General features: G+C 36.2%; 5 protein-coding genes across 7 annotated transcripts in view; 4 read left to right on the forward strand and 1 right to left on the reverse strand.

Moving 5' to 3' along the window:
• LOC125677436 (uncharacterized) overlaps nucleotides 1-3981 on the forward strand; it is a 33477-nt gene extending 29496 nt beyond the window's left edge. Inside the window, exons 13-15 of the mRNA XM_048915501.2 lie at nucleotides 602-763; nucleotides 1105-1290; nucleotides 3260-3981. Of these exons, the coding sequence (XP_048771458.1) occupies nucleotides 602-763; nucleotides 1105-1290; nucleotides 3260-3558 (647 nt within the window). The 3' untranslated portion in view covers nucleotides 3559-3981. The remainder of the gene's footprint in view (nucleotides 1-601; nucleotides 764-1104; nucleotides 1291-3259) is intronic.
• An 8363-nt stretch (nucleotides 3982-12344) lies between these two features.
• LOC125677435 (serine/arginine repetitive matrix protein 1-like) lies at nucleotides 12345-35532 on the reverse strand. 2 transcript variants are annotated; one of them, XM_048915497.2, is made up of 15 exons: nucleotides 35392-35532; nucleotides 32110-32199; nucleotides 30750-30872; nucleotides 28936-29106; nucleotides 28185-28282; nucleotides 26880-27026; nucleotides 22409-22576; nucleotides 22058-22270; nucleotides 21510-21579; nucleotides 21204-21324; nucleotides 19962-20043; nucleotides 19354-19467; nucleotides 17548-19075; nucleotides 15565-15675; nucleotides 12345-12916 (listed from the first exon to the last, which is right to left on the reverse strand). In XM_048915497.2, exons 1-15 carry the CDS (start codon nucleotides 35413-35415, stop codon nucleotides 12743-12745), a joined length of 3234 nt encoding a protein of 1077 aa, XP_048771454.2. In that variant the 5' UTR covers nucleotides 35416-35532; the 3' UTR covers nucleotides 12345-12742. The 2 variants fall into 2 exon arrangements, with proteins under 2 accessions (XP_048771454.2, XP_056015226.1); XM_056159251.1 differs by lacking the exon at nucleotides 35392-35532 and adding an exon at nucleotides 33166-33306.
• LOC125677437 (protein odr-4 homolog) lies at nucleotides 35431-37017 on the forward strand. Its single transcript, XM_048915502.2, is given in 2 exon segments — nucleotides 35431-35512; nucleotides 35515-37017. Coding segments are annotated over 2 exon segments (1443 nt in total). The 3' UTR covers nucleotides 36876-37017.
• An 8822-nt stretch (nucleotides 37018-45839) lies between these two features.
• Nucleotides 45840-59633, forward strand: LOC125672972 (splicing factor YJU2-like). Its single transcript, XM_048909180.2, has 7 exons — nucleotides 45840-46063; nucleotides 48075-48175; nucleotides 51434-51578; nucleotides 52132-52266; nucleotides 54106-54287; nucleotides 55180-55372; nucleotides 58301-59633. Exons 1-7 carry the CDS (start codon nucleotides 46040-46042, stop codon nucleotides 58685-58687), a joined length of 1167 nt encoding a protein of 388 aa, XP_048765137.1. The 5' UTR covers nucleotides 45840-46039; the 3' UTR covers nucleotides 58688-59633.
• Nucleotides 59634-71180: 11547 nt separating this feature from the next.
• The window catches only part of LOC125672970 (potassium voltage-gated channel subfamily KQT member 1-like), a 32431-nt gene continuing 31522 nt past the window's right edge, over nucleotides 71181-72089 (forward strand). Inside the window, exon 1 of one of the 2 annotated variants that reach the window (XM_048909179.2) lies at nucleotides 71181-71232. The gene's annotated coding sequence lies outside the window, so the exon portion shown is untranslated. Of the gene's footprint in view, nucleotides 71233-71323 lie in introns of those variants that run through there. The other variant, XM_048909178.2, reaches the window with a different exon arrangement.

Below are 72089 nucleotides of genomic sequence, written 5' to 3' on the forward strand. Positions count from 1 at the left end.
TGGGGCCACAATAGGGGATCAAAGTTTTACATGTAAAGACATAGGGAAACAAACTTGACAGTACAAAGCATCCTTAGATGAAATTTGTTAATATGAAAGGCCATGCCTGTCTACAAGAGCATATGATAATTAATGAATTTGTAGTCAAGTTTTTAAATGATCAAATTTGATATTAATGAATTTATAGTCATTACCTTTGAAAAGTTTTTCTGAACCAAGCTGATTGTATAATGATAGTTTTGCTCAAGTTTGTTTATTGCTAGGAACTGCTGCTCAGGTGAGTGATGTGGTCCATGGGCCTCTTGTTTATGATAGGTCAAAAGTGTAATAAGGGATGGATTTATAATCAGTAAACGTTTTTGATTTTGGACTTAATTCCTGCAAATGAATTCAGTGATTGTTCATGCAGAATGTAGCTGCACTCCCATATACATTAACTCTGTACGTGAACCAAATATAACTGACTTTTAATTCACAAGATCAGTTTATGTCATTTATGAGCCTAGATTTTCCCTTTTAAAACATGAATAGTATTGTTGTAACAATTATATTTGTTATTGCAATTTTTGGAACAAAATATGAAACTTTGTCTCATTTTCAGATCATGACTTCTTTGAAGTGGAGATCCTGGATAAGTTTGGTAAAGAAGCTGATGCCCCTCCCCCGGGGGTAGCCCTCTGCTCTCCCTGCCCCCAGGACATTTCCCCAGAAATTTCCTCAAATTTCAGACTGGACTTTGTCAGGTTTCTTGCTATCGATGATGGTAAGTACAGAATTTAATTGAAAGAATAACTAAGATTGACGTATTAAATCGATCTACAGCCACAGGACGAGACATGTTCTTTCATTGTCTTCCAGCTTTGTTTATATTCCTTCATTATCTTCCATGTACCTTAGTGGATATTCTCTCATTGTCTTCCACCTTTGTGTATAGATGTATACCCTCATCATCTGAGGTTGGGATGTACATTATCTGACTTGTATTTCTGTGAGAGAGACATACTAGGCAGGAATATGAGTTATTGTATGGTGGTGTGTCCTGTTTATTGTGGTCTGTTTATTGTATGGTGGTGTGTCCTGTTTATTGTGGTCTGTTTATTGTAGCGGAGGCCAGCGTTTCAGTAGGAGACACCATTGGCTGGGGTGTACTTTTCCCAAAAAGTGAACGGGACAAGTCTGAGGACCGCCTCATCATTTGTTACCTCTGTATAAACCTGAAAGTTGCCTTAACACGGATTATCTACGAACCTCCCGGGGGGATCTACCCACTTATTCTTCTTCACAGTGGTGGTAAGTCATTACCATTAGGTTGTGTGTTTGATTGCTTTTTGAGTTAATCAGTCTTGTGTTGATTTCTTTCAGCCTCATTTTAAATATCGGAATAGTTACTTACCGATACAAAATAAAAAAAACACAGTCAAACCTCATTATCTTTACCTCGATGGGCCTGAGGTAAAAACTTAATGACATCCGATGATTCGATATACATTATCAATTGAAGGGTAAAATACTTTTAAAAACAATAAGTGGTTGGGGCTTCTGAATCACTTCGACATGTCCATGGTATTCGATATATAGGTGTTCAAGATACCGAAGTTCGACTGCAGTTACTTCCTTATACAAAATATAAGAATAGTAACTTACTGATATAAAATATAAGAATATTTACTGATATAAAATATAAGAACTGATACAAAATATAAGAATATTTACTTACTAATACAAAATATAAGAATATTTACTGATCTGATATGAAATATAAGAATATTTACTTATACAAAATATAAGAATATTTACTGATATGAAATATAAGAATATTTACTGATACAAAATATAAGAATATTTACTTATACAAAATATAAGAATATTTACTGATACAAAACATAAGAATATTTACTTATACAAAATATAAGAATATTTACTGATACAAAATATTAGAATAGTTACATGTACTTACTAATGCAAAATATAACAATAGTTACTTACTTGTATAAAATATAAGAATAATTACTTACTTATATAGAATATAAGAATAACTACTTACTTATATAAAATATTAGAATAGTTACTTATATAAAATAATAAGAATAGTGACTTACTGATACAAAATATAAGAATAGTTACTTACTGATACAAAATATAAGAATAGTTACTTATATAAAATATAAGAATATTTACTTCTACAAAATATAAGAATATTTACTGATATAAAATATAAGAATAGTAACTTATATAAAATATAAGAATAATTACTTACTTATATAAAATATAAGAATAACTACTTACTTATATAAAATATTAGAATAGTTACTTATATAAAATAATAAGAATAGTGACTTACTGATACAAAATATAAGAATAGTTACTTACTGATACAAAATATAAGAATAGTTACTTATATAAAATATAAGAATATTTACTTATACAAAATATAAGAATATTTACTGATACAAAATATTAGAATAGTTACATGTACTTACTAATGCAAAATATAACAATAGTTACTTACTTGTATAAAATATAAGAATAATTACCTACTTATATAAAATATACGAATAACTACTTACTTATATAAAATATTGGAATAGTTACTTATATAAAATAATAAGAATAGTGACTTACTGATACAAAATATAAGAATAATTACTTACTGATACAAAATATAAGAATAGTTACTTATATAAAATATAAGAATATTTACTTATACAAAATATAAGAATATTTACTGATATAAGATATAAGAATAGTAACTTACTGATACAAAATATAAGAATATTTATTTATACAAAATATAAGAATATTTACTGATATAAAATATAAGAATATTTACTTATACAAAATATAAGAATAGTAACTTACTTATGTAGAATATAAGAATATTTACTTATACAAAATATAAGAATATTTACTTATATAATATATAAGAATAGTTACTTATATGACATATAAGAATAGTTACTTATATAAAATATAAGAATATTTACTTACTGATACAAAATATAAGAATAATTACTTACTTATATAAAATATAAGAATAGTTACTTACCGATACGAAATATAAAGATAGCTTTGAATATTCAATAAAATTGAATGAGACTTTCGAAATTAGAAACTTTGGGAAAATTAAAGTCAGACCGACATAAAATCATATGTACCATCATCAAAAATTATTGTGTATATATATATATAATGTGTGTGTGTGTTTGGTTAATTACATGAGGAGTAAGACTCTCTTACATGAGCAAATCTGTGATTTCAGTGAACCGCGTGAAGCTTGGCAGAATTAATTACATCCACACGCATCCCATCACCGCCCAGATGGAGGAGGACTTTCTTAAGGAGGCAAAGGACCTCATCGCCAAGGAGAAGCAGGTGAAGACAGAAGGAACCGACCCACAAGAAATGGGCATTGATAAAAGTCTCTTTAAGTTGTTCCAGCAAGAAACGCAGGAATCGAAACAAGAAAACAGGAATTCCGCAAAAGTCGCTGGCAATGTAGTAATGGCAGCAAATGCATTCCAGCGTAAAAAGAAGTCGATCAGCTGTGTGTTACTATAGCGATGACCTGTATAGATCATTCTCTGTGTGCCAATACATATGATTATATTTTTACAGCAAGAAAGTGGACGTCAAGTGATCGATTTGCTGGTATTAATTATTTTTATTGGATAATGTAGAGGGAATGTTGTACAGTTTAATGCTTGAATTAACAAAGCTGTTATCGAAACAACAGGTTATGTTACCACAGAGATCATGTGATTGGGTGTAGAAGATCATGTGACTGCCAGGGTGTAGAAGATTTATAACAGACTTCCAAATCAGCATTATTGTTGCTCAGAGGAACAGCACCTACATATAACACACCGGTGATGTACAGTGTTAACGAACTTAGGCTTTCCTTTCAATTCTGTGATATACTAGATATGTTGTTGATATATACTGTTGAGATTGAGGATAAAAATATTTTTATAGTAGACATAATCCTTTTATTTATTTTTAGCTCTTCTGAGCCAAAGGCTCAAAGAGCTAATGCTATGGCCATTTGTGCGGTGTGCGTAAACTTTTTAGAAAAAGGGCTATAACTCAAGAACCCCTTGGCCAATTTCTTTCAAATTTGGTACAGGGTATCATTGGCCCAAGGGCTTTCATACATACTACAGTGTAAATAGAGGGATGTGACCCTTTAACAAGGGGAGATAATCAGGAAAATACAAACAAAAGTAGTGGTTGCTAAAAAATCTTCTTCTCAAGAACCACAGGGCAGATTATCACCAAACTTACACATAAGGATGAGGATATGTTGTAGATTAAAATTTGTTCAAGGCATTACCCTGGGGCAAAGGGCGTGGTCTCAAGGTCACTTCAAAGTTGACCTAAATTTAAAAAAATTTTAAATTCCTTAAATCTTAGATATTTTAGTCATTATAAGGACTAGGATCATGAAATTTTGACAGTTGATGCATCTTAGGACCTTGTGTCAAGTTGTCTCAAAAGTAGGTCACGGTGACCTACTTTTTGAATTTTGCAGGTATTTATTTTAAAATTAATTTTGATGCATATCTTGGACACTTTGAAGCCTATGATCATCAAAACTTGTCAGTTGGTGGATCATGGGACCTTGAAATGCGTCAACTGAAAAATAGGTCACCGTGACCTACTTTCTGAATTTTATGGCTTATCATTTATAGATATATTTTAAGTTGTTGTTTCAAATACCGAGAGGTTTAGAATCATCAAATCTTGTAAGTTGATGCATCTTGAGGCCTTGAAACATATTTATAAAAAAGTAGGTCACAGTGACCTACTTTTTGAATTTTGCAGATATTCAAATTTCACATTTTCAATTTTAGATGCATATTTTGGGCACTGTAAAACCTAGGATCATCAAACTTTGTCAGTTGATGCGTCTTCGTCTTCGGTTTGTGTCGACCAAAATGTAGGTCACCGTGACCTACTTTTGGTATTTGACAGCTAAATTACTATATTTCAGACACTATTTGACCTACAATCATCAAACTTTGACAGTTGATGCATCTTGAGTCAACGGAGTGTGTCGACCAAAAAGTAGGTCACCTTGACCTACTTTTGGAATTTGACGGCTATATTTATATATTCAGATACTATTTGACCTACAGTCATCAAACTTTGTCAGTTGATGGGTCTTGCATGTTCGAAGGGTTTCGACCAAAAAGTAGGTCAACTTGACCTACTTTTGGAATTGGACACCTATATTTATATATTTCAGATACTATTTGACCTACAGTCATCAAACTTTGTCAGTTGATGCATCTTGCATGTTCAAAGGGTGTTGACCAAAAAGTAGGTCACCTTGACCTACTTTTGGAATTGGACGGCTATATTTATATAATTCAGATACTATTTGACCTACAGTCATCAAACTTTGTCAGTTGATGCGTCTTGCATGTTCAAAGGGTGTTGACCAAAACGTAGGTCACCTTGACCTACTTTTGGAATTGGACGGCTATATTTATATAATTCAGATACTATTTGACCTACAGTCATCAAACTTTGTCAGTTGATGCGTCTTGCATGTTCAAAGGGTGTTGACCAAAACGTAGGTCACCTTGACCTACTTTTGGAATTGGACGTCTATATTTATATATTTCAGATACTATTTGACCTACAGTCATCAAACTTTGTCAGTTGATGGGTCTTGCATGTTCGGAGTTCGCTGACCAAAAAGTAGGTCACCATGACCTACGATTGGAATTTGACAGCTATATTTCAATATTCAGATACTAATTGGCTTAAAATCATCAAACTTTGTCAGTTGATATTTCTTGGGTTCTCAAAATGTGTAAACCAAAAAGTAGGTCACATTGACCTACTTTTTTTGAATTTTAGGATTTAACTAAAGATTTAGAATACTAAGAGGCTAAGAATAGAAATGGTGGGGTTGTACAATTTATCAGAAGAGCGATTCTAGGCCCTTGGGCCTCTTGTTAGCTCTTCTGAGCCGAATGCTCAAAGAGCTAATCATATGGCCATATGTCTGGCGTGCGGTGTGCGTCAACTTTTTGGAAAAAGGGCTATATCTCAAGAACCCCTTGGCCAATTTTTGTCAAATTTGTTACAGGGTATCCTTGGCCCAAGGGCTTTCAGTTGTACTAACACTAGGGTTGTGACCCTTTAACAAGGGGAGATGATTAGGAAAATGCAAACAAAAGTAGTGGTTGCTAAAAAATCTTCTTCTCAAGAACCACTGGGCAAATTATCACCAAACTTATGCATAAGGATGAGGATAGGTTGTAGATAAAAAAATTGTTCAAGGCATCTTCCTGGGGCAAAGGGTGTGGTCTCAAGGTCACTTCAAAGTTGACCTTAAATTTTGTTTTGTTAAAACTTTGATATTTTGCTTAGCATGAGGACTAGGATCATCAAATTTTGTCAGTTGATGCATCTTAGGACCTAATATCATGTTGTATCAAAAGTAGATCATGGTGACCTACTTTTTGAATTTCGCAGGTAATTATTATAAAATCGATTTTGATGCCTATCTTGGACACCTTTGAGCCTATGATCATCAAAAGTTGTCAGTTGATGGATCATGGGACCTTGAAATGCGTCATGTGAATAGTATGTCACCATGGCCTACTTTCTGAATTTTATGGCTAATCATTTATGAATACATTTTAGGTTGTTATTTCAGATACAAAGAGGTTTAGAATCATCAAACCTTGCAAGTTGATGCGTCTAGAGGCCTCGAAACATACTTATTAAAGAAAGTAGGTCACAGTGACCTACCTTTTGAATTTTGCAGACATTCATATTTCACATTTTCAATTTTAGATGCATATTTTGGACACTATGAAAGCTAGGATCATCAAACTTTGTCAGTTGATGCATCTTGAGTCTTCATAGTTTGTTGACCAAAAAGTAGGTCACAGTGACTTACTTTTGGAATTTGACGGCTATATTTTAATATTTCAGATACTATTTGACTTACAATTACCAAACGTCAGTTGATGCATGTTGAGTCTTCAGAGTGTGTTGACTAAAACGTAGGTCAACGTGACCTATTTTTGGATTTTGACGGCTATATTTGAATATTTCAGATACTATTTTACTTACAATCATCAAAATTTGTCAGTTGATGAGTCTTCAGTCTTCAGAGTGTGTCGACCAAAAAGTAGGTCACTGTGACCTACTTTTGGAATTTGACGTTTATATCTGAATATTTAAGATATTATTTGACTTCAATTATCAAACTTTGTAAGTTGATGCATCTTGAATCTTTGGAGTGTGTCGACCAAAAAGTAGGTCACTGTGGCCTTCTTTTGGAATTTGACGGCTATATTTGGAAACTATTTGACTTGCCAGTTGATGCATCTTGAGTCTTTAGTGTGTCGACCAAAATTGGGTCACCGTGACCTACTTTTGGACAGTTACATTTAAATTTTCAGGTACTGTTTGACTTAACATCATCAAACTTTGTTAATTGATGAATCTTGGTTAGTGAGAATTTTTGCCTGTTCTACTATGTATCAGAAGAGCGATTCTAGGCCCATGGGCCTCTTGTTTGTTTATGTTTTTGTTGATATTGTATTAGTATTCAATTGATCTCTAAATGAAAGTGGTAAACATAATACAGCAGAATTAGTAGATTTCGTAGAGGCTCAATGAAATACTCAATTTATTTAATGTTTCAATGTACAGACCATATTCACAAAATTATGCACCTCAACAAAACTGTAAAATCTGGACAATTGATCTACAGAAATTATACACCTCAACAAAACTGTAAAATCTGTACAATCCACGGAAATTATACACCTCAACGAAACTGTAAATTCTGGACAATCCACGGAAATTATACACCTCAACGAAACTGTAAAATCTGGACAATCTACGGAAATTGGCCCACACAGATTGAATGATTCTTTAAACACGTCATATATTCTGTTCTGTAAACATACATGTAGCACAAGAAAATAGTTTTAATTTCCATTGAAGGTTTTTGAGGGTCAAAGGTCATATACACCAGTTCATAGTAATATCACATTGGTAATGAAAAATATACAGCAAGGTTACGAATATATCACAAAGTTGCTACATTCATGGGAACATGATTAGTTAGGCCTTGTTTTCAAGAACGAGTCTGCGTCCCATTGGAAATTCTTCTGCATGTTTAAACATTGATCAAGACTTTCTTATACTTCATTTTAACTAACCATCTCAAATTCACATCTAGATACAAAACTGCTCTCACAGAGTGATGACAGTACATCTAGATACAGAATTTCTCTCACAGAATGATAACAATTTCTCCTAGATTAGATTCAGAATTTCTCTCACAGAATGATAACAATTTCTCCTAGATTAGATGCAGAATTTCTCTCACAGAATGATAACAATTTCTCCTAGATTAGATTCAGAATTTCTCTCACAGAATGATAACAATTTCTCCTAGATTAGATTCAGAATTTCTCTCACAGAATGATAACAATTTCTCCTAGATTAGATGCAGAATTTCTCTCACAGAATGATAACAATTTCTCCTAGATTAGATTCAGAATTTCTCTCACAGAATGATAACAATTTCTCCTAGATTAGATTCAGAATTTCTCTCCAAGAGTGATGACAGAGATCATAGCATTGTATTATACCCATTCTCTAATTTCTCTCACTGTTATTGTAAGGATGGCACAGTTAAACCTGTCTAATTTGAATCCCGTGTAATCTGTTTATATCTGTATGACGTTGTACACTTTAATGTACCTATAAGCGGAGGAGACAACACCGATAATAAACATGTTCTTTTATCATGCGTGTCAATTTTTCAATGTTCTTCAGACTGGACTGTATGTTCAGTATCCCGACTTGTCTTTTCCAAAGCAAATTTTCCCTTTCAATAGCCAGGTATTAGTGCATGTTCGACTCAAGGGAGTCTGAAGTTTTATAAAATGAAATAAAAATTCTGGGGAAAATATCCAATCTTCTAGAAAAACTTTTATATACAAGGCAATAGCCTAGTCAGTTTCTCTGAGACTTTTCTGCATTTACGATCAATTTCGGTGCGCTGTTTTTTGCAAGGTAAATCGTTACTAAAAAAAAAAAAAAACAAGCTGTATTAGAACCAAATTTTAAAAAAAAATATTTTGATACTGATATGATGTAATCTAATTGTACCTAAGAATTAAAGAAAAGTTAAGTCGCTAGCGTATAACACACATGTATTTGCAGAAATAAACTGTGTGAAAATGTTGGTTAAATGAGACAAGATCGGCAGTAGTCTGGTTAAATGAGACTACATTGACAGTAGTCTGGTTAAATGAGACAAGATCGGCAGTAGTCTGGTTAAATGAGACAAGATCGGCAGTAGTCTGGTTAAATGAGACTACATTGACAGTAGTCTGGTTAAATGAGATTACATTGACAGTAGTCTGGTTAAATGAGATTACATTGACAGTAGTCTGGTTAAATGAGATTACATTGACAGTAGTCTGGTTAAATGAAATTACATTGACAGTAGTCTGGTTAAATGAGACTACATTGACATTAGTCTGGTCAAATGAGACTACATCGACAGTAGTCTGGTTAAATGAGACTACATTGACAGTAGTCTGGTTAAATGAAATTACATCGACAGTAGTCCCGTTAAATGAGATGATATTGACAGTAGTCTGGTAAAATGAGACTACATTGACGGTGGTCTGGATCTCAATATTCAAATTGGGGTAAGAATATTGATATTTAATGTTGCATATTCTATTTAATTGCTTGTTGCAATGCACAAACATTTTGTTTAATAGTACAGTGCACTGGAGATTGTGTGAATATGAGTAGAATTTTACATCACATGGTTGGCCAATTTTTTTTTAATGGTGTACTTAGGCACTTCATATTAGAATTCTACACCTTTACTTTTTAATTATAGTGTATCGGTCAGTATTTAAGAGGGAACGTATACTGCCTCGCTAACGGTGCCGTTACTGAGCAGGTGCCAAACACTTAGAGAGGACTCACGCTAAGCTTCGGTAGAAGCTTCCCCCCAAGCGGTCAGTGTAAGAGGGAACTTATACTGCCTCGCTAGAGAGCTAGCTTTTCAGAGTGCCTCTCTTGATCACACAAGTTAAGCAACAGCGAACGTGTTCAGCACTTGGCTGAGTGACCGCTACACGTTACAATAGTAAACCCGAACCCAAGCAATACTGCCCGTGTTCAGAATGAATCAGTTATGTTTTTGTTCTACACGTGTTCTGCAGTCTCTAATTCAGATGACGAGACCTTAAATTTTTTTGAAGACCCAGATAAAGAAAAGTGTACTGTGTTTATGATTCAGTTATAGAATCTTTACGTTTAAAGTTTCTTTTCTGACTAGTTCGGGATTTAAAAAACTGCTTCTCGCATCTACTCCATTGCTAATAAAAATGAAAACAAGAGGCCCATAATTAAAGATTTTCTCTATATATGTTGCAGGGGTGGTGGTTTGTAAATGTAGAAATAACCAACTCCTGGCTCAGGGTTCACAATGCAGTCATTTATTGCATGATAAAACGAATAATGATGATAACGATGGTTACAATGTCGATTACAAAATGTCCGTTACAAAAAATGGCCCTAAAAGACAAAATAGTAACAATGAATATCAAGCGATTTACAATCAATAGAGAGTACATTTCAACCTTAAGAGTTAATTCAAATATAGTAAAATATACTTTACTCAAATACTTACAGTTGCATTACAAATAATGTAACACTATGAAATTACATGTTTTAAATATAATAAAAGGTAATATCTTTTAATTACCTATCTATGGGACAAGGCCCAATGCATGCAAACATCAAAATGCTGCCTGGATGCTTCTAATCTAATTATAACAAATATATCATTACAGTACTATATACACTATAATAACTATAGATATAATATAAGCATATACTGAGATGAAATAACTTTAAATTGATATTTACTGTTCTTCATAATATTTAAACTTTCACTCTTCTCTCAAACAGTGATATTAGTTATATATACATATTATGAAGATAAATGTTAATAAAATTAGTACTTACTGTCAGGTCTGGATTTGAAGGTCTAATAATGTCTTTGTCAAAACCAAAATGCCAAATCAGCACAAAGATACCAAAACTGCTCAAAAGCAAGCCACGACCAACCTGACCAAAAACTCTCTAGATTCTAACTGAATAAAACTCAGTTCTACAGCCAATGATATAGCAAGACCTGTCAACCTTTTCACTCACCTATTACACTAAGTAAATAAAGGGGTGGATCTGGGAATTTGACTTAAATCTTAAAATGTGCTTTTAATTCCATATGCACTATTCATGTTCATTAAAAATATGGTATCATATAATATATACAAGTTAAAACACACTGCTACATATATAATCGCATATATACAATGTGGCCACACCCTACCCTCTGAAGCTGTGATGTTAACCTGAATCTGCACTATGTCAGGAAGCTTTCATGTAAACTTCTCTGCCCCAGTGGTTTCCGAGATTTTCCTTATATCTTTGTTACAAAACTCTGATCCCCTGTTGTGGCCCCACCATACCCCCGTGGACCATGATTTTCACAAACTTGAATCTGCACCATGTCTGGAAGATTTCATGTACATGTAAACTTTGCCAGCCCAGTGGCTCTCGAGATTTCCCCCATATATTTGTACGCAAACCTTTGACAATAATCCTAAACAAGAGGTATTGTGAGCAATGTTCACCAAGAATACCCCCACTTACCCAATCTCCAAAAGGGTGTCCTTAATATGTATACATTACCTCTTTCCAAAGTGCAGAAAATAAAGGGCATGCCAAAACCTTGGGTAGTCTCTTCTCTAGGATTACACTTGACCTTTGGACCCAAATTTGATGGGGAAGATCTTCGTCCCATGGGTAGTCCACATGTATGATATGGTGACTGTAGGTGGAAAGGATAATGCTTTAGAGCCCAGAAACCATATTGCTACTTCGATGTCCAGTGCGCTTGATCTTTGACCTCAAAATCGATAGGGAACATCTTCGTCCCATGCGTAATCCATACACTGTATGATATGGCGACTGTAGGTGGTAAGGATAACACTTTAGATCCCGAAAACCATTGCGTCTACAGACGGACGGACGACCTGATTTCAGTCTAAACCCCACCCACCCCCAAACTTTGTTGCAGGGGGGTATAATAAGTGACCAACGAGAGGAATACTGGTCACTCCTCTAACAATATTACCTAAATTACTGACCACTGAAATAAATACTGGTCATTCCTCTAGCAATATTCCCTAAATTACTGACCACTGGAATCAATACTGGTCACTCCTCTAGCAATATTCCCTAATTACTGACCACTGACATGAATACAGCCAGCCACTACACGTTCTCTTTATTTTCAAACATTACAGATCACAATGCATCCTTCTCACATGACCACTAATAACACCATTATTTAGCTTAACAAAAATCACATAAATATAAAAACATTATAGAGTTCAAAAATTGATGCTTTAAGCATGATTGGAAATGTTCAAATTCACAAAATAATGAATAGAGAATAGGGTAAGTAAATTCGGAAGGAGTCTTTTCCCATCAGCAGCATACAATATTGTTTCCTTTCCAAATCAAAGAGATGAAGTTCACAATTAATGACATGGGAAATTCCCGTGACAAGCTGGGTGTTCCCGATTGTGTCCTGTGGGATTTCCTCCACTACGTGGGATTTCCTTCGTCAGTGACACGGCAGATTTTCCTGTCGAGTGTTTAGACTCTAATCCGAATCCTCCTCGCTGCTGTCGGACCCACTGCGCCGTTTCATGGACTTGAGCGCCTTTTCACGCAGCTGGAGTTCGCGTTCCATTTCCTCCTTAGACTGGATCGACTGCAGGGCACGCTCTCTGAGACGTTTCTCCAGTGCCTCTAAATCCTCCTGACTGTCCGAGTCCTGGAAAGTATTGGCAACATATTTAACAATGTATGGTTGCAAGTACACTGTACAGAAGTACATAAAACTGCATGGTACTTATGCAAGTATAAATCACTGTACAGTAATTATTTAAGGACAAGTATATAATACTGTACTGTATTTTCAAGTACAAGTACAAATCGCTGTACGGTAGTTATTCATGTATACAACACTGTACGGTAGTTATTCATGTATATTACACTGTACGGTAGTTATTCATGTATACAACACTGTACGGTAGTTATTCATGTATATTACACTGTATGATAGTTATTCATGTATATAACACTGTACGGTAGTTATTCATGTATATTACACTGCACGGTAGTTATTCATGTATACAACACTGTACGGTAGTTATTCATGTATACAACACTGTACGGTAGTTATTCATGTATATAACACTGTACGGTAGTTATTCATGTATACAACACTGTAGGGTAGTTATTCATGTATATAACACTGTACGGTAGTTATTCATGTATATCACACTGTATGGTAGTTATTCATGTATATCACACTGTAGGGTAGTTATTCATGTATACAACACTGTAGGGTAGTTATTCATGTATATCACACTGTAGGGTAGTTATTCATGTATACAACACTGTACGGTAGTTATTCATGTATATCACACTGTAGGGTAGTTATTCATGTATACAACACTGTAGGGTAGTTATTCATGTATATTACACTGTACGGTAGTTATTCATGTATATCACACTGTATGGTAGTTATTCATGTATACAACACTGTACGGTAGTTATTCATGTATATAACACTGCACGGTAGTTATTCATGTATACAACACTGTACGGTAGTTATTCATGTATACAACACTGTACGGTAGTTATTCATGCATATAACACTGTACGGTAGTTATTCATGCATATTACACTGTACGGTAGTTATTCATGTATATCACACTGTACGGTAGTTATTCATGTATATTTCATTGTACGGTAGTTATTCATGTATATAACACTGTACGGTAGTTATTCATGTATATAACACTGTACGGTAGTTATTCATGTATACAACACTGTACGGTAGTTATTCATGTATACAACACTGTATGGTAGTTATTCATGTATATTACACTGTACGGTAGTTATTCATGCATATAACACTGTACGGTAGTTATTCATGCATATAACACTGTACGGTAGTTATTCATGTATATTACACTGTACGGTAGTTATTCACGTATATTACACTGTATGGTAGTTATTCACATATATTACACTGTATGATAGTTATTCATGTATATTACACTGTACGGTAGTTATTCATGCATATAACACTGTACGGTAGTTATTCATGTATATTACACTGTACGGTAGTTATTCATGTATATAACACTGTATGATAGTTATTCATGTATATTACACTGTATGGTAGTTATTCATGTATATAACACTGTACGGTAGTTATTCATGTATATTACACTGTAAGGTAGTTATTCCTTTACACCCACCTAAACCTCATTTTAGATGATCCTAATCTTTGACCTACACGTTCCCCTTCCCCTCCGGAAGATTTACTGCTCTAATGTGTAACCCATCTGACCCACCCCTACGCTTAGCTGCCTGTAATTAATGACCTACATGTATATAACTCTCCCTGAAAGATAATTACCCTTAAACTGGGGTCTACCTCACCCCTTGGGCTTAATTGGGGACCTAACTCACACCCACAAGTTTTTTCTGGAACCTATTTCGCACCCCCCCCCCCCTTGGCTATATTAATAACTTACCTCACCCCCTTGGCTTTATCAATGACTAACCTAACCCCCTGGGCTTTATCAATGACTTCCCTCAACCCCCTAGGCTATATCAATGACTTCCCTCAACCCCCTAGGCTATATCAATGACTAACCTCACCCCTGGGCTTTATCAATGACTTACCTCACCCCCCTTGGGCTATATCAATGACTAACCTAACCCCTGGGCTTTATCAATGACTTACCTCGCCCCCCTGGGCTATATCAATGACTAACATCAACCACTGGGCTATATCAATGACTAACCCTCACCCCCTGGGCTTTATCAATGACTTCCCTCACCCCCCTGGGCTATATCAATGACTTACCTCATTCCCTGGGCTTTATCGATGACTTACCTCACCCCCCCGGGCTATATCAATGACTTACCTCGCCCCCCCCCCCCCCCCCCCCCCCGGGCTATATTTATGACTTACCTCACCCCCTTGGCTTTATCAATGACTTCCCTCAACCCCCTAGGCTATATCAATGACTAACCTCACCCCTGGGCTTTATCAATGACTTACCTCACCCCCTGGGCTATATCAATGACTAACATCAACCACTGGGCTATATCAATGACTTACCTCACCCCCTGGGCTATATCAATGACTTACCTCACCCCCTGGGCTATATCAATGACTTACCTCACCCCCTGGGCTTTATCAATGACTTACCTCACCCCCTGGGCTTTATCAATGACTTACCTTGCCCCCCTGGGCTATAACAATGACTTACCTTGCCCCTCTGGGCTTTATCAATGACTTACCTCGCCCTCCCTGGGCTATATCAATGACTTACTTCGCCCCCCCCTGGGCTTTATCAATGACTTACTTCGCCCCCCTGGGCTATATCAATGACTTACCTCACCCCCTTGGGCTTTAGCTGCCTTCTTGTGTTTGTGCTTCTTGTGCTTTTTGTGTTTCTTGTGCTTCTTTTTCTCCTTCTTTTTCTTCTTCTTTGACGTCTGAGATTCCTGTAATTCAAATAATACGGGATTTAATCCTAGTCATCAATTCAATGCTTTGTCTACTCCCAAAATAAATAATACGGGATTTAATCCTTGTCATCAATTCAATGCTACCTACTCGCAAAATAAATAATACGGGATTTAATCCTTGTCATCAATTCAATGTCTTGTATACTCTCAAAATAAAAATAGCCTTTGGATAGGGTTAGATACTGTTAAGGATGAAATGTTACCATACACTCTCAGATAGTTTTTAAAGTCATCTATTTATACCACACTATATGTATTAATTATTTATTGATCATAGATCCAAGTATCATTAAAAAGTATTGTTTAGTCTTCAGGTTTTTATTTACTTTTAATAAGCAGAAAGAGTTATAAACAAATAATAGGTTATCGTTAGGTTAAACAAAAGGCCCATGGGCCACATCGCTCACCTGGGCTCATATTTAAACATTTTTCCTGTATATTCGCATGTAAAACTTTTATCCCTATTGTGGCCCCAACCTACTCCCGGGGGCCATTTTTTTCAAAATTGAATCTGGACTATGTCAGGAAGCTTTCATGTAAATGTCAACTTTTCTAGCCTAGTGATTTTTCATCAGAAGATTTTTAATGATTTTCCCTATATATTTGTATGTAAAACTTCGATTCCCTATTGTTGCCTCATCTTACCCCCAGGGGCTATGATTTTAACAAACTTGAATCTGCACTCTGTCAGGAAGCTTTCATGTAAATTTCAGCTCTTCTGGCCCATTGTTTCTTGAGAAGATTTTTAAATAACCCCACCCTATTTTTGCATTTTTGTGATTGTCTCCCCTTTGAAGGGGGCATGGCCCTTCATTTGAACAATCTTGAAAGCCCTTCATCCAAGGATGCTTTTTGGCCAAGTTTGGTTATAATTGGTTCTGGAGAAGTCGAAAATGTAAAAAGTTTCAGACGGACAACAGGCGATTAGAAAGGCTCACTTGAGCTTTCAGCTCAGGTGAGCTAAAAAGAAATGAAACATCAATGCTCAATATGACTACAGTCTCAATGACATCCTTTTTGGTGATTTAAAAGTTAAATATTCATGCAGTTGCCAAAATTTGCATTGTTTACAGACAAATGACAGCAACACTACAACACTAATAGATGAAAACAGGGAAAACTTCGTTATCGCTTCCATTTTAGCATTCCAGTATTTAAAAAAAAAGTTGTAAACTAAATGACTTGATAAAAGCAATCTACATGTATGTGTACTGGCACTTTATTGAAAATCATACTTCAAGTATTCATCGTAATAACTGAAATATCAAGCAAAGTATTGTTTGTTGTATTTTATTAATTAGAACCTTAAAATGCACATTTGTGGACATGATATTACTTACAAGTTTTACTGAATCAACTCATTCCACAGGAATGCAATTAATGTATCAAAACTTCAGAAGTTAATTATTGTATGATTGATTGTATATTATTTAAACATCCCTCTCAAGAAACTTTCACTCATAATGGATTACCAGTGAAGGGCTGCAAAATTTAGGCCTAGATGCCCTTGAGCAGGGAGGGATCTTTTTTTATCATGCTACACTACACCTGTGAAATGGTACCTCGGTTTCTGTGGTCTCATCCGAAGGATCGCCCTATTTAGTTGCCTCTTACGACAAGCAAGGGGTACTGAGGACCTATTCTTACCCTGATCCCCATGGGCTGAGGAGGATTTTAAATTCATTGATATATAAATACCGATATCAATACCAGTATGAAATGAAACAGGCTTTTAATCAGTAATTATTAAAGGGTACTTTACCAGTAATTTTAAAGAACTCCTTGGTACAGTATTGATACGGAGCAATGATGTCAAAACCTACCTTTACAGACTACATAAATTCTTACCTCTGACTCACTCTCTGATACGTCCTTCTTCTCAATTTTCCGCCCGCGTGGAGCTTCATCTTCGGTTTTGTCTTCCCGGGGCTTCACCATGACAACACGCTGGTAACCCTCATCCTCCTCATCCACATAGGCCGTCCCTCTCTTGCTTCCTCGGACTTCGTCTTCTTCCCATCGTCCCCCCATTACTCGGCGCTCATACATCATCTCTTCTTCTCTCCCACGACCTCTGACCTCAGAACCCTGATCTCTGCTTCTTTTGGATTGTGGGTAATTCTCGGATTCACTGTATCCTCTGCTTCGCTTCCCACCTGGCGAATATGTCCTATCTTGAGCTAAAGGTGATCTGGATCTACCCACTGGTGATCTTGATCTTTGGCTTCTGACCTGTGGTGACCTTTGACCTCTGGCCCGTGGCGACCTAGATCTCCTGGCTGGGGGCGAAACAGATCCCCTATTCCTACGTTGTGGGGAGGGAGACGGCCGCCTTGATCGCTTCCACCTGTTATCCTCGGAGGGAGACATTCTAGGAGGACGACCCACAGGCGACCTTTCACGCCTGGATGCTTCTTTCTGAGATGACGATCTCTCTACGGGTGACCGTCGTCTGCCACTGGGTGGGGAGGGCCTCCTGCGTGAGGCTGCTTCCCAGTCTCTGGGAGATGTTGACCGCCGTTTTGGAGGGACACTGGAGTCTGAGCTCTCACTGTCACTGTCTTCTGATTCATCACACGGGGGTGGGGCTTTCTTCTGCTCTGGTGATTGTTTTGTCTCTCTTCTAGAGCTGCCTTTTGATCTTTGCAAGCCTTCCTTCTCTCTGACAGGACTTTCAGGACGCCTTTGTTTGGGTTTCGACAGAGTTTTCTCCCCTTGTTTCTTCCTTGGGGGAGGGGAAGGAGACCCCGATTCAGAGTCAGAATCATCGCTTTCTTCTTCCTCTTTCTTGGGTAAACTTCGTCCCTTTCTACTGACTGGAGATGGTTTACGTTTTCTCACAGGTTCGGGAGACTCCATCGGCGGTCTTCTGTCCGGTTTCCCACGGTCTCTCGATGTGTCATCCTTCTCTCTTCTTGGCTTAGGTGTAGAAGAGTCACTGGAATCTGATTCCGACCCTGAAGATGAACTCTCACTTTCCTCTTTTGCAGGCTTTGACCTTCTGACCTCTGGTGATCTTCGCTTGACCACTGGTGACCTTCGCCCGGCATCTGGTGACCTTTCCTGACCTCTTCGGTGCCTGTCATCAGACTTCTTCTGTAAAGACTCCCTCCGTTGTGGCGACTCCTGTCGGATGTTTCTTCGCCGGGGGTCAGGGGATCGTGATTCTCTTCTTGGTGACCCAGCGGACTCCCTTCGTCTCTGATACGATCCTTCCAAGCTGATTCGCGGTCTGGGCGGGGAATCCTGAGAATCCACTCGGCGTCTTCTTCCTGGAGACCGGTTTCTCTGGGGCGACCTGTGACGTCTAGATGGGGATCCCCAGCGTGGAGGTGGGGAATACCCACGGGAGTAACCATCCCTCCTGATGGGGCTCCTAAAATTAGAACAGATGTTACAAAAGACTAACAGGGAACCCATGTGGGCTGTACTGGAAAAGTGCTTGAAATATGCATTTAAGATAGACTTATACAGTAAGCTTTACAGACCTTATCAACCATGTAACACATGATAATGTTTTATTACAATGAAATTGTTTACCCTGCCAGCCCAGCTAGGAAACATTCCTGTGTATTCTTAAAAATACCTTAGCAAAAATATGAATGTTTATCCATTCCCATATCCAGCCATTAAAGGACCTAACTTTACATGTACCTTCTCTGGTCGTGGTATGGCGATGATCGCCTTCTGGGTCTTTGTGGTGACATGTAACGGGGTGAAGGTCGTCGGTATCTCACAGGGCTAAACCGACTGGGAGGAGGTGAACGTCTGAAATAAAATAGCCATGTGGGTTACATTTCATCACATGGGTTACATATCATCACATGGGTTACATGTATGGCTGTAAATAAAATAGCCATGTGGGTTACATATCAGGCTGTAAATGGTCCTAAATGTTAAATACCTTTAAATTACCAAGAACATCGGGCTGAATCGATACGCCCTCTTCACGATATGATACATATTGCAATAATTATGCCACGAATCAATACTTTCAATACGATACAATTTACAGAAGAAACCAACAATAACATTGAAGAAAAAAATAATTATCAAAATTCAAAATCATGATTTTAAAAGCAATATGTTTCCAAACTGCCGAATGGTAAGATGCCTGTTGGCTCTGATGTTTAAACTGATAAAGTTCACTATTAAATAAGTTCATTATAAAGCTAACTCTCATTTAAGGCTCATCTTCTGGTAACTTGGTATCACTATCAAATCCTCTCTTTCTCTTAAATCTGACCAATCAATAGCCTCACCTCCTACGGCCCGCTGGGGAATATCTACGATCTCGTCTGTGTACCGATACCGGACTTCTGCCTCGGCCAGATTTTTTTCTCTCTACAAGTAGACAAGTATACAATGACCCACTGTGAAGATTACAGTATGTGAAGACCCTTTATGTACAGTATTATTTTAAAATGATAAATATCTACGACACACAACCAAAGGAATCCTTGCTATTTATAGAGACACAATCAAGGAATCCTATTACTCAAGGACACACACTGCCTGGAAATCCGTAGTTAAATCTAGAAACTCTCCTGTATCTAGACACACTACCTGAGGATTTCTCACTATCTTATGACACACTAACTGGGGATCCCTAGCTATATTCAGACACCACAGTGTCGAAAACTGTCGGTCCAGTCAGCAAGGCCGGTACAAAATTCCCTGGACCGATAACTTGCTAGAAAATGTCAGTCCAAATGACCGTTTGAAAATATCGGCGGTGATCCAATTATTTTAGAGCTCGGGATGCAAAAGTGAAAAGTCACTCGAACAACATGGCCGCACGGCCAATCAAATTTGTGAAAAGTTTTCTACCCAGGAAAAAGCTCAGTGGTAGAGCGCTCGCTTCGTAACTGGAAGGTCGTGAGTTATGCTTGTGCCATGGTCACATCAAATCTAAGATGTAAATATATGCTCACCACACTCTCGACATTTAGCAGTGAGTCACAGGTCTTTCGGATATGACCTCCAATGTCGTGGCAGGTTTTTGTTAAAGAACTCTCACTACTACGGTCTTGGAGTCAGAGTACAAAGCATAGGTCTAAATTTGTAGTATTTCACCCACAACTGGTGATGTCTCAATAAGAGGGGAAATTCCTGACAGGATGTAAAACAAACTACTTTGTAAGAGAAGAAAAAATGCTGAACCTGGACCACTTAAAAAATTACAAAGTCTTTCATGTTGTTACTGACTTCAAAGTTGGATGGAAAATTGACCGTATTTGATATGAGTGGAAGATGCATTGCTGTTAAAACAATAAAAGGCATTTTGGTGCAGTTCTTTTTTTTCTTTCTTTCTTTCTGTGCAATACAAGGTACATGTATCTGGCCTGACAAAACTTTTTCTGGTCTGACAGAACCTTCAGCTCTGCCAGACCAAATGTCCGAAAGCGATTTAAAAATTTTGACAACTCTGAGACACTATCTGGGGATTCCTCGTTATATTTAGAAACGCACCTGGGGATTCCTCACTATATTTAGAAACACACCTGGGGATTCCTCACTGTCAGATGAGGAGGAAGAACCGCTCGATGCTACATCGTGTTTCCTGTACTGTCGCCGCTTCTGTACACCCCCCTTGTCTGGAGAACTCTCTGATCCACTCCCGTCCTGTAGTTAAATGTACAAAAATCAGACATCACAGAGACAATTTCACAATAATCATAGACCATACAGACAAAACTTGTAATATCAGGCAATACTTTCATTAGTAGGCAATAATCTCAGTATCAGCTAATAATTTCAATAGCAGGCAATCATTTCAATAGTAAGCAACACTGTAACTAATTTCGTACCTTGGCAGTCTGTTTGTGGTTGGACGGTGACGGCGACCGTGAACTGTCAGAACTACTAGAGGACCCCGAACTGTCAAAAAAAAAATTTTATCATCAAAAAAATTCCATGACACTATAACCTACAAAATACTATTATCAACAAAAGTCAACAACATTATCAACAAAAATAATTCTTAAATGATTACAATATTTCTTATATAACGCTTGGGTCAGTTTGGGTTAATAGATTCACCATTCGTCGTAAACATGGACACCATGAAATCTCCCTGATAATCATTTCAACTTTCTTTAATGGGTGCTAAGAAATCTCCATCCGAATTAATTTAAGACATGTGAAAGGTATTTGTTGTTGCAGGCTACTTTCTTTGTTTATATATATAACGTGCATAATGACAGACTCATCAATATTACTCTTCCTCGGTGCCTTCCCAATCTTTGATTAGTAACTAAAGGAGTAGCAAACATACATTGTATGCAAGATTAACATATTTTGTTTTAATCGACATACATCTTTCCTTCATTACACGTATTAAGTTCTGAAGTCTAACCTTGATTTAGCCGCACGTTTTCGCAGACTTCTCTCAGGTGATCGACCAGGGCGTGACTTCACAGGACTTCGTCGCCGTGGTGATATGCTGCGTCGTCGTGGCGACCTCCTACGTGGCGAGGGTCGTCTGTATCGTCTAGGTGAGCTACGTCTCCTGTCATAGGAACGACTGTGTGATCTTCGTCGAGGTGGAGATCGACGTCGATCTTTGGATCTAAGCCAGAAAAATAATCAGAATATATAACCAAATACAGTCATATACATACAATGTATAGATTCAATATAAAGATTAATTCAAAAGTTTACAAAAGTCACAGAAATCCCCACTTACAAATCATGACAGCATCCTTACCTGGACCTTGACCTGCGTGAATGCCGGTTTGCCGAGCGACTTCTACGTCGACTGTGTGACCTACTTCTACTTTTGGACCGGCTTGACGACTTTCTTTTCTCCTCTTCCTTGCTTGGTTTTTCTTCTTTCTTTTCTTCCACTCCGTTCTGATCTGTGGCTTCCTCACCACTGAAACATTTAAAATTGATGTCACCAACTTCTAATGAAAAGTGGTAATTCTCCCAAAATGATATTCTTAAAATCAAAACTAATCCTTTATGAAGTAGTCCTGTAAATATGCAAACTTAAAGCTCTCCAAAGATCCCAATCTGATTAAAATCAGATCCTAGAATACGCTCACAATCGCTACAATACGATCTGACATAACCCCATAGGGGGTCATGTCCGCATGACCTTTCGTTTGGAATATTCATGAGAACTATCAGCCAGTCAGATTGCGCCATACATGTACAGACAATGATGGCTATTTATGCGGTTCCTGGCAATTCATAAACAAATTGCTGTAATATCTCTCCCACGAAGTTTATTCAACACTGTAAAATTGTATATTCTCGCATAACGAATTTTAAACTTTCACAATAATGCCTAATCTATTCCGTTCATACAAACAACAAAACGTACGATATGAAATATACCCAAATTAAATTAATTATCAATTCCGATTTATGTATGAATAGGGATGGGTACGATTTGACTAGTTTTCAAGATGGTTTACTTAAATAACGCGAGGAATATAACACCAGTCGACGTAAACGGTGCATTGTGACGTCGCATCTAGCTGCGATGTTTTCTTTCAAACCAAACAATTGCAGCCATTTTCCTTGAATTGTGAACTCCATCGGGATTTTTTAGTGTTTGAATGTAAAACTTATACGGTACCAATTTTGATGCACCAGATGCACATTTCGACAAATAATGTCTCTTCAGTGATGCTCAACCGAAATGTTTGAAATCCGAAATAACAATGAAGTTTTAGAGCTATTATAGCCAAAAAACAGCATGCCAAAAAAGTGGAGTCAAATTCGTCTAAGGATAAGAGCTATGCATGAGGGAGATAATCCTTAATTTTGAAATGAGTTTCTAAATTTTATAACAGCAATTAAATATACATCTGTATGTTCAAGCTAGTAACGAAGTACTTAGCTACTGGGCTATAGAGACCCTCGGGGACTAACAGTCCACCAGCAGATGCCTCGACCCAGGGGTCATAATGTAAAACTTATACGGTACCAATTTTGATGCACCAGATGCGCATTTCGACAAATAATGTCTCTTCAGTGATGCTCAACTGAAATGTTTGAAATCCGAAATAACAATGAAGTTTATGAGCCAAAAACAGCGTGCCAAAAAAGAATGAAAACCCGCAGAGAATACAGACGTTGTTTAAATCGTATGATTTGACAGGTGTGCAGTCGTCTGTCAAACGCGCAGCCATTTTTATTGCATCTCTAACGTAAATAATGACACAAAGGTTCATGAGAGAAAAATTATTGTTGGTATAAATTGACAGAGTCAATTTGATTGGTTGAACGAAAGGTCATGCGGACGTGACCCTATATGGGGTTACATCAGATCCTAGTGTAGCGATCTAAGTGAGCGGATCTCAGGATCTGGTTTTAATCAGATTGCAAAGATCCAATACCTCATTCCAACTCACAAACCAGCGATTTTTTTCTACCCACTGGTACTGGTACCGGTACCCATTCGATTGGAAAAAATAGCGTCAAAATCGAACAAATTGGGAATTTTCTACAAATGTTTCAGCAAATGATTTTAACTAAAAGAAAAGAAAAAAGAGAAAACAAGAACTATTTATCTCTTTACAAACTTTTTACGGTAATATTTGCTGTTTTGAGACATAAGGAATCGCTGTAAGCTTGCTTTAGAATCGCTGTAGCTCTACAAAACACGCGCACTGCCATGATCTGTACTTTCGATTTAATACCGGAAGTGAACATTTCAGTTAACTTGTACGTTTCAGACTAAGTAAATTACGATGTCAGCGGTCTATTTTTCGGAAAGTAAGTTGGGAATTTTTAGTCTCAAAATTGGGAAAATCAACGGTTTTTGGCATTGGGAATGGTACTGTTTATCGGTACCAGTTATATAAGGAAAAAAATCGCTGCAAACATATGTTGAATAGTTTCTGTTTCTTTTTTACACAAGTTAAAAACAACTGATGTTTTGATTTGATTTTTTTTTAGATAGTAGCAGACTGGAAGAATCCTGTGAAGAACTTACCACTTACCAAAGACAACATAAATATTAACGTTATTATTTTGTATACTAAACAGTATATTTTCAATAGTTCATTACAAGGTAAAACACTAAATAATTTAGGTCTTCTGAACCATTTGAAAACAAAATACAGTATTTAGAGGTGTACATCTACTTATAATTCCAATCAATTATTTTTTGAAAAACAATGGTGGAACAATATATTTGAACCTATTGAATAATATATTTTTTTACTACATGTTTTATAAATTTATATTTTTTTGAGACTATTATAGCAACCTCAATAATTTTTTTGGTATAATTTCAGCTATTTTGGAAATGTATGAGTGGAGTATGAATGGTTGGTATGAATGATTATATATCACTGTACATCTTACCTTCAAAAGTATATATCATGATGCACTTAATTTCTACTTGTAAAATGGACAATGCTAATAAAAAAATAAAAATTCTAATGAAAATAGATCTGTCGTAACAGGATTAATACCCCCCCCCCCCCCCCCCCCCCCCCCCCCCAATGTGGGAAGATAAAAGGGAGATTTATGAGTATTAAGCATTAAAGTGGTTCAGATAGCATTACAGTACTAAGCTGCACAGGGTCATTTAATGACTAGGGCTGAAACAATTAATCGCGGTTCACTCCAACCGCGATTCACGGCATTCGGTTCAACATCTTCAAATTTCGATTCGGTTAATGTTTACATTTTTTTCCGGAAATAAAAAATTCAACACGGATTTGGTTTTTTACCTTACAATTTATTACAACAAAAATGGCAGACACTAACTCGGGAATCGTGATTAAAAATCTAAGGTCCCCTGTATGGAAGCATTTTGGTTTTAAAGAGAACGGAACTGCGGCAGTATGTAGAATTTGTTTCACAGAAATAACCAATGATCTTGGATATTTTATAGCATGTGATATGATAAAGACCATATTCCGTTGTTGAAAACGATGATTTTCAGGGGGAAAATGAAATAAAAACATGAAAGTTGTGTATTTTTTTTTTATTGTTTATTAAGAGTTTTTGACAACTATTGAATTGAATCGAAAATAATCGAATTGTGGCCTAAGAATCGAAAATTGAACCGAACCGTGAGGTACCTGAATCGTTTCAGCCCTATTAATGGAGGTTATAAAACTTTTTTGATCACGTTTTCATACTCAAACTCAATGCTCTAAATCGTACTCATACTCAAAAGTGAAGGTTATAAAACTTCTATAAAATCATTCTCGTACTGAAATGGAGTACAAGTTCAAGATTTTTCGAGTATGTTGTGAGCTCAGAGTTGTAATCAAAACAACCATGGCCAAGTTTGAGTATGGTAAGAGTTTAATAACCTCTTTTTATCTACACATTTCTCAAGTGGAATTTTACTGCACATCATAACTTGGGGATCATGGTTTCAAGCATTTTGTTGGTGACAAAATCTAGTCTTATTGTAATTGTGAAAATCTACAGAACTTGTCTACATACTAAATTGTAATGCCTTTCCTTAAATATAATACACTGGAACATTAACTTTGTACAAGGTTATTGTCACACAGGTAGACCAGAACAGTTTGTAGTTAGGACAGAAGTTGGAGATTTGAACAGATCGACTGACAGGCAGACATAAATGCACTCCAAATTCATTGATGAGAAAACCTCATTTAATGTTACAGTTTGCTAAGTTAAACACCATTTGATTTTGTCCTGATATGGTAACCATCAACAGCTTTCATAGAATCAGTGTATCTTTATAATAGTGAGATTGCCTTACTTGGTTTTAACCTCTGGAACCGGCTCCTCGTGTCCTTTATAATAGTGAGATTGCCTTACTTGGTTTTAACCTCTGGAACCGGCTCCTCGTGTTCTTTATAATAGTGAGATTGTCTTACTTGGTTTTAACCTCTGGAACCGGCTCCTCGTGTTCTTTATAATAGTGAGATGGCCTTACTTGGTTTTAACCTCTGGAACCGGCTCCTCGTGTTCTTTATAATAGTGAGATTGCCTTACTTGGTTTTAACCTCTGGAACCGGCTCCTCCTGTCCTTTATAATAGTGAGATTGCCTTACTTAGTTTTAACCTCTGGAACCGGCTCCTCGTGTTCTTTATAATAGTGAGATTGTCTTACTTGGTTTTAACCTCTGGAACCGGCTCCTCCTGTCCTTTATAATAGTGAGATTGCCTTACTTAGTTTTAACCTCTGGAACCGGCTCCTCGTGTTCTTTATAATAGTGAGATTGTCTTACTTGGTTTTAACCTCTGGAACCGGCTCCTCTGTCTTCTTTGGTGATCTGGATTTCCTGTCTGGAGTCGGACTCTTCTCCTTTTTCGGAGATTTGTCAGGAGATGATTCTCGCTTCCTCTTGGGACTCTTACTCTTAGATCTCGATCTCCTAAAATTACCAGGCAGATTTCTCTTGTAAGAAATTTACAAACTTAAGAACTTTACTAACACACAATTACATATAGAGTATTTGGGTTCAAACCTTTGTACATGTATGTTATCATTACAATAGAATATAAACCAATTAACCTTCCAACCTTTTCTCTCCCAGCTAACATATAAATGTTGTAAAAATTTCATTCGATATGTGCTTGTACAAACATCTGAATCTACTCAGAATATTGCTGCCCAAACAGTTAACAAGTTTTCCTCAGAGTTAAAATGAGACTGATCACAAAATCTGGCAGCACTATCTTTTTCATATTGTTCCGTCTCTCTTTTTAGAACACATAATTTACCCAACAGAGCTCCTCATCCCATCAAAATCTTTTAAGATGCAATTAAGACTTCACGAAACATATTAAAATCTCCCCCCCCCCTCTTCCACGAAGAATTTACCTTCACCAGTGTTTTCCATCCATTTCATTTGAACAGGCCCATTTAGAATTGTAACAGGCCGGGGGGGGGGATTCCCCCCATGAAATTTTGGAAAATTAGACGCAAAATCCTGCATTCCGAGGCAAAATGACCCTTGTTCATATGCCACTTTCTAACCTACATTTTTAAATATATACCAAAGGGTTGAACATTTTTTTTTACCTCAGACAAGTTAGTCACAATGGTGTGAAATACACACATTTCCGATGTTTTGACTGGAAGAAATCATGTAATGTATTCGTTCGACGCTTCATTATTTTTCACTGCCATTTGCTTCTCCCGCGCAAGGCGAGTTTAAAATATCGTCCAATCAAAATCGCCGTTTCAAAAAGCTCTCGATAAAAACATAAACAAGAAATATGAAAGATATTTATAGCCAACCAATTGCTATTGCATACATTCTTTGCAAAGATCGATCGTGTAAATCAACATCACTGAAATAGACAACATATTTTTTGATTTTTTTTAATATTTGAACCGGCCAGAAAATCGTTTGAAACGGTCAATTTGGCCGGCGGCCGGTTCTTTGGGAAAACACTGCTTCACCATCTTGATCTTATCCCTTTCATAAGGCAGTGCAAAGAATTGAGCTATAGTTTGTGTTCTTCCTTCCCTAGAATACAGGATGAAGAACTGACATTCCTAACATCTACTCCCCCCACCCCCTTACCTTCTCGACCTCTTCTCTTTCTCCTCTTGCTCACGGAGTGTTTCTCTTATTTGTTCTTCGTGCTTCTTTAAATTAGCCTGGATTCTTTCTTGCTCAGCCTAAGACAAATATACATAAAATACATTACATGGCAATAAATATCGCAAAATGAGACATCAAATTAATTTGTGTTCCTCCTACTTTTTGTGTATGATAATTTGGTAAATATCTCAAAATTCATGGAAAACATTTCATGAAAAAGAAATTAATTTAGAAATTTATAAAGGCACAACATTTCACCTAGACTTGTCCTTAAGGAACCAATGATCTGCATAGTTTATCCTTAGTGTAGCATATTCAAAATTCAGCACAAGCTTGAAACACATTCATCACACTTCTACAATCCTTGAGCTACAGTTCTACATCAGACTATGATTGCATTTATGCTTATCCAAATGACCTTCAGTGAAGACCATAAAACACTACAAAGTTGTAAGCAAACACAAACTTTTTGTATCTCTCTGTTACAATGTTAGGGCTTGGACAAAAATGCCCCCCCCCCCCCCCCCCCCCCTGTGAATTTACCTTTTGATTAAATGGCAAACCCTTTGGCCATAAGTAACCTTTGTTCCAAGAAGTTAGTGCCTTAAATGTATCTGAATTACTGACAAAAATAGACTGGGTAGAACACAGTAATTCCTTAATATACCCCCCCCCCCCCCAAATCTCCAACCCCCCCCCCCCCCCCTTCCAAGGATGAAACAACCATGACCTTTTTCCTTTTAATTTCCTCTTTCTTCTGCTCTACAAATTTGGCTGGAATCCCCCCAATATTGTCTTGGGCGCTACACAGATGCTCCCAGAGTTCTCCAAGAAAAACCCGTGCATTCTTTGGGTTTAGGAAGCCAGTCAGATTGATCTGCATATCCTTGGGATCCGGAAACTGTAACGACACAGGGAAGATTCCACATTAACATCATGTGACAGGTCAGTCATTTCACCTGGTTAAGGTGTACTACTTACCTGCTAGTTACTCAATTTTCCTTCAACATAACAGATCATTTGTTGCTCATCTTAAAGCATCAATATTTATTCACCTTTTTCCGATGATGAACTGTTAACCCAATTTCAAAATTGGATAAAAAAAATTACCCCTTTTTTTTTTCTTTTTTTTAAACTTAAATTCAGATTTCAAATTGTTAGATCGACTGAATTTTTCATAATCACAAAAAGTTACAAAACTTCATCAATATCTTAAAAATTTCAAAAGAGAAATTATACAACTCATAATGAGCTGGGAAACGGAACTCAATGATAACCAAAAAAAAAAAGAAAATGTCATGACAAATATGATGATCAGGTTTTCCACCGATAAGATGGCTATTGCCAGCCCTTTAATACATCGCCATCGCAAACTTCCAAACTTCTGACAATTCCATTATTTCATCCTTCCTATTCCTGATTTGTCTTCCCTTGATAATCCTAGTCTCTGAAACGTTTATATGCATACACAGTAGAGCCCTCTGCAAGCGTCCCTCTAACACTGATGTGCTGGAATAAAAAGTCATCCATAAGCCTTCAAACTCACTCCACTGGTGTTAATTTCACGTCTAACATGTTCTTTTATCACCGTTTATTTAATCTTAAGAGTTTTTCGGCTCTCGCTTTTTTTTTTTTATCTAACCTGAATCCTCTTCTCGTCCTGATCACGTGTTCCCTCCCAACACACAAACACTGGTGTTACAATGTCAAAACATTACAAAAATTCCCTTCTCTTTATTTTTACCTTCTTAAATCCCAAAAATGAAAGGTATTTAAATTGTGCATTGATTAAAAAAGTTGGCCAAAAATGTAATTTTGGAACAACAAAAATGGAAGTATTCAAAGATACCAATACATTCGCTTGATCACAATTTTTTTTTCTGTTTTCATTATTATTTTTGGGTCGAGTTTTCTGAAATATTTCCAAAGGGATTCAACTCTAGGTGGATTGTTGTTCTACACAGAGTTATCTGCCCTTGATGAGAAGTGAGGCATACTTAACTTGTGCCAGACAAACTCGACTGGTGCTCCTCCTGTATAGAATTATAATGTCGGCTTTATGAGGCAGGGACAGAGAATCACTGCTGTTTCAGTGGAAGGAATAATCAAAACTGTAAGTCATCCAATCACAATCAAGGAACATTTCATCCAATCAAATTCATTCAATTTCAACCAATCATAATAGCATGTACAATCTATACTTCTTGTGTTGTTCCAGTGCTTGTTGAACTTGTGTAATCTTTTTAGAAAATCAAATGTGAAATTTCAAACTTTGTCAGAATATTATTTCTTAAGAATATTAAGGAACATGATTACAAATACTTAGACAACATTTTGACAGTTCTACAAGCACTGGTACAATAACAGTAACCCCAAATATATACATTCCATTATCATTTACTTTCTTCACTAAAACATAATGTACAAGATTTGTACGCTCCTAAAGCATGATTGAAAATCAGTCAAACCTTCTCAATATAAAATCTCAATAATTTCAATAATGCAAAGCTTCAGAGACCAATGAAAGTTGTAAATTGTTCTCACCCTGGGTTCCAGCTGATTGTAGACAAACTCCACTAATACATCATCTTCAATTCCCAGTAACTCTGTTATCCTCTGTGCTATCCACGGCTTAATTGTGTCAACATTCACTTTAGACATATCAACCTAAATAAATCAATCACATTGTCAGTTTACTAGACCAGCACTGAGCCTTACAATATCAAACTAAACAAGAGGCACATGGGCCACATAGCTCACACGAGTCACCTTGGCCCATATCAGCAATTTTCTTTAACCCATTTTAGGTCCGAATACTGGCCCTTTCTCCTCCCAAAAATTACCAATTTTTTCCCAATATCACTTTTCCCAATAATAAAAACTGACGAAAAACGTATTTGTTAAAACATAAGTTGATGTGAATAGTTTATGTACAACATGACGACGCATCAATTCTAGATGATTTAAAAAGAATTTAGAAAGAATAGACAAAAATTTTAAGAGCTTAAAGAAAAGAAAGTTAAATATGTAAAATGAAAGAAGAATGACATCACGTTGTGTTTGATTTCTTGTTTAATGTGATATATTTAGCATATTTACAATAATGACTACAAACCCCAAATCGCACATCAGTGGTAGAAGTTAGCAGTAATGTGAAGTGGTAAACTTTCTCATCATTGAATGTGCATCTATGTCTGTCTGTCTGTCAGTGGTAAACTGTATGTGAAGGGGGAGGGAGGGGGGTTCAACTAAAGCAAAAACTGGTGAAGACAATTTATTGTTTTGTCTGGACTTACTAACCAATTTACACTATTCATTATCTTCATTTTCTCTGTTGAGTCTTTCCTTGAAAGGCTAAATGTAGTGACATACTTAGTGTTAAATCTAAAGCAAACTAGCAAGGCGCCCCACCATGCCCTTTTTAATTGCACCATGCCCTTTTTTCTCTATAAATTTTTAAAAAATATTTGTGAATATTTAACATTGTTCTTTATATCACAAGGTTGAATGAAAAGTTTAAAGTCAAGACAGAAGGTATTAACTTTTAAGAGACTAAATGACTATTCTATTTCTATTACTATCATAGTATGATACAATGAAAGCGCCCCAAAACTGTCTTGCCGCAACAAAAGTGCCCTTTTGAATATAAGATATGTGTGCCCTCTCTAGATCCTAGATTTAACACTAAATACTACACATGTAACAGTGATGTACTATACATGTAACAGTGATGTACTATACATGTAACAGTGATGAACTACACATGTAACAGTGATGAAATATACATGTAACAGTGATGTACTACACTGATGTACTACACATGTAACAGTGATGAAATATACATGCAATAGTGATTTAATGGCAGTAATGATACAAAAGTACTGGTTACTGATGTAATACACACCTTTTTTTCTAGTCCATCATTGAACTTCATTGACTTCATCAACTTTTTCTTTTTGTCGCTGAATCGATTGTCCTGATCCGCCGTCGTACCCTGTCAAAATTTGTTTCATAAATACATTGTGGATAACCTCACATTTCCCTGCCTTTTCCAGGGATTTTTTAAGGTCTGTAGAGGACTGAAATTTTACCCCGAAGGATGATTAATATAAAAGATCACAAATCAAAAGCTGTTTGTTTTTTGTTAAGAACTCATCACTAGGGATACTTCAAGTATTTACCTATGTTCTTAGTGGGGCTAGGACAATTTCAGGGTTAACTAGATTTGGTTCAGTTTTGATTTTAACAGCATGGTTCATTTTTTTCTGATTCAGTTCATGTTAGGTCAATTTAACTGATGACAGAGCAAAAATTAACATTTCTCATCAGAAATATACTTATTTTAATTTCATCTCAGTTTTATTTAAAGTATGTTGTAATTTGTATTTATCATACCTATCTATATATATCTCTGCATGCAATAACTTTAATGGATTAAAGAAATCTTTAAGTCTGATAAAATTTGTTCATAAATGTGCAGTATAATATACATCAAAAAAACCTATGATTGATCTAAAATGTACGTCATTAATTTCATTCATATTTCAAAATTCAACATTTCTATCATCTGGCAACTAGCTAATCAAGGGTTTTTGAAGGTGATCATTTGGGAGTCTTAGAAAACCTTTCCTTTCTTCATTCACTTCTCTCTCATAATCCATGTTAACGGTCAGAACATTTTAACCGTGTCATTATCATTAAATGTACAATGTTGATTTCACCCCCATACTGACCGAGATGTGATAAATGTCGTGTAATTTTGGAAAAAACTGCAATGATCTGAGTGGTGAAAATAGTAATGTAAATCTCATTGCATGTTTTGACAGTTAACATGATAAGCAGAACACGTGGATAGTTCTTATCTATTCATTAGGATATAATTTAATCAGAATGGATATTATATAGTGTACATGTACTTTATTTAATGCAACAGTAAACGGAAGTTCAAACTATCGATTACCTTATCGATAGTTTGCAGCTGATTCGATAATCGATCGTAACTTTGATCCAATTTTGCAACACTTTTATCAGTGCATCGAATCAAATGGTATGATTTTTCAGTGACAGCCCCATCTTTTAGCTTCATTGCACACCTAACAAAACAATCGTCTCGTCAAATGAAGAACTCAATTTTGTATCAAGCATATTTTTTGTGGTGAATCTGTTTGTGAAATTTGAATTAAAGGGACTGGTTCATGTTTTTCGAAAGAAATGTTTTTCATCTTTTATGATAGAAATTAAAACTATAACTCATTTAATGTTGACAACCACAATTTGGACCATATGATAATGAATGCAAGGATAAGAACAATTCTGTGTTATGTAAACAAAGACTGAGTCTTTTTATGTAAACAAACCAGTGAAACATTAATTTTGTTTGTAATTTTAAAGCATCTTCATTTTGTACAACCACAAATTTTAACTTTTAAATGACACATTTTACCTTAAGTATACTTGAGATGTGATATATGATAAACTTGACCAATATCCATTTATTTTGAAAACCTCGTAAACAATAACACATCTCAATCTTTGTTTTCAAAACAAATAATAAACTCTTTATAATGGGCTTCCGTCATGATGAGTAACCTTAATTTTTTTGTGAAACCCTTTAAACATATTAGACTGATCATTTAAAGTGAAAAACACAATTTGGAGGGAAATCGTGAATCAGTCCCTTTAAAAAAACAACATTCCAATAAAAAACTCCAACAGTACTAGTGTATCTCTGTACTAGGGTATTTCATGATTGCACACACTTTGTAAAATGGATATCAAATGATGTTTGATAAAATGACCCTTTGGTGAAAAATGTACCCTATGACAATATTCCATATTTGATCTCATCAAAGAAAAAAAGTTGGGACAGTGAAATCAAGCAGAGACCTAAGAAAACATGATTTACACAGAGTGTTTTGGGGTCCTCCATTTCATTACATGACCGACTCGCACAAACATATCTCTGGCCAGGCCAGATGTTGCAGCATGTGCGAATATATGTGTCATAACTTTTAATATCATGATTCATAGAGGCTTAAGCTAACCCGAATGTTGCCGAGTAATCCATAATTCCTAATACTCTTTCCACCCCACATCTAAATTATGACATTGTGTGGGGGCAAAGCCAGGAGGAAGCTATATGGAAAAGTGGGAATTCAGAAACACCTATTTTGCCAACACTTTTACAACTACTTCGCAGATCTCGCCTCTGCAGGGCTTACAGCTAACTTTTTATGTCACCAGTCCAGCCGGACTGATGGGGTATAATTTCAACCAGTCCGCAGAAAAATTTACCAGTCCAAGAGTTTTCCAGAAATAATTAAACATATTCCGTTAATGTTATTGAAATGGAATTTAACCCAATATGCCTCAGACAATATTGTAACACTTATGTAGTATTTATATTTAAGAATCAGATTCGTCTGATATCTACAGAGCATGCCAAATGTGTATATAAGATTTCATAAGTATATTTTCCAAAATGGTGCTTTAGAAAATTCACCAGTCCAATCGGACTGACTAATAAAAATGTCAGTCAGTCCGCCAGACTTTTAACCAGTCACAGACTGACGGGCATATGTTAATTCCGAGCTGGATGATTATTTTATAAGTTATTCATGACTATTTCGTTTAAACTACACTCTCACCAACAAATGAAGCATTGCTTTGATGTTGGTCACCTTCTCATTAAAACACGAAATTCCAGTTGGGGTCTATGTATCATGTTTTAAGCGGCAATAACACTTTAATAGTCAGTATTAACTTTTAGAATAACCATTCGATTACAGAATCCTACCACCCCGGGAAATGGGGTTGCAAAAAGTTTCCAAGCGAAAGTGAGAGTAGCGACACTAGAGTGTGCACTAGCTTGTAGACAGAGTAGATGGTGTCGCTAAAGTCCCACTTTTCAATAATGACCTCCACTCTAACTCTCCCCCTGACACATGTCACAATGTAAATTCGGGTAAGAGTAAAAGGTATCTCGGATTAGTCGCCCACAATGGCATTCCATGCGCCATTCGGAGTTTTTTTTTTTTTTATTGCAAAGCAGTAAGTAATGTTAGCAGAATACATCTGCTTCTCACGCGCATCTACCGAAAACAATTGTACGATACACTGATAGATTAATTCTGCCTCAATTTAACCCAATTAAATCATGAAAAAACAATAAACATAGAGGGGAAACCTTGAAAAATCCTGCGTCAGTCATCCTGCACACTCCAATATGGCCGTCGACTGTGTACCACAATGCACTTCACCGGTAGTTGAAGACCACGTGTGCACTTTCATTTTCAATGACGACGCAAAATTATGGGGAAAACAGTCGTAGCAGATGATCAGCCACAGAACTACATCTACGAAGTTTTGAAGTCCGGAAAATGGTGTATCGGTTTGATAATTGGACAACTGACGTCACAGAGGGATTTTGTAGTAAAACTTATCCGCACACCAGAGCCTGTGGAGGATGATTGCAAGGACGATGAGGAATCGTCATCACCATCAAAGAAAAGAAGACGAAGCCGACCCGACAGTCTAATGGGCGTAGACGAACAATGGATGGTGCTTCACGCAAAACAGGTCACTCGAATGTTGCCTGGGGGAATTGACGTCATTGGACTCTTTGTGGTGGCTCCGCCTAAAATGATGCAGCAAGCGCAACCTAAACTACGTCAGATGCTGTTTGCCATCCATAAAGCTCAGAAAAGATCCTTTCCCATCGAAAATGACCAGACTATTACAGACCGTGTTCTGCTTCAGGTTTGTTCAGAAACGAAAAAGTTTACTTGTCGTTCCTTGGACGTGTCTGACCCTAAAAGCGACTTAAAACCAGCTGACTGGAAAGTTCAGTCGACAGCAGAATCCTGGCACAAGCTAGAGTCCCGTGTCAGTGTAAATATTCACGTCAACATCCCGCAAAAAAACCAAGATCAGCTGTTTTTTAAGCGGATTCAGAGTGCCATACTGCCTTATTGCCAGAGAATTCAGGAGAGTGTTGTGCTGATAAATGACCAGTTACGCAGCGGTCAGGATCCACTCAGCTCATCACAACCTGAGGGGAAGAGAGGTAAAGGGAGAAACACGGCCATGATGAAGAAAGAGACCATGAAGGTCGAATTTCTAACTCAGCTGGAATCAAGCATTTCAACAGCTCCAGTAATCGAGGACTGCAGCTCACGCATGACCATTAAAGGCTGTATAAGTTGTCGAGCCTTCGTACACTCCCGTTCAACAGTGGATGAAGCAACATATGCAATAAAATCAGACTTCATCCGAAGTTTAATTAGTCGCTGTGAATTACTTAGTGAGGACATTGATGTTATTGAAGAGGACACAAAAGTCAAAGAACTTTACGATACACCAGTCCGAGTATTTGGATGTATTCCAGCATCCTCCATCGAATTTTGCGATTACATGTTTCAGGATGAAAAAATTGAAGAGGTTACTGACAGAATTAAGGAACTGCTTGATGTCATGGTAACAGAGAATGATCTTGACCTGTCAAGTGAAAAAGTGGCCACAGAAGACGACTGGTCAACAGCCCAAGATTCCCCACCAGAAAAACTGACTGATGAGAATTTAGAAGTCCAAGCGAAAGAAATTCCTATGGGTGTAATCATCAGTGTGCTAGTGTTGATTTTAGCTGTTGTGTTGTATACTGTTATAACTTAGGTTGTAACGGTCAACAATGTCGAGTGTTCCGTGGCATAATTGATAACCTTATTCTGTATGTATGTGGAAAAAATCTGTTCAGATACTGAGCTGATGTTACCTGTTAAATGTTGTACTGTTACAATAAAACTACACAAGTGTTTTATTTACTTACTTGCATGTGTTTCTTTGAAAAACTGAATCCGCTGCTATGGTACTTGATAGGAAGACACATTCACTGGTCAAAATATGATACATGTAGGGCTGTCACCATTTCCAAAATCAGTCAGTTCAGGATTTTTTTTAATTTCGGGTCAGGTTTATATAATATGACTATGTATTTTAAAATTTTAGCATACTGTATTAAAAAACCTTCATTTGTTTTGACTGCTTATAATCATCAGTGAATATTACTCTGGTCAATGTTCTATTACTACTACTACTGGACTGTGGTCAGTGTTCTATTACTACTACTGGACTGTTGACAGTGTTCTATTACTATTACTGGACTGTGGTCAGTGTTCTATTACTACTACTGGACTGTGGTCAGTGTTCTATTACTACTACTACTGGACTGTGGTCAGTGTTCTATTACTACTACTGGACTGTTGACAGTGTTCTATTACTATTACTGGACTGTGGTCAGTGCTCTATTACTACTGCTGGACTGTGGTCAGTGTTATATTACTACTACTGGACTGTGGTCAGTGTTCTATTACTACTACTGGACTGTGGTCAGTGCTCTATTACTACTACTGGACTGTGGTCAGTGCTCTATTACTACTACTGGACTGTGGTCAGTGTTCTATTACTACTACTGGACTGGTCAGTGTTCTAATACTACTACTCACTGACCTGGACTGTGGTCAGTGTTCTATTACTACTGCTGGACTGTGGTCAGTGTTCTATTACTACTACTGGACTGTGGTCAGTGTTCCATTACTACTACTGAACTGTGGTCATTGTTATATTACTACTACTGGACTGTGGTCAGTGTTCTATTACTACTCCTGGACTGTGGTCAGTGTTTTATTACTAATACTGGACTGGTCAGTGTTCTATTACTACTCCTGGACTGTGGTCAGTGTTTTATTACTAATACTGGACTGGTCAGTGTTCTATTATTACTACTGGACTGTGGTCAGTGTTCTATTACTACTACTGGACTGTTGACAGTGTTCTATCACTACTACTCACTGACCTGGACTGTGGTCAGTGTTCCATTACTACTACTAGACTGTGGTCAGTGTTACATTACTACTACTGGACTGTGGTCAGTGTTCTATTACTACTACTGGACTGTGGTCATTGTTATATTACTACTGGACTGTGGTCAGTGTTCTATTACTACTACTGGACTGTGGTCAGTGTTCTATTACTACTATTGGACTGTGGTCAGTGTTTTATTACTACTGGACTGTGGTCAGTGTTCTATTACTACTATTGGACTGTTGACAGTGTTCTATCACTACTACTCACTGACCTGGACTGTGGGCAGTGTTCTATTACTACTACTGGACTGTGGTCAGTGTTCTATTACTACTGCTGGACTGTGGTTAGTGTTCTATTACTACTACTGGACTCTGGTCAGTATTCTATTACTACAACTGGACTGTGGTCAGTGCTCTATTACTACTACTGGACTGTGGTCAGTGTTCTATTACTACTACTGGACTGTGGTCAGTGTTCTATTACTACTACTGGATTGTGGTCAGTGTTCTATTACTACTGCTGGACTGTGGTCAGTGTTATATTACTACTACTGGACTGTGGTCAGTGTTCTATTACTACTACTGGACTGTGGTCAGTGTTCTATTACTACTACTGGACTGGTCAATGTTCTATTACTACTGGACTGTGGTCAGTGTTCTATTACTACTACTGGACTGTAGTCAGTGTTTTTAGGTCACCTGAATTCATTCAGGTGACCTATTGCTATCTGTTTTTGTCCGGCGTTGTGCAACGTGCGTCGTGCGTTAACATTTGAACATTTTCAGCTTCTTCTCTGAAACCCCTGAACCAATTTCAACCAATTTTGGCATATAGCATCTGTGGGTGGAGGGGAACAAAAATTGTGAAATTCGTGGTCCCTGCCCCCCTGGGGCCTGAGGGGTGGGGCAAAAACCATCAAAATGAGTGTAATTTTAAAAAATCTTCTTCTTTACTCCTTGATATCAACAAGCCAAACTGTGGGCATAATTATAATGAGCGTTGAGCCCTCTACCAAAATTGTGAAATTCATGGCCCCTGGGGCAGGGGTTCTTGTGTTAGGGTGGGGCTCTATTGGTCATATAGTGAAAGTGTAGAAATTCTTTGAAAATCTTCTCTGTCTCTGGGTATTAAGTAGACAAACTAATAGCATGGTAATGATGAGCAAGTATGCCTCTTTATACCCCCCGCAACAAGTTGTGGGGGGGGGGGGGGGGGTAGGTATACTGGAATCGGGTTGTCCGTCTGTCTGTCCGTCCGTCTGTAGACGCAATGGTTTCCGGGCTCTAAAGCATTATCCTTTCCACCTACCGTCACCATATCATATATATGGACTACCCATGGGATGAAGATGTTCCCTATCAATTTTGGGGTCAAAAGGTCAAAGGTCAAGCACACTGGACATCGAAGTAGTAATATGGTTTCCGGGCTCTAATGTTATCCTTTCCACCTACAGTCACCATATCATACATATGGACTACCCATGGGATGAAGATGTTCCCTATCGATTTTGGTGTCAAAAGGTCAAAGGTCATGCGCACTGGACATCGAAGTAGCAACACTCAGAAAAGAGGTAGTTTATACCTATTACCAACACCCTTTGAGAGATTGGGGTAAGCGGGGGGTATTCTTAGTGAGCATTGCTCACAGTACCTCTTGTTAAAAATTGTGAAATTCATGGCCCCTGGATCAGGGGTTCTGGTGCTAGGGTGGGGCTCTATAAGTCATATAGTGAAAATGCATTATTTCTTTGAAAATCTTCTTCTCTGTCCTTGGGTATTAAATAGACAAACCAATAGCATGGTTATGATGAGCAAGGATGTCTCTTTCAAAATTGTGAAATTCATGGCCCCTGGGTCAGGGGTTCTGGTATTAGGGTGGGGCCCTATTGATCATATAGTGAAAATGCATTTTATTTCTTTGAAAATCTTCTCCTCTGCTGCTGGGTATTAAGTAGATAAACTAATAGTATGATAATGATGATCAAGGATGCTTCTTTCAAAACTGAAATTTATGGCCCCTGGGTCAGGGGTTCTGGTGCAAAGGCGGGGCTGACCACATAGCTATTCAATGTTTCTTCCATCCAAAAGTAAAATTCTTATATTTAAACACAAACCTAATTCAAACATTGGAAGGTTGTTACATGATACTCAGGTGACCTATAAGGCCCCTGGGCCTCTTGTATTACTACTGGACTGTGGTCAGTGTTCTATTACTACTACTGGACTGTGGTCAGTGTTCTATTACTACAACTGGACTGTGGTCAGTGTTCTATTACTACTACTGGACTGTGGTCAGTGTTCTATTATTACTACTGGACTGTGGTCAGTGTTCTATTACTACTACTGGACTGTGGTCAGTGTTCTATTATTACTACTGGACTGTTGACAGTGTTCTATTACTACTACTGGACTGTTGACAGTGTTCTATCACTACTACTCACTGACCTGGACTGTGGTCAGTGTTCTATTACTACTACTGGACTGTGGTCAGTGTTCTATTACTACTACTAGACTGTGGTCAGTGTTCTATTACTACTGCTGGACTGTGGTCAGTGTTCTATTACTACTACTGGACTGTGGTCAGTGTTCTATTACTACTGCTGGACTGTGGTCAGTGTTCTATTACTACTACTGGACTGTGGTCAGTGTTCTATTACTACTACTGGACTGTGGTCAGTGTTCTATTACTACTGCTGGACTGTGGTCAGTGTTCTATTACTAATACTGGACTGTGGTTAGTGTTCTGCACACTAACACCTGTTTAATAAGAGGGAACATTTGTGTTGGAAAAGACAAGTCAGATTACAGCACATGCAGTCTGATGAACATTGAAAAATGTATACGCATGATCAAAGAAAATGTTCATTATCGCTGTTTTCTCCTCCACTTATAGATACATCTAAAAGGTGTACAACGTCATACAGCTAAAAACAGATTACACGGAATTCTAACTGTGCCATCATCCCGTGGGGATCCGGGTTAGAATAGATCCTCAGTACCATCTTGGGATTCGAATTAGATAAATTTAACTGTACCGTCCTTACAATAACAGTATTAGAATGGTTATAATACAATGCTATCAGTAAACAGATTACACGGGATTCGAATTGGACAGGTTAATCTGTACTTACTTACAATAACAGTATTAGAATGGGTGTGATACAATGCTACCAGTTAAGAGATTACACGGAATTCGAATCAGACAGGTCTAAATGTAAAATCTACACAATAAGTTATAAGTAACAGATCATTCAGGTCTTTATGACGTCACTGCGTTCTACAGGTGATCACACATAACCATGCCTCTTTGAATGAAATATGAACAGAATCAGAAGTCCATATGATTACATTTACATTTAAATACATACATGTACTGAAAACCTGAATTGTTCTATGTCGTCAAATGAGTATTGCATGCCCTCTCCTATCTGTGTTTAAATAAATCAATTCTAGTTTCTGTGGCTATCTGTATTTAATGTACCGGTTCCTCTTTAAGTGACTTTTGATAAGACTGTAACGCCCGGTGTTTAGTCGTCCCCCCCCCCCCCCCAACATGTTGACAGATCCCCAGTATCTGACAGGGCAGGTCTCTTGTGTATGAATGTATACGTATTCCCCATCATCATAGAGCAGTAGGGTGTGTAGGTCTGTCAGTGCCTGTAGATATTGTGACCTGTTACCTAGTCTGTAGTGACATAGGACAGATAACACGTGCACGATCACAAAGTACTCCGTTCATTTTGCTGCTTCTTGGTCCAACCTTAATTCTTCAATATAGGTAACATGTAAAACTTATACGGTACCAATTTTGATGCACCAGATGCGCATTTCGACAAATAATGTCTCTTCAATGATGCTCAACCGAAATGTTTGAAATCCGAAATAACTATGAAGTTTAGAGCTAAATATAGCCAAAAACAGCGTGCCAAAAAAGTGGAGCCAAATTCGGCCAAGGATAAGACATCACTATTGAACAAAATATTTCCTGCCCACGTTTTTCTAAACCTTATTACCATAGTGACCACCTACTGCGTCACTGTATCCCTGTCTGTCTACTCTATTGTAATATAAGATGTGGGGCTGCGAGAGTCTCTGCTTCACTGTATCTGTGACAGTTAGCGCTGTTTGATATCTACCGGTATCGTACAAGTATAATGCTAAATATAAACCATCAGTTACACAACCTAACTTTAAAACTAGGCCTAACATGTGAATTATTGACCTATCAATGGCGTATCTCTTTTTCTTAGACACACAGAAACTCTGTGCTTTTAATGACATGGACGTTGAGACAAGCACATTTATCAAACTAACGTGGTATATAACATTATGTCAGGTAGAGAATAACGTGGTATATAACATTATGTCGGGTTGAGAATAACGTGGTATATAACATTATGTCAGGTTGAGAATAACGTGGTATATAACATTATGTCAGGTTGAGAATAACGTGGTATATAACATTATGTCAGGTTGAGAATAACTGATCTATTACGTTTAATTACTACATCAAAGAATGGCATTCACACCTTATAATGAAATTCAGATAAAAAAAAAATTAAGTTGTTTTTCCACTTTTAAACAAAACTTTGGTTTTGAGAATTATTTAAGATCAAGTAAAAATGTTGAGCAAAGGAGAAGTTTAACACATTTCCGTATATCAGCTCATAGACTTAACATTGAAAGGGGACATTACCTAAGAATCCCTCGACATCAGATATATGTCTTAGTTGCAACAACAATTCATTGGATGATGAAAAACATTTTTTATTCTCGTGTAGCCATGTTTCAGAAGAAAGGGTTATTTTATATCGTATGATTGACAAATCATGTAAGAATTTTGTAAAGATGGACAGTGATCAAAAGTTTATCTGGCTAATGACCAATGAAGATTAAAATATCCTCATTCAAATAAGTAAGATGATTTTGAACACGGGAATATAATACTACAAGTAAATACATTTCAATTCATTGTAAACATTTTCTTTCTTTCTTCTTCTTCATGTTTTACACTTGTAAACTGTCTATTTTGGCTACTGGGAGTACAAGACCAACAGTCTGGTACAACAATTTAATACCAGACTGTTAACAGACACTGTCCCTTGGTGCCCCTGTAATCAAGTCAACAATTCATATTGTCTTTAACTATAGTACAATTATTGATATAATTATTCTAACCTTCCTGCTTTAGGCAGAAAACATTCAGAACTGGATCCTGCATGTACATGTGTATTATACTTAAATGCTGTATTTACTAAAACTCTTATACTGATATTAATTACAATTTTACTGTCTCTGAAACTGACACTGTCCTTAGATGTGTGAAGCAGTTTGGTTATTTATTATTGTATATTTCATTTTGTTAATTTAAATTTTGTTTGCAATCAGTATTTCATATATAATCATACTGTAGTGTGCATGCCCCCGAGGGCCCTTGATTGGTGAATAAACATATTATCATATGATCAGAAGAAGTTTTCTCATTTTTCGGCGTATTAAAATCTTTTCAATCATGTTTTAGTCTCAGAAATCGTAAATACCCCCACATATTTATGTCAAACAACTTGATATATAATAAAAATGTTACATACGTTCACAAAATACTTGTTTGCAAATTTCAATGATATCAATGTCAAATCTGAAGAGTTTTTCCAGTTTTCAGCTATTGTTTTTACAGATTTTTAGGTTTTCGACCCAAAACTCGAAAAGGTCTCCATGCAAACAATATGATTTATAGTTAAAAGGTTACATACAAAAGATGATTGTTTTCAAAGGTCCATATTATCTATATAGGATCTGAAGAACTTTTTCATTTTTCGGCGATTTTTAAAGAAAAGAATGTATGTTTTAGCCCCGAACGTCGTAAATGCCCCACATATTTATGCCAAACTTGCTATATCATCAAATGGTTACATACGTGTAATATTTCTGTTGAATTTTTTTTTTCGCTTGTGGTTGATAAAATTGAGTAAATCATTCTACAGCTCTTCTTGCACTGAAATGTGCACAGAAATAATTATTAGGGACGTAGCCACAATGGGCCTGTCCCTTTTTATTGATGCATGTAATTATCGAATGCTGTATAATTAAGAACTATTTTTAAAATGTGCCCATTAAATGATTAATTGATATTTCCATGTACGTTTAATGCCGTATACAATTGTATTCGCTAATTTAGAGTCGATACAATAGTTGGAAAGTATATATAAATGAGCATTGCGTTTTAAATTAAAAAGTAGTTGTATTACAATATTTCAGAAAAATCGCAACATACCACCTTAATTAGTATATTCAGATGTTTATACAGAGAATAAAAAGCAAAGTGAAAAATTCAACTAATTATATAAATTCAAATCATTCCGTCATCATTTATAAAAATCGAAACGAGTCTCTCTCCTCTCTGTCTCTCTCTTGACGAAATGTAATATAATAATATTTTTACACACAGTGGCTAAGCCCGTTTGGGCGGGAACTCTGTGATAGTTATGAATCTATATTTATGGTAGCACAGAGTTCGGGCCCAAACGGGCTTAGCCCCTTTGTATTTACATGGTTCTTGGAAGTAATGATATATGTATGTAGTGCCGTCGTACAGGAGGTGTGATGCATGTGTATAAAACAACAATACTCCTTTCTTATCATTGAATTGTCTTTCTGATAAAGATGTATCAGTTAAAATGGGTTATCCAAAAACTTTGATACTTTTGTGGGGGATCAAACCAGGAGAGAACATCTTCAAGGTGGCTGCCAGGGGAAAAAAGTGATTAAATTTGAAAAGTGCAATCATAATTCTCATATTTTCGGTTTCTTTTCTTTTTTTTTTTTTTACATTTACTTTAAATTTAATGTTTTTTGTGAAACAACATACTGTCACAGGCCGTGATGTCACAGGGGTGGATGTCAGAAAATGACAAAGCCGGGAAAAGAGGACACCGTCCTTCCCTCAAAGTTCTTCATGAAAGGTGAAAATAACAAAGAGTGATCAATGAAAGGTGAAGATAACAAAGAGTGATCAATGAAAGGTGAAGATAACAAACAGTGATCAATCTCATAACTCCTACAAGCAATACAAAATATAGAGAGTTGGCCAAAATTGTACCCCTGGACACACCAGAGGTGGGATCAGGTGCCTAGGAGGAGTAAGCATCCCCTGTCGACCGTTCACACTCGCCGTGAGCCCTATATCTTGATACATGTATAAGTTCTATAAATCTTAAAATTTATAGATCTGTAGCGGTCGGCCGGGTTCGATCACAGGTGGCCAGTTAGCTCAGTTGGTAGAGCACCTGACTAGAGATTCAGGGGGCCCGGGTTCGAATCCCGGTCTGGTCCGTTGCATTTTCTCCCTTCACGTTACAGATTTGGTGCCGTTGACCACCCCTGGACTTGGAGGTGAAAGTCCTCCCAGGGGCAAATAAGAACTTGGGTTGTGTCTTCAGGGGCGAAGACAATTTAAGGAGGGAGGAATGTAGCGGTCGGCCGGGTTCGATCACAGGTGGCCAATTAGCTCAGTTGGTAGAGCACCTGACTAGAGATTCAGGGGGCCCGGGTTCGAATCCCGGTCTGGTCCGTTGCATTTTCTCCCTTCCCGTTACAGATCTATGCATTACTGTAACTTATGTTGTATGTGAAACGGTGAAACCCGAAGATGACTTCCTGTTCTCTCTGTATTCGCATATAATTTCTGTTTCGTGTTCATGCTGTCGGATTTTACAACACGTGCTGATAATAATGCATATTTTCCGTTTCCGTTCCGCGTTTTAGCAACACCCCCAAATATTAGAGGAACGCATTACTAAAACCAATCCGAATCATTTAGCGATTGAGTTATCTACTCGTATGGAAAACGTCAATAATAAAACTAGTTTAAAAGAGATCTTTTTAGTCAGTTTCAGATTGATTCTGAACATTTGTTGAATATATTTATCAATTCAGAGTTTTTCAGTTATCTCCAGTGTGACATAATTCTCGAAAATGTCGGAAAGAAAAGTCTTAAACGTAAGTAGAAATCTTCGAGTCTTGCAGTGTTATACAGCTGTTATACACTGTTCTATGCCAACATTATTAGATAGGCCTATTATAAGTTTGTGAAAAAATCAAGGTTTTTCGAATTTTCCTCTGCTTTTCTGAATTGCACTGATTAGTATTTTCAGAGATCATTTACTCTAGGGACCCAATGCATACATGTAATAGAAAGAGTGAAGGTACCCCCAGCATAGAATTTTGTATGATTGAATATTTCTACATGTAAATTCATAATCCGAGATTCCTCTGACTCTTACCCCCGCTTTTATATTATGACATGTGCGGGGGAAAGTCAGAACGGACTCCATATTGAATTCAGCGACACCAGCTGCTTTACCTACCCCTTACAACTTTATTTCGCGGATCTATCTTCCAAGACGTGAGGATTCAATTATCAGAAGATTATTTTACAAATAGATCATGATTAATACGATGCTATCGCCGTTTAAACGATGGAATTTTGTGTGTTTATGAGCTGATGTCATGCGCAAAGAAGTTGAATGGCGAGGCGGTGACCTAATTCAAGTGATGCTTCATTTGTTGGTGTTTGGGCTGTTTAAACGACGATAGCATCGTATTCATCTATCTTCATGTCTTGGAAGAAAGATCCGCGAAATAAAGTTGTAAGAGGTAGGTATTAGCAGCAACACATTACACCCACTTTTCAATATGGAGTCTGCTCTGACTCTCCCGCATATGTCACAATATGAAAGCGGGGGTAAGAGTCAGAGGAATCTTGGATTAATGAATTTATAGAAAATTGTAAGCTATTTAAGCTCAATTTAGTTCAACGAGCTATTCACAGTGCTATGGATTAATCATGCTAATCCGAGATACTTCTGACTTTTAAACCCTACCTCAGAGTTTATATTTTGACATGTGCGTACTCCACAGTCAAACTCAAAATGATTAACCTAACCTGGTTTCACTTCATGATCAAAATCGTTACCTGTTATCCAGTGCTTAAGTTGTTTTGAACGAGAATTTTGTTGAACATTATATATATTAGAGCTGAAACGATCGATATGCCCCCTTCACGATATGGTGCGTATTACAATACTTGTGCCACAATTCAATATTTTCAAAGCGATCATACCTTTTACAGAAGAAACCGATAATAACTTTGAAGAAAAATTTAATTACGAATATTCACAATTTTTAAAAGCAAATTATAACTGTTTAAAAACCGCCAAACGGTGAGATACCTGTGAGCTTTGTAGTTAAAACTGGTTAAGTTCAATATTGTTTTGGTCAGACTTGAGGCTAACAACAGTCTAACCATTATCAGACGCCATTGTGTCCCTCGTATAAGTACAGATCAAGTCTGATGTATGTTACCGATCCAACCAAAGACCAAGGCAATGAATCGAACATTGAATTGAGTGTTTATATTGAACATTATTAATATTTTGGTGAATTATTTGAGCCCTAGTATATAAATGTATATATGCCTTTTTAAAACTAAAAATTCTGAATGATGGTCCTGCCCTACTGCGATATCACATCATGGTGTCTGTGTCATTGTGGGGGCTTTTAGGAAATTGTCATTATAATTATTTAGATGTGAACGTCTACAACAAAAGAACAACAATACAATTCTAAATACAGAAGTATACAGAATTAAATGACACAATGTTACATTATAAATAGTATAGTAATATGATTATACTATTGGTTTCTAATAATAAAAGCGATAAAATAAAACCGGACAAAATGCAGCACAAGTTCAATTTAATCTTTCTAGTCTATGATGAAGTGCAGTCTAATTAAAATTAGATCTGGGGAGCGGATGGAAGATCTAATTTTAATTAGATTGTGATGAATTGCATTTTGTATAAAACAAACATGTCTTTTTATAGAAAATACTGGTAGGGTTTACAATATTTACTTTGTGAGTTTACAGACTTTAGACTCAACAGAGGGGCTGTTCAGATAGGGACTTGAAACACAAGACATTACAAAATCTCGTTTATTTTTATAACAGAAATACTACCCTCCTGATTTTGATCCCTCCAATATTCCAAAGATGAAGACGCAGAAAAATCGCCCCTTCAACATCCGAATTATGGCGCCCATGAACATGAGGTGAGTGCAGTGGTGACTTCAGATGTACATGTGTTATTGCTAGTAACAGTATTAAAGGGGCGTGGACACGATTTGAGCTGAATTTTTCAAATTTTTATTTTACGTTTTTATTGTTTACAATAGTTAACTAAAGTATTTGTAATGTTCAACCAGAATTTGAATGTCAGTTGTTGAGTTACAAGTGAGATACAGCACTCAGAATTCTTTGTTATGTAAACAAGGCTTGTGTCATGTTTTTGTTTACATGTATATATATTGCGCTTGATAGAAAATAGCATGTTTAAAGCAAAATGAGATGTGCCAAACACTAGAAACTATTTAATTGTGCTCAGAATGAACTTGTAAATTGAAAGAAAAAAAATCTGCTTTAAACGAAACTTTTACTAGTATATATTTAACCTATGTAAAGAAAAACATGACACGATCCTTGTTTACATAACAAAGAATTGTGAGCTTTGTATCTCCCATGTACCTCGACAACTGACATTCAAAGTTTTGCTGACTATTAGAAATGCCTTAATTAAGCATTCTAAATATTAAAATTGAAAAAATAAAATTTGGAAATGTTCATCTCAATCGTGTCCATGCCCCTTAAATGTGAAGTATGTGTGTTATTGTCTTCTGTCACCCAAACATGACCCTCAGTGCAATGTCTTTTATAATATTAATACATTTATTGCACGATAGTGAGGGAGATATGAAGATTTATTCACCCAAGAAAAATCATATTCCCCTCGAGGGGAATATATTTTTTCTTGGGTGAATAAATATTCATATCTCCCGAACATTCATGCAATGAATTGTTTATTATACCAAAACAAAGCAAGACTACAAAAGTGTATTTGAAATCACAGACACCTGAAGTATGGATATTACTACCCCCCCCCCCCTTTTTTTCATAATTTTTTTTTGGTGGCAATAATTTCTCTGAAATGTATGAATTCCCAGTCTATCTCATCCCTCTTTCGATTCATGTAATCGTTTCACGCTTTTTGTAAGCTTTAAAGATTGGTCTTCTACCGGTATAATAAAATACACAAGGTAAGAAACAAAAATTTGTAAACAAACAGGGGGTCCCCGTTTCCGGACACATTTTCCAAGTAATTACAGCGTGCATTGATCGGACAGGGCTTCATCTCTTCCACTGGCAGCCAAAAAGGAGGTCACAGAGTACGATTTTGTTGTACGCGCCGTGTGATTGGTTCGCAAAGACATTGCTTAGTCTCGGGATCATCCGAAGGGTCTCGGGATTATTCGCGGACCAATCACACGACACATTATAAATTCGTACTCTGTGACCTCCTTTTTGGCTGCCCTGTCCGATCAATGCACGCAAGATTGTGTCAAATAAAAGAGATGAGATGGGTTTTGAGTTGAAGAGACTTGTAGTATGACATCTCCCCGACCTGCCGCTCGTCAAAATTCCTTAGGTAACGCTGTAATTACTTGGAAAATGTGCCCGGAAACGGGGACCCCCTGTTTGTTTACAAATTTTTGTTTCTTACCTTGTGTATTTTATTATACCGGTAGAAGGCCAATCTTTAAAGCTTACAAAAAGCGTGAAACGATTACATGAATCGAAAGAGGGATGAGATAGACTGGGAATTCATACATTTCAGAGAAATTATTGCCACCAAAAAAAAAATTATGAAAAAAGGGGGGGGGGGGGTAGTAATATCCATACTTCAGGTGCCTCTGTTTGAAATTGGAGTCAGCTCATCTATACATATTGTATGTAGTTGAGATTGCCTTAACAGTAACACCGTGCTGTCAACGTTTTAGAAGGTACAATTAAACGACGAAATACAGTGATCTGTGATTACCAGTTTTTGTGTTTCCATTCTCCATGAATGCTGATTTACTTGCTTGTTTTTTTACAAACTATGATTTTCAAAGTACAATGATTCGGACTTATTGTGACGTCACAATAAACTTTGTTTATCTTGACGTTAAATTTATGGAAAATGCATGAGGCTGCTCATGTTTGCCACGTTTGTTGTCATCTGTGTCATTCGGAACACTCGGGTTTGTTCATTTAACTGGACATGAAAGTGAAACGAGATATCCGAAGGGGTGGAACATGACATTTTGTTGCAAGGCAAACATGACGGTCATATGACCTTCTCGACCAATCAGATTCTGTTTTACTAGTGAATCTTTATATGAGGTATGATAATAGCTATTTGTGTAGTGAATACACAAGCAGATTGAATTGGATTGGAGATAGGTATTTTGTTAGGAATATTTTATTTACTACAATACAGTATAGTTCAACAAACCAAAACAAAAAAAATGATGAGGTGCATCAAATCTAATGTTAGAATTATAACCCATTAGGTAGGTCTTACTGTTCACAAACATGCATGGGGATTTTAAAGAGATCATTTGTAACTTAGTAAGTTCAATTTACTGTAACTTAGTTTGAAGAATTTTTAGGAAAAGGCTCCTTTTTAAATGAGGAATAAATTAGTGATGGAAAATCATATTTAACATCAGAACATGATACGATTTATATCATGATGTGTCAACACAGATAGATATAATTATCAGAACTCATCAGTATGTCAGATGAGTAATTATCAGTATTGATACGAATCAGAAAATAATAACACTCTCGGTACTTTTACCATACAGTGGTGTAAAATGTTTGTTTTATGTACCACCATTTATGATGTGCCACAAATTTTGAGGTGTACGTTGTTCTCAGTGCCATGTCAGTTATCATTCCAATGCTTATTTCTTTAACAAAGAGTAGTAGAGCTCTACCAAATAACTCTGCAGTAGATTTTATTCTTTTCTTATATGGGATCCATGGAATTCAATCTGATATTAAGATTAGCTGTTTTTGAATCCGGTAGCGGATTCAATCAGCTGATTTTAGTAAGATTGGGGATGAATTTTGAATTCGGTAGCGGATTCAATCAACTGATTTTAGTAAGATTGGGGATGAATTTTGAATCCGGTAGCGGATTCAATCAGCTGATTTTAGTAAGATTGGGGATGAATTTTGAATCCGGTAGCGGATTCAATCAGCTGATTTTAGTAAGATTGGGGATGAATTTTGAATCCGGTAGTGGATTCAATCAGCTGATTTTAGTAAGATTGGGGATGAATTTTGAATCCGGTAGCGGATTCAATCAGCTGATTTTAGTAAGATTGGGGATGAATTTTGATATTTTGATGATGTCTGTGGTTACAGGTGGAATGAATTTTGACAATTTTAATATTTTGATGATGTAATGGTTACTATGGTTACAGGTGTGACAACTGTGGGGAGTACATTTACAAAGGAAAGAAATTTAATTCGCGTAAAGAAGACGTGGAGGATGAGTATTATCTGGGGCTGCGGATCTTTCGATTCTACATCAAGTGTCCTCGCTGTGTGTCGGAGATAGCGTTCAAAGTTAGTATCAGGTCAAAGTTAAACACAGGTCAAAGTTAAACACAGGTCACAGTTAAACATGATGGATAGAAGTTTAACATTTTAAACACAGGTCACAGTTAAACATGATGGATAGAAGTTTAACATTTTAAACACAGGTCACAGTTAAGCATGATGGATAGAAGTTTAACATTTTAAACACAGGTCACAGTTAAACATGATGGATAGAAGTTTTACATTAACATGATAAACTCAATAAGGTGTTTGAATGCCTGGGAAGACTTCATCGTTGGAACCTACAAATTTTCTCTCTGCATTTCAGCAGTGTAACAGAGAGAAAACCCGAGGGGTCTGATGATGGGAATACACAAAATCAGATTTTACTGAATTTCATTTCAGAGGGATTCCTGCAATATTCCCAGAGTCTTTTTTGATAGATATTTGTCATTATGATCTAGAATTTTATATTTGCACAATACATTTTATGATTTGGACGTGTTATATTGTATGATAATGTTGAAAGGGGTTAAAGACATACAGAGCGTAACTAAACTGTGATTTTCTTTTCTTCCAGACAGACCTGGAGAACACTGACTATACACTTGAGGCTGGTGCCACACGTCTCTTTGAGGCGGAGAAATTAGCACGACAAATGGCGGAGAAAGAGATCAAAGAGAAAGAGGACGAGGAACTCAACAACCCAATGAAGGTCAGTCTGACATCACAGCTACACGTGTCTACATCACTGCTTAATGTGTACTACATCACAGCTACACATATCAACATCATTGTATAATGTGTATTACATCACAGCTATATGTGTACTACAACACAGCTGCATGTGCATTACATTACAACTACCTGTGTATTACATCATGCCCACACACATATTGCATTACAAGTAAATGTGTATTACTTTGCAGCTTCATGTACATTTAATACCCCATGTGTATTACCTTACCATCAGGGTTGTTCATAAGAATTGGAGAAGACAGTAATATTGAAAAAGTAGAATTATATCTGGGGTTCTGTACTCACTTAGCATAACTGAATGTCTGTTGTTAGCTTGGAACTTCTGAAATTCTGTGGCTCCAGGGTTTCCAGGACAAAATAATTTATGTGTCTATAGGATATCCTGAACTCAGTGGGGAATCGTTTAGTAGCTAGCCTCAAGGAAAGATATTTATTGACAACCTAGACTTCATTCACCTGGACTTAAGTCAAGCTAAGCAGAAAACACGAAGCATAGCTATATACAAATTACCATTAGCCCTAACCCTAGAACTAGACTTCATAAGTCTAGCTGATCAGGCAGCACAAAAGACATAGGTACACTGTACCTGTATATACAAACTAAACTATAACTCAGGAAACATATTTATATACGAATCACATTTAACCCCAATTACTACCACAGGAAAGAGAATATAATGCTTATCCCCAATCTTGTATAAATATGACCCTCTGGTCTATATTTAGATCACTATTCTGTAAGTGACCCTATATATTTAGATCACTATTCTGTAAATGACCCTCTGGTCTATATTTAGATCTCTATTCTGTAAATGACCCTCTGGTTTATATTTAGATAACTATTCTGTAAGTGACCCTCTGGTTTATATTTAGATCACTATTCTGTAAGTGACCCTATGGTCTATATTTATAACACTATTCCGTAAATGACTCTCTGGACTATATTTAGATCACTATTCTGTAAATGACCCTCTGGTTTATATTTAGATCACTATTCTGTAAGTGACCCTTTGGTCTATATTTAAATCACTATTCTGTAAATGACCTTCTGGTCTATATTTAGACCACTATTCTGTAAATGGCTCTCTGGTCTATATTTAGATAACTATTCTGTAAGTGACCCTCTGGTTTATATTTAGATCACTATTCTGTAAGTGACCCTATGGTCTATATTTATAACACTATTCTGTAAATGACTCTCTGGACTATATTTAGATCACTATTCTGTAAATGACCCTATGGTCTATATTTATAACACTATTCCGTAAATGACTCTCTGGACTATATTTAGATCACTATTCTGTAAGTGACCCTCTGGTTTATAATTAGATCACTATTCTGTAAGTGACCCTAAATGACCTTCTGGTCTATATTTAGATCACTATTCTGTAAATGACCCTATGGTCTATATTTATAACACTATTCCGTAAATGACTCTCTGGACTATATTTAGATCACTATTCTGTAAGTGACCCTCTGGTTTATATTTAGATCACTATTCTGTAAGTGACCCTTTGATCTATATTTAGATCACTATTCTGTAAATGACCTTCTGGTCTATATTTAGACCACTATTCTGTAAATGGCCCTCTGGTCTATATTTAGACCACTATTCTGTAAATGGCCCTCTGGTCTATATTTAGACCACTATTCTGTAAATGGCCCTCTGGTTTATATTTAGATCACTATTCTGTAAGTGACCCTCTGGTCTATATTTAGACCACTATTCTGTAAATGGCCCTCTGGTCTATATTTAGACCACTATTCTGTAAATGGCTCTCTGGTATATTTTTAGGTGCTAGAGAACAGAACTAAAGCAAGTCGTAAGGAGATTGAAGAAATCGACACACTGGAGGAATTGCGGGACATGAATGCACGCCATGCAAAAGTCAACCATGAAGACATGCTGAAATTTCATGCTGAGTACGAAAAACAGCTACAAAGGCTGCAGGAAGAAGAAGAGGAGAAAGAAATTAAGTAAGAACCGGGGAGAGAGAAGGGCAGATTTTTTTTTTATCTCTCTATCGCATTCTTGTTAACTACATTTAACCTTTATGATGTGCTACATATACTTCTCTATGCACTGACCTATGATGTCCTAGATCTCTCTTTGCTTATAATGTCCTATATTTGGATCTCTCTTTGCTTATAATGTCCTATATTTAGATCTCTCTTTGCTTATAATGTCCTATATTTAGATCTCTCTTTGCTTATAATATCCTATATTTAGATCTCTCTTTGCTTATAATGTCCTACAGGGCTCGAAATTAACATATGCCCGTCAGTCTGTGACTGGTTAAAAGTATGGCGGACTGACTGACATTTGTTTTAGTCAGTCCAATGGGACTGGTTAATTTTCCATCATTTTGGAAAATATACTTATGAAATTTTATACACACATTTGGCATGCTTTAATCTGTAGATATCAGACGAATCTGATTTGTAAATATAAATCCCACATTTAAGTGTTACAATATTGTCTGAGGCATATTGAGTTTAATTTCTCTTTAATAACATTAACGAAATATGTTTAATTATTTCTGGAAAATTCTGTTGGACTGGTAAAATTTTCTGCGGACTAGTTGAAATTATACCCCATCAGTCCGACTGGACTGGTGACATAAAAAGTTAGCTTCAAGCCCTGTCCTATATTTAGATCTCTCTTTGCTTATAATGTCCTATATTTAGATATCTTTGCTTATAATGTCCTATATTTAGATCTCTCTTTGCTTATAATGTCCTATATTTAGATCTCTCTTTGCCTATAATGTCCTATATTTAGGTCTCAGTTTGCTTGGCTTCGATGTTCTATACATGTATTTGGATTTCTGTGTGCTGACATATGACCTCTTTGATTTCCTATATTTAGGTCTCTATTTGGTGAGGTTAATGGTCAAAGTATCAAACGACTTCATGATGAGGGAGATCAAAGACCGACCAAAAAGGGGCCTGGCAGTGGTGCACGACCCACAGATAAGGGGCCTGGCAGTAGTGCACGACCCACAGATAAGGGGCCTGGCAGTGGAGCTGGTGGTGCACAGCCGACAGATATTCTGTTGTCAGTAAGTACTTTATCAAAAGTAACCTTGAGGCCAATCTGAATTCAGTCTGCTGTCTTGCTTCTCTGTCGGTATAGTGTAAATTAAATATATATATACACACACCCAAGGAAATCTGCCCGGAATTTGGTGGAATGATATGTTATGTTGAAACAACATGGCGAACAACTTTCAATTTATTGGTTTTATCTTTTTGTAAACAAATTTTCAAGAAAACCTGACTTGTCCTGAGTAGCAGCTGACAGACATTTTTATACGCCCGTCTTAAGACGGGACGTATTATGGTATGGCGTTCATGTCCGTCCGTCTGTCCGTCCGTCTGTTAGCTTTTTCGTGTCCGACCCGTAACTTAAATACTACAAGGCCTAGAATCATCAAACTTTGTCTGTAGATACATCTTGGGTAGAAGGTGTGTCGCACATTAAAACCAGGTCACTGTGACTTTTCATTAAGAAGATATACTACAAGGCCTAGAATCATCAAACTTTGTCTGTAGATACATCTTGGGTAGAAGGTGTGTCGCACATTAAAACCAGGTCACTGTGACTTTTCATTAAGAAGATATGGCCATATATGGCAAAAACTTGTCCGGCTCATAACTTGAAAACTATTAGACCTAGAATCACCAAAATTGGTCAACTAATAATTGGTAGAAGGTGTGTCGCATCCTACTTTAAGGTCACTGTGACATTTAATTAAGGTGATATAAAAAAAAATGTTTTAATGGGTACAATCTATACTGTTAACAATATGTGACGGGCGTATCATGTGCCGTGGCGGTGCACTTTATTGAGATTGCACAGGGCATTGTTTGATGCTATCATGTTTGTCATGAAACAGGACTCTTAGTGATGTACGAGTAATTCAAACTTAAACAGATCGGACTGCTATTTATAGACTGTTGTTTACAAGCAATCATGTCAACATGCAAGTCTGGCAAGCAGAGAGGGGTGTCATGCCTGAAAATTAGTGATTCTCACAACATTGTTTTATTTTTGTCTCACAAACTATGCATCACTTGGATGTAAATAAATGAATAATGTTATAACTTTTGATAAGCAAGAAACGAAGCACAGCATAGTATCAGTATATCTGTAAGCTGAATTATGAATCAGACATCGGAGGCACGGCCAGTCATGTCGGTTTAATAATTAGATGCTTATTTGCTTAATTAATGTTATGTCTTAGGAAGTACTTGCTAAATAAATCAGTACTGTTTTCAGAAAGCAACTGTGTTAGACTAGAGATTTAATAGACCGCCTCTCTGTCACAAATCTTTTAGAAAACAGTTACTGTGAAATCAGTCATTTTGATGCCAGGATGGAAAAGGGTTGAGGGTACCTTTCTTTGACTTTGGACGAACTCACAACTTCAGATTCTTCATGAATAATAGAAACAGATCTAGATTAAAGGAAAACCTCTTTTTCAACCGTGAAATCATAACCTTAAGAACAGGAGTGATTTTACAATATTTGGAACCTGCATATAAAATTTTTTGAGACATGACAAATGTACAGCCACAACATTATCTCTTCGTTAATGTAGTTCCACCCTCCTGTGATGTCATTAGATTTCACAAAGTCAATGATTTAACAAGATTTATGCATGACAGGAACATAAATTTTGTTGGAGTCTTTTTCAATAGTTATTGTAAAAAATCTTGTTAACCATAAAATATTTCAAAAGTGTAAGTTATCTATGAGTAATCAATTATATGTTTTAAAATATTGAATCCAAGGGCAATAACTCTGATGTAAATTATTCATCAAGCCCATTATGCGATAGATTTCTTTTATTTTTCACAAAACATTTTGTATAATTTTTAAAGAAACAGTTTCATGAAATTGTTATGAATACCATTATATCATTTTAACCAGTTTTTGTGAAATTTTGATCATGCTGTTTGAGGAAAATTGCAATTTTCTGACGTTGATACAAGTGTGTACTAATTGATAATTTTTTTTATTAATACTGCATCATACTTGCTTTATCATTTTTATTTGTTACTAAGATATATTATTTAAAGAATCATCAATAAAATTATCAACTGGTTCCCTTTGAAAATAGATACCCGGAAAGAAGAGTGTAGTAGTCGTATTGAAAAAAAAATTCTTTAAGGTGACTCACTACATCTTTAAAGAGTTTCTCAATTTGATTCTTGTTATGAAAGGTATGATTATATGTAATAGCACATCTGTCAAATAGGCAAAACAAATATTATGCAATCTTGGATTAAAAAAAATAATACATGTAATTGATAAATAGAAATAAAAGACACTGGTGGAATTAACTTTGGATCTGCAGGTCAGTAATCTGATGCCCTATCCACTGAAGCTGAGCTCTGATGATATAATACAAACAAACTGAACAATACAAAAAATATCACAAACATTTAATCACCATCCTTTGATGAAGTGTTGTTAAAGGTGTAAGTCTGATGTATTGAGCCACCTTAAAAATAATTTGACCCTCCTGTGCCATCATACGACTTCGTGAATTATAAAGCGTAAACTGACCCAAACCAGGCTCTACTCGTATAACTTGCCTCACGGATTATAAAGCGTAAACTGACCCAAACCAGGTTATACTCGTATAACTTGCCCCAGAATTAAAGTCATTCCTTAAATATATTTTCTTTCTTCTTCACAAACATTTTTGTATATTTTTGTAAAGAAATAGTTTCATGAAATTCTTATGAATACCATTATATTGTTATGACCAGCTTTTGTGAACTTTTGATGATGCGGTTTAAGGAAAATTGCATAGTTTTAACTCTAGTAAATGGAAATAAATACATTTCCTATACTTTAATCAGATAATAATGTGAGAATGGAGTTACCTTAAGTTGATATGAATTTGATTAAAGTAGGGATTTTTAAGGTTTCTTGGTAGTTTTAATATTTATTCATATTTTCTGCTGATATTCTGTAGGATGATACAGGAACCAGTAAACAGGGAACCAGTAAGCCAGCAGTGTGGGAGAGGAGCATTGGCAGGGTGAGCAGTAAACAATCACTAATGAAACTCGTCAAAACTAACGGGAAAAAGGGAAACACATCCATCACAGGAAAGTCAGAAACAAGCAATAAGGGGGATAACTCTGCTGGGCAGAAACAAGAAAATGGCCCTGTTCATCTGAATGGGGCATCTGAGTGTGGTCAGAAGCTCAGGACAGAGATGGACAGTAAACTAGGGACAGCTGCCACTCCTCCCAAGGATCACCCTCCCACAGCGAAATTAGGCCCTGTCCAGCCTGAGAGTTCTTCAGCACTGAGCATGCTGGGTAATTATTCTGAGAGTGAGGAAAGCGACACCTAGTGGCAGCAGATTATGATAAGTTTTTCTGATCTTTGTATAACTTTGAAGATTGGATTTGGTTGCTTTTATGTCAGGGACGTAAAATACTGACCACTAAGTGAAGTGTATTTCCGATATCTCAATACTGACTGTTAGGAGAACTTCGATGTTAAATCACACTTAACTATTCAGGTCAGAGATCAATGTCTGTGAAGTTATAACGACAAATTAAAACTGGCGCTGATTTCCATTCATGAAATCAACGAAATATACTGCATCTACCAGGAAACCGTTGATCATGAATTCGATTTTATTACAATGCTTATGAATTCGATTTTATTACAATGCTTATGAATTAACATGTCAACACACAATATTAGACGACATTCAGGGGTGATGATGTCACGACAAAGTTTCTGACATATTTTATGCTGCTTTTTGAGGCTCTGTTCTTGGTGCCTTTTGTAAGTGAATAGATTTATGTATACTTGTATTGTAGTAAACCAATTAAACTGGTCCCCAGACATACCTGAATGTCCTCAGACATACTTTGTCATGTTTCTGAATAGTTAGACCAGGATTCAATGAAGCTGGTCCCCAGGCATTTATTTGATGAATTACTGCAGTCTTGTATTTTCATTTATAGAATTCATGAACTCGTTCATCTATATTATTGTGTTAGTGTTTTCTATGTAATGATATGCTAAAAACTGTTAGAATGATGATTACTATTGGTTCCGAACCATATTGATAACATTGATGATTCACGACTTTTTTACTTATTGAGAACGTTAGTTAACATTGTCTATAGAGATCTTTGCATTTCTGATATCATAAAATCCTGTACATCAAAAATTGTCCCTTACAAATGAAATATTTTAGAAAATGTTGAATTTTCTTTTTAGGGTGGGGGAGGATGGGAAGTTGTTGTGTCATAGGAGTATAAATAAACACAATTTCTTACCTACTTTTTGTTTATTCAATGTGTAGCAAGGATCTACCAATTTGCTAAAAAAAAAACAACAACAACAACAAAATTGGGGGGAAAAATTCTTAAATTATAGACTGTGAGGTTAGGTTGGGGTCAAAATTGGATATGAAATTTAATGTGATGCATGAATATAGGGCATCCCTATGTTTGTGTGGATTCATGACTTTGTTTTGCTTATAGGTTAATATTAGGTTAAAACATTAGGGAATGAAAGTGAGTAAAAAATCTTTTGATGAAGAACAGCAGGGCTAGTTTGAGTCAGATGAGTATCTCGGTCCATGGGCCTCTTGTTGTTAACTATCTGTTTCTCATTATTATATCCAAAAGCAATTAAATACATTTGTGCAAATGAAAAACAAGATGTGTTTGTGAAACACAAATGCCCCCCGATAATGGCCAATTCCGAAGATGGCCAAGGTCACAAGGACAAATATCTTGGTACCAGTAGATTGATTGATTGTATCTTGCTTAACGTCTCGCTCAAGAATTTTTCACTCATATGGAGACGTCACCAAGACCGGTGAAGGGCTTCAAATTTAGGCCTATGCTCGGCGCTTACGGTCATTGAGCAGTGAAGGTTCTTTAGCGTGCCACACCTACTGTGACACGTGACATTCATTTTTAAGGTCATCTCCGAGGACCCGTGACATTCACAACTGATGGAACTGTCACTATCTGTTTTAACGACTTAGGTCTGTCGCAGCCGGGATTTGAACCACGGCCTTCCGCATGTGAGGCAAACGCTCTAACCTCTCGGCCACCGCGGCGGTTTGGTACCAGTAGAAAGATCTTGTCACAAGAAATGCTCATGTGTGATATGAAAGCTCTAATATTTAACATTTACAAGTTATGACCAATGTCAATTTTATTGAAAGTAGGTCAAATGTCAAGGTCAAAAGGTTTAGTACCAACTGAAAGGTCTTCTCACAAGGAATACTCATGTGAAATATCAAAGCTCTATCTCTTGCTGTTCAAAAGTTATTAGCAAGGTTAAAGTTTTCAAAAAGTAGGTCAAAATCCAAGGTCATGGTCACAAGGTAAAAAATGCTGGTATCCACGGAAAGGTCTTGTCATAAGGAATACGCATGTGAAATATCAAAGCTGTATCACTTACTGTTCAAAAGTTATTAGCAATGTTAAAGTTTCAGACAGAATGACAGACAGGACAAAAACAATATGTCCTTCGATCTGGGGGGCATAAAAATACATGAAAACAAAATCCAATGCACCAGGAATGAAAACTACCTGGTAGAGGTATTTTAAAGGGTGAGCCAGAGTGAGAAAAATGGTGAAATAGAGTGAAACACATCGTGAGATGGAGAGTGGGACAGATGGTGAGATGAAGAGTATGTGAGATATGGTAAAATTAAGAAAGAGATGAAGAGTGGGACAAGTGGTGAGACAAGTGTCTGAGACAAATGGCAAAATAAAGTGTGAGACAAATGGTGAGATGAAAAAATAAGACAAATGGTGAGATGGGTCTGAGACAAATGGAGAAATAAAGAGACAAATGATGAAATAAAGAGTAAGACAAATGGTTAGATGAAAAGTGTGAGATAAAGAGTGAGACAAATGGTGATTTAAAGAGTGAGACAAATTGTGAAATAATGAGTGAGACAAATTATGAAATAAAGAGTGAGATAAATGGTAAGATTAATAGTGTCTGAGACAAATGGTGAGATGAAGAGTGTATGAGACAAATGGTGAAATAAAGAGTGAGACAAATGATGAGATGAAGAATGTGTGAGATTAATGGTGAGATGAAGAATGTCTGAGACAAATGGTGAGATAAAGAATGAGACAAATGGTGAAATAAAGTGAGACAAATAGAGAGATCAAGAGTGTCTGAGAATAATGGTGAGATAAAGAGTGAGACAAATGGTGAAATAAATGGTGAGATTAAGAGTGCTTGAGGCAAAGAGTGAGACAAATTATGAAATAAAGAATTAGATAAGTGGTGAGATGTAGAATGTGTGAGACAAATGGTGCAATAAAGAGTGAGACAAATGTTGAGATGAAGAGTGAGACAAATGCGATAAAGAGTGAGACAAATGGTGAAATGTAGAGTGAGACAAATGGCGAAATAAAGACTGAGATAAATGGTGTGTTGAAGAGTGTCTGAGACAAATGGTGAAATGAAGACTGTGAGACAAATGGTGAAATAAAGAGACAAATGATGAGATGAAGAGTGTCTAAAAAATGGTGGAATAAAGAGTGAGATAAATGGTGAGATGAAGAGTGTGTGAGACAAATGGTGAAATGAGTCTGAGACAAATGGTGAGATAAAAAATGAGTTGAAGAGTGTGAGACATGGTGAAATTAAGAAAGAGATGAAGAGTGTCTGGGACAAATGGCAAAATAAAGAGTGAGACAAATGATGAAATGAAGAATGAGACAAATGGTGAGATGGGTCTGAGATTAATGGAGAAATAAAGAGTGAGACAAATGTTGAAATAAAGAGTAAGACAAATGGTGGGATGAAAAGTGTGTGAGATAAATGTTGAGATAAAGAGACAAATTGTGAAATAAAGTGATACAAATGGTGCAATGAAGAGTGAGACAAATGGTGAAATAAAGAGTGAGACAAATGGTGAGATTAAGAGTGAGACAAATGGTGAAATGAAGAGTGAGACAAATGATGAAATAAAGAGTGAGATAAATGATGAGATGAAGAGTGTGTGAGATTAATGGTGAAATGAAGAGTGTATGTGACAAATGGTGAAATAAAGAGTGAAATGAAGAATGTCTGAGACAAATGGTGAAATAAAGAATGACACATGGTGAAATAAAGTGTGAGACAAATAGAGAGATCAAGATTGTCTGAGACAAATGGTGAAATAAATGGTGAGATTAAGGGTGCCTGAGGCAAAGAGTGAAACAAATTATGAAATAAAGAATTAGATAAATGGTGAGATGAAGAGTGTTTGAGACAAATGGTGCAATAAAGAGTGAAACAAATGTTGAGATGAAGAGTGAGACAAATGGTAAAATAAAGAGTTAGACAAATGGTGAGATGAAGAGTGTCTGAAACAAATGGTAAGATAAAGAGTGAGCAAATGGTGAGATAAAAAGTGGGTGAGATAAAGTGAGACAATTGGTGAGATGAGTCTGAGAAGAGTGTGTGAGACAAATGGTGAGATGAGTCTGAGACAAATGGTGAAATAAAGAATGAGTCGAGTGTGTGAGACATGGTAAGATTAAGAAAGAGATGAAGAGTGTCTGAGACAAATGGTGAAATAAAGAGTGAGACAAATGACGAAATAAAGAGTGAGACAATTGGTGAGGTAAAGATTCAGACAAATGTTGAAATAAAGAGTGAGATAAATGGTGAGATGAAAAGTGTGTGAGATAAATGTTGAGATAAAGAGTGAGACAAATGGTGAAATAAAGAGTGACACAAATAGTGCGATGAAGAGTGAGATAAAGAGATAAATGGTGTGATGAAGAGTGTCTGAGACAAATGGTGAGATGAGTGACTGAGACAAATGGTGAAATGAAGAGTTGAGCAGGTACTCTACATCGTCATCATGGTTGACTTTCTTTTAAAACTTGGATGAATATATAGATATCATGCAGCAATTTTGTCGATTCATTTAAAAAATAATCGCCTGAGTTGCTCAGTAGGTTAACACGTTGACTACTGAACTGTAAATCGTGTGTTCAAGTCCAGCAGGGTTTTTTTTTTTTTTTTCAGATTGTTTTCTACTAAAACTTCATTTTTTGACTATAACGTGAATTTGAAAGTTTTCAATTTCAAAATAGTGTATACATTATATCCACTTCTCATCCATATCAAATTTCTCAAAATAAAGGACATGTGCTTGTGTACCAGGGATACAAAAATCCCGAAGTATATGCAGTACCTGGGCATAAGTAAGTTCCCGAAGAAAATGTCCTCTTCATATTTCATATACAAAACCATATATTTTCAATTAATTTTCAGACACTCATTTCTTGACCAATTTTGATGAAATAAAAAGCACTGATCTCAGAATTGTTTATAGTATCATTTGATAATTTCAGAATTATTATATCATAACGTATAGCAAAGATATGACAATTTTAATACAAAGTTTGATTTTAGAGTACTTACTCTTTATATAAGTATGTGTAATTTTGGAATAAAAAAATCAACATTATGAATAAAATGTTATCTCTCTGCAATATTGCATCGTAACATTTTCTCTCTCAAAATTATGACAGTTTCTTCTGATGTTTCTAAACAAAATGTTGTTTATTTCATCCAAATAGAGGAAAAATTGGCTCCGAGCAAAAATGTTGAATATATATGGTTTCGTATGAAATATATAGTGGGAATTTTCTTTGGGAACTTACTTATGACCAATTACTGTAGATCTAGTGTCTAATAAATGATGTATGTAACAGGAGAATATATGTTCCTATTGAGGATCGAACCCGCAGGGCCTCTGGCACGGCAGTCCAGTGATCTCCCGATCAAGCTAAAGGGTTATTCCAGTTTCCTTGGAAGGCCATAAATCTCATTCTCTCACCAGAGGGCGCGTTACACAAGCTTTTTCACGGAACTCTGGGTAGAGAATGCATAAATCTAACACTACATTGTAAATTGATTCAACATAGCAATTTGCTACTGGAATACATATAAACTCAAACTGTTTAACGGTTATTTACCTTGTTTGGCCTTAAAGTTTTCTTCCAAAGCTTTGCAAAGTTCACAACGGTTTTTCGTAAAAGTAGCAACCACCACCCATTTTTTAAAAATTACCCAAACCAATAAAAATCAGGTGTAATTACCAATTTTGAGTATGCTGATTTCAAATCTGGATTCCTTTTACTCCAATTTCTTATAGAAAATGAGGTATAGTGTCTCAAACACCCCTACCGTCAGGTTGCCAAAAACGGAAAATGTTTCATTTCGCATCAAAAAGTGACCCAACTTTATTTCTTGAAACACCATTACCCAAAACAATAAAAAGCAGGTGTAATTACCAATTTTGAGTATGCTGAATCCAATTCTGAATTCCTTTTACCCCACTTCCTTACAGAAAATGAGATATAGTGTCTTAAACACCCCTACCGTCAGGTTGTCAAAAATTGAAAATGTTCCATTTCACATTAAAAAGTGACCTGAAAGTTATTTCTTGAAATAAGGCATACAACAGAAAAGGAAAACAATTAATACTAAATTGTTCCATGAACATTCTTAGTTGTTTTGGAAAGAATATATCTCACCTCTGGACTTCACGGATACAGGAAAAGAAGAGGAATACGGAGCGGATCAACGATCTTAAATTTAATCAGATTGGGTCATCGCCTAATGAACTGATGAACAGGAGCAAAAGTAAAATTAATAGGAAAACTGATTTATTAAACATCAGCAAGTCTTTTCCGAGAACTTCTGGTAGAGCTGTCGGGGGGGGGGGGGGGGGGGGGGGTTGTTGAGTTGCATCATTATCAGAATTTACCGAAACAGTGGACCCTCTGGCCAGTCTGGGAGCTGAGCTAGTTGCATCAAAACTGATAGAAGCAGAACTCTCTGGCCAGTCGGGGGGCTGAGTGGTATCAGAATCTATTATTTCTTTATTTTTATTTTTTCAAAATTCAGAAATTTAAAAACTGCATGATCAGATTTTTTTGTAACTCTAATACACATGTAATTAATTAATGTCCCTTTATTGCGATGACTCTTCAAGTACAAACTATGATATTTTTAAAAATAATGAAATGAAATGATAGATAAATAAATAAATAAAATATTTGTAAGTTACTTTATTTATCTGTAAGTAAGTCACTAATTAAGTGTAACTAGTGGCAGTGCAACTTGCAAGTGAAAATTGCATTATCTATAGCTTATGACCCCTTTTGCCTTGCCTTGTAATTAATATTGTTGAAAATTTGGCAAATAGCATTTTTAACCCCCCAGTCCATACCCCACTTTTCTTTAAACGTTAAAAATCCAGCTAATTCAGTGAGGAAGAAACGTCAGTACCATATTTCGAATTTCCTCTAGACTATATCAAATTAAATACCGCACTGTTATCAGTCACAGATTGACACTGGTAGGGGTATGGGGACCTGGGGCGCGTTTTACAAAAGAACTTACGATTTACGACAAACTTTACAGACTGGAATTTTCCAGTTTATTGTAAGGTCATTCACTGTAAATGCAAAATATTTTTTCTAAAATATTGAAAATTAAACCTGACAAAAGTTTTACTTCATTCATTCAAAGTAATAACTGTGTAATACAATTTAAGACTTGCGACTTTGTCGTAAGTTGTTTTGTAAAACCGGCCCCTGGTCTGCGAGTGTTATGGAAAAGATTCTGATGAAAATAAAGATTCACTCATCATTCAGAAATGAATAAACACTGTATTATTGTATACCATCGGTACGTTGTGAGTACGTTAATAATGGGAGTTATCTTTCCTTGGATATCTAAATCAATCAATACTATATGAACACGGGCAATTATCGTCCATGTTTGACCTCAGTATAATTTATTCATGCATAAAATGTATTAATATGTCACTCTTTGTTGCGTATTTCACCGTTAAGTAAATGTTTACATATACTCGCTCTGCTAAATCGCTTCAATCTCAAAGGGATTTTCTGGAATATATGCCTAATCACGTGAGATACGCTAAATATAGCTATTTTAGATCCGAACGATCAACTTCGCATCATTCGTAGGCTCTAGGTTTATCCATACTAGCCCGTAAAAAATAGGGTGGAACCTCGTCCCACATTTCCTGTAGAAATAAAAATAAAACATGACGCGCCACCTAGCGAGCGTGGTTGTTGCTAGTAAAAGGCTCCATGCTTTTGTCAACAACTTTCATTCAGAAAAAAAACATACAAGTCCTCGTTAGCAGCCTTGACTATTAAAACACGGGTATTGCATGCTGTATTCGGCGTGTTTGTTGAGAGTCCTATTCACAAACTAAACAGTGTCCAGGTTGAAAGTTTTGACAGAGATTTGACATGAAACATTTATAAAAACTAGAAGCGTGTTTCAATTAAGAAAATAGATCTAGATGGAAAACGTAATACTAAAAATCATATAAATCGCTTATTGCTTGATTTTAACTCGAAATATTTTGGCTTATTTTGTCAATACACGTCTTTTAAACTTATTTTCAAAAATTATTGAATCAAGACATACGTTCCAATTGGTTTTATCATATATCTGAATGACTTAAACTTTTCGACCTTTAGGGAAATTAACATGAGACGTGCAACACCTTCTTTTCAGCTTATTCAAATGAAAATTTGTCAAATTGTTAGAATGATGAACTTTGTGCTGTTATTAATTTTTAATTAGGATACATTTTCTAAAAATATATTTCCTTTGTAGTCTACAGGGCCAAGTTAGCGTCCTATGTGAAACTTTTCCTATTGCCTTTTAAACAGAATTTATCAGAATTATGTCCCTTGAAATGATCTTAGGTAAGAGTTGTTTTCCTTGAAATAGAAATATTTCCGTTCTTTGCGGTGTGATACAGTATGGTAAGATGTAAGTGTCTGAGACAAAGTTTCATCGATTCATGTTCAATTTATATCTAGAGTTGTGTCTCTTGAAACAGAATAAATCTCTGCTAGAGAAATGTCAATCAAAACAAAATTACATAATTAGGATGATGATATACTCCACTGAATGAATAAGAATGAGACTTGTTCTTCAGTTCTGTCCTTGAAATGGAATTGGTCAGGATGTCTGTGGAGATTATTCTCTGTAATTAGAGGGACACTTTTTTATACGTAGACAATCTACTGTTTTAATTTGATTAAGACATAACTTAATTGATTAACAAGCTGTAGAACTGACAGTTTTTGTCGTACATCCCCTCGCTGTGGTTGACGTGGAACATGAATTATTAAACAGATCAGTAGATTGATTCTCAAACTTTTCCGGGAGATTTGTCTCAAAACATGTACACCTCAATCAATACCCCTGCCTCATTTAGAACGAATTGATATGAAAAATAAACTCGGATAAACGATATACGTGGTATACCTATGTTCTGAATTGATTGCCGATTATATGTGTAGCCATTTGTCAATTTGTTAACTATTATCATTGTCTTTTTCTGAATTGAAAAATGGACAAACCCTCATTTGATTGAAAGAATATGGAGAGAAATATGAGAGCAGTTTGAATATTAAACAGCCAGTAACTATGGGTTGTTAAGATGTTTGAAAGATCAAATTGGAGTGCAGCTGATCTGACAATCAGGTGTACCTCCGCAGTAGATATTAATTTTCACATTAATATTTTAGTGTCTTCATATGAAGGAAAACATGTTTACCCATTCTTCGTGCGTTTTAAATATCTGTTATGGATTTAAAATGGTAGGATTCTCTTGTGTCATGGCGGATTATGTTAAAACACGTCATCCTATTACATAATATACAGTCTGGGGTTAAACACAAGTTCTACTTGTAAACATTTTATCCAGAAAGCAATGTAGAATGACATATATAATAATAATTATGATATAGAATAATACTTGCATATAATTCAGAGTCCCCTTCCCCCCATTAAAAAAAACCCACGAGATTCGCAAATTGCATTCTATATTCCTATATTTTTTCCACTTAGTACATGTACCATATATTTTTCTGCTCCCCCTCTCAATCTCTATCTCTCTCAATCTCTATCTCTCTCTTTCTCTCTCGCTAGCCGACCAAACCTAGTAAGTGAGGACGTCCTCACAATGTGAAGAAGAGAATACACGTACATGTACATGTGTATATTATTCTAAAGGCAAAAAAATACTATGTTAGCTATAGGGATACCTCTAAGTTTATCTAATACTCTCTTTCGAATTATGAAAAAAAGAAGGTTTTTGAGAGAATATTAGTAAGGACATGTCCTCACACCACTTGTCCTCACAAAGCTAATATTTTGTATCTACATCTTTCACATGCTGGTCACATTTATGAGGACGTAACTGTGAGGACATTTTTTTTTGGAGGGGGTCCTCATAGTGCAATTCTGTCCTCACAACTTCTGTCCATTGGTTGAAATTTGTTCTCTGCATGGTTTACTGCCCCACCCCCTCTCTAATTTGAGATGTAATAACCATCTGTGTCGTGGCCTTTTCAGTGCTTATTTATACATATGTATATGTCGTATTTTCGTTATTTCGAGACTAAACGTCGCGAAATATCATTATGTTGTCTTTTCACCTCGAAATAACAAGAAGACGATAAATTGTAAATTGATACAAATCGGCCACCATACTTAGCCAAGACTAGCTGCTACGCTACGATCATCAACTCAGCCTAGCTCAAAGACTTGTTATAACAACTATTACCACTAGGGAGCGCTAATTTAGTTTCTGTTTGATTTTCTCGGACATAAACTGTAAAACACATCCAATTCCGAGAGATATGATTGGTTGCACATGAACATTGTTTAACGTCCATCTTCAGAAGCTTTCACTCACATGGAGACGTATCCATTGCCGGTGAAGGGCTGCAAAATTTATTAGGCCTATTCTTGGCGCTTGTACGACCCCTGAGTAGAGAGGGACCATTATCGTGCTCGCTAGAGATTTACAGAAACAGCCGGGCTTCTGGTTGAACGAGACTATGAACCTGATTAAATATGATTTTAAAAAACACACATCTAAAAGTGAATTCGGTGACCTCTAATCAAAGAACCTGATTCACAAACCCCAAAATATGGCCCTTAAAATATACAAAAATGAAAGTAAACGTTGAATAGGAGTATTGGTGTATTAGAATCCGGGGTTTAAAAAAACATGTTAAATTTTAAAAATCAATATATGCACCCAGGGGTGCATAAGCCGAGTTGCATGGGAAACATTGTAAAGTCAGGAATGATGTGGCATATTTATAATTGTGAAGAACTAATTTCAGTTTTAACCTTTTCAAGTTACTGTCCAGAAACCATATTTGTCTGAAGTTTTCAATCTATTTTTGGTCACTATGACCTTGACCTTTGACCTTTTTTCTCCAAAATCAATAGGAGCCTTGCTTTGTTGGTATCCAACAATATAATCAAGTTTAATTTGATTCAAATTAAAAAATTTCAAGTTATTCTCCGGAAACTAATTTTTTTTTTAAATTTTAAATCTATTTTTGGTCACTGTGACCTTGACCTTTGACCCATTTTCTCCAAAATCAATAGGGGTCTTCCTTACCTGGTACATAACAATATCTATAAGTATCATTTGATTCGGATTTAAACTTTCTGAGTTATCATCCGGAAACCAAATATTTCTGAAATTTTCATTCTATATTCGGTCACTGTGACCTTGACCTTTGACCTTTTTTTCTCCAAAATCAATAGGGGTCTTCCTTACCTGGTACCCAACAATATATCAAAGTTTCATTTGATTCGGATTTAAACGTTCTGAGTTATCATCCGGAAACCAAATTTTTCTGAAATTTTCATTCTATTTTCGGTCACTGTGACAATTCATAATAATTTGACAATTTTTCTCCAAAATCAATAGGGGTTTTCCTTACCTGGTACCCAACAATATATCAAAATTTCATTTGATTAGACTGTAAACTTTTCGAGTTATCATCCGGAAACCAACTGTTGAGGCCCGCCCGCATCACCAAACCAATAGCCGAGTTCAACTTCGTTGCAACTCGGCTAAAAATAGGAGCACAACTAAAGCTGTATACATACTAGAACCGGATATGGTACCGTATTTTTGCCATTTTCACCAAAAACTGGTTATTTTGTAAAGGTTTTGCCATACTGGTTTCATCTCGCCCAACATATTTAAAGTAATGAAAATTATGTAAATTCTCTCAACAATGATTTTATTTCTTTTCTCACAATGTTTCGGACATTGGTTTTTTGTTTATTTGTTATTTTTATAAATACAATGTAAAAGAAATTCTAAAATTACAGCAAAGGATTGCAAGATGTTTATGTACTGTAAAGCAGTACAAGTTTCGATCATTTTGGTAACAATCGACACATACATGTATAACTTTGACAACTAAGTTATCGGTTTTCTAAGCAGATGAGAAAGGAGGGGTGGGGGTGGGTGCAGAAGTTTTTGACTTCATCTTCAATTTTGTCCAAAAAAGGACAGATTTCCATGTGCCCATAGTCCAAGTTTCTTAATCGTTAGCCCCCCCCCCCCCCCCTTCCCCCCTTGGAGGGCTCCAAAATTCGTAATCGTGGAGCGGGCCTTCACTATATATATATATATATAGGCTCTATTCTTCAGTTCAGTCCTACATTATTACATGTACCATTCATGCCATTCAATACTACTATCCAAACGGGGGAGGGAGGGGGGGGTCAGACTGTCAGCTAATGTATCTGAGTAATGGAAAATGAGACGTTAAAAATGGGTGGAACATACACTAACCCCCCCCCCCCCTTCCTGTTTTACGTGCCTGAAATAAGCTAGTTATTAACCATGTAATGATAAAGAGTTTCCTAATATTTTGACACATGATATCATGTAATGATATTTACAGACAGCTTTTTTTCCGGTTACCTGAAATTTTTTCAGCACGGAACTTCCCTGAGTAGTACGCGACATTCGAGAACACAGTATATAGTAGGCCTAGCGCTGCGTCGGGGGAATACATTTAGGTAAATTTTGACATGTTATTCTGCTCTAAAACACAAAGAATAAGCGATTTTTTGTTTAAATTTGGAGTTTACTTTTACATGAAATTTGTCCGGATTAGGATTATCTTTTAAATAAGCATTGGGTTTGAAAACTGAATGTGTCTTATGAACACATGGCAGTTGTTAAATTACTGTTATACTCAGTGTACATCGGATTGTTCATTCATTCATTCATTGTTTATAACAGAATGGATTAGCATTTCTTTTTTTCTTTTTTTAATTCACGATAGAGAATATTAAAATGAAAATATAAAAGACGATATATGTTTGTAATGTCAAAAACTTAAATAGAGCAAAAATTGCTGTCATTTTGGTGTTGAAAATTTTGTTGTAAAATCTTGATTTGCTATTTCAACAAAATTTTTAAAAAAGGGTAAATTAACTTTTGTTACTGATGTTTGTGTTAGAAAGTCTGCTCGGAGGCTCTGAATGAAGTAAAATTACATTGTCTTCCCGTACAAAAACTGATAATCTATTTGATACTATATATATTCAATATAACCGAAATCTTTGTATTGATAAAATCTTGAACTGAAGTTTTAATCATATCAATGATTATTTTTAAAGATACACACAACTACCCCACCAGCACATTTTTACAACAAAATAAAGTTTTTTTCAGAAAAAGCTAGATGTTATATGCTAATAATATCACAATCTAATTAAAATTAGAGCGATATACGTGAGCGGATCAAAGGATCTAATTTTAATTAGATTGATAATATCATTAACTTAAACGATGTTATATCCTCATGGTGACGGCGACGTAATCTTTGATACGAGTCGTACATGTGATATTAAGAAAATGGAGAGGGAAA

The sequence above is a fragment of the Ostrea edulis genome, chromosome 3 (genome assembly GCF_947568905.1).
Source record: "Ostrea edulis chromosome 3, xbOstEdul1.1, whole genome shotgun sequence".
Classification (NCBI taxonomy): Eukaryota; Metazoa; Mollusca; class Bivalvia; order Ostreida; family Ostreidae; genus Ostrea; species Ostrea edulis.

What these genes read in the sequence shown, in the direction of transcription:
- LOC125672972 (XM_048909180.2), top strand. Translation starts at nt 46,040, where the DNA reads ATGTCGGAAAGAAAAGTCTTAAAC. An exon ending in AACTCAACAACCCAATGAAG is followed by an intron (nt 52,267 to 54,105) that starts GTCAGTCTGACA and finishes GTATATTTTTAG; the next exon opens with GTGCTAGAGAACAGAACTAA. An exon ending in CGACAGATATTCTGTTGTCA is followed by an intron (nt 55,373 to 58,300) that starts GTAAGTACTTTA and finishes GATATTCTGTAG; the next exon opens with GATGATACAGGAACCAGTAA.
- LOC125677435 (XM_056159251.1), bottom strand. Translation starts at nt 33,291, where the DNA reads ATGAAGCTAAAAGATGGGGCTGTCACTGAAAAATCATACCATTTGATT. An exon ending in TCACGCAGGTCAAGGTCCAG is followed by an intron (nt 22,271 to 22,408) that starts GTAAGGATGCTG and finishes TTTCTGGCTTAG; the next exon opens with ATCCAAAGATCGACGTCGAT. An exon ending in TATCAGAGAGTGAGTCAGAG is followed by an intron (nt 15,676 to 17,547) that starts GTAAGAATTTAT and finishes TTTGAATTACAG; the next exon opens with GAATCTCAGACGTCAAAGAA.